The sequence below is a fragment of the Triturus cristatus genome, chromosome 1_2 (genome assembly GCF_964204655.1).
Source record: "Triturus cristatus chromosome 1_2, aTriCri1.1, whole genome shotgun sequence".
NCBI lineage: Eukaryota > Metazoa > Chordata > Amphibia > Caudata > Salamandridae > Triturus > Triturus cristatus.
This window is the reverse complement of record NC_140580.1, coordinates 723,987,569-724,059,657: the sequence shown is the minus strand read 5'-3', so window position 1 is coordinate 724,059,657 and position 72,089 is coordinate 723,987,569.

Below are 72,089 nucleotides of genomic sequence, written 5' to 3'. Positions count from 1 at the left end.
AAACATGGCCAGATAGGTTAAGTGTTAAAATAGAAGGACCTTAATTTTACAGATGGAATTCAAAAAGTTGGCTTCTATCTTATGTGACCTAACCTTTTGCATCATTCATTCGAAAGGGTAGTGGGCAACGCTTTCTTCACATTTAAACAGAATGTAGGGGCATTTGTATCTCAAATAGTGAAAAACATTCCTGGCTTGCCTAAGATGCTTTTTCTAAGCTTAGTTTCCCTGATTATTCCCAAATGTTGGGTTCTCTTCAGAGAATGGTTAGTTTGTTTACAATGAGTCCAAAATAGAGGGCATTCCCATAGTTTAATTTAGAATTTTTCATGGATCTCATAAGAAATGCTCTGTATCATGAGAAGAACCATTGAATTATAGTAGGCAAAAAGTGATCTTTCAAAGATAGAGAATCTTCTGCCCATACAGAGGTTCTTCAGCTTGTCCTTAAGAAGAATGAACAGACCAAATATGTAGAGAAGAAACGGGTGGAGTACAAAAGTCAGACATCTGTAGCTGACACTTTGTCCACAAACAACGCATTTCTGTTTTGCTTCCCTTGAGCGGAAACAAATTCTATACCAACCAGGACCTATTCTCATTCATGAATGAAGAGAGAATATCAGAGTTACAGTTATTCTGATTTACTTATATCAACATTTTAGTGTCATCAGTATATGTTTATAATGTTAAGTCATACTATTTTGTCATTCTCGACTGTTGTATAAGATATATAAGGTTTCTCTTTGGAGTGGAGCTACTCTAGAATGCAATGGGTATAGTTGGGGGGGCCAAGAAATGGATTAAGCTGTTATATGACCAACCCTTGACATACATCAATTAAAATGGCAAAATTGCAACCCCCTTTATATGATCTCAACATACAAGGCAGAACTCCCCTCCTTCTGCCGTCCTATTTGCCACAGCTATGGAGTCCTTTTTTTCCAAACTAAGAGAACATCATTCAGAAAGAGTAAGCAGCTTTACATCCAGAAAACTCATAGTATCGCTTTAGGCAGAAAATGGGACCCTATGAGTCCAGGACCTGCAAACGTATATCTGACTGATCATCTGTGAATTTATTAGGTTTGACTTGCTCTGAGGTATTTCAATACCCTGCAAAAATTGGATGGTCTGTCCACTTAATGCCTCTATGCCTCAGTGCATATTGGAATGCCAGTGACCATGGAGCTAGTCATCCATAAAATGCCTTGGTGTCTATGTGTACAGGGATGAGGAGGTAATGATGTGTGAAAATTACAGCACAGTCATGTCCTGCTTGAAGGACCAGATCAACAAATGGATGAGATTGCCGCTGATGCAGCTGGTAAAATTACACTGGCAAAAATAGTCGTTCATCTCAAATTCCTCCGTCTCTTTCTCAATAGTCCATTCGCTCTGCCACATTTCAGTAACCCACGCAACCCTAATATGACCAGACTAATGTGGGCTGACAAACAACCAAGACTAAAGTGGAAGATGCTAGCCTTATCCTTTGAGAATGGAGCACTCCTGGCCCCTGATATTGAGCAGTGCCATTTCTGCTCTCAGGCTCAGCAGGCTCAGTAGTGGTACTATCCCACTCTCTACCAGCCACATGTATCTATAGAGATAAATCCATTTGCCACCACTAAATACTATTCTAGGCGGTTCAGCTGAAAGCCCCTCATTGAAAGTTCACACTGTGAAATGCACAACGTTGGCATGGCCCAAAGTTTGCATTAGGACATATTTACACACACTGTATGCACCAGGCCTACTACTAGCTTTCAACCTGCACCTAACACCTGCAAGTTTTTTTAAGGCATGCCAGCAATGATCTAATTTGGAACTTACCAAATTAGGTGCCCTTTTCCCCCTCGTCCTAGTAAACCCCATAGAGCTGTTATGTGGCACAAATTACTTCTCCGCACTAGGCATTTCCCTATATATATATATGCATGAGGCATGTAGAGCGAAATACTCTATGAATCCATCTTCCCTGCTGTCATTCCTTACATTGTCAGCAATGCTCGGCTCCCCTCCACCAAGCAGGTTGGTGTCCGACTACAGCTTTGTAATCAGAGACCCCTGTCTGCACCCCAACAGCGAAATAATAGTGGTTGTCTGAGTAAAATCAATTCCCCATGATGGCAAACGGAAATGCAACTGTGCCCAAACAGGTGCCTATCCACAAATTATAGACTCAGGCAGATACAAGTAGAATTCCTGCACAGAATCTATTAAACTTAGGTGGCCATTTTTAGGCTTGTGGTGAGAGCTGATTCAAACTCTTCCAGAGGTTAGGAGATAAATGTTGGGTTTCTTCACCTGGCATGGCAATGCACAACAGCACAACAGTGTCTGAATTTTGGAGGGAAATCATAAAAGAGGTTTCATAGAATGACAGTAGACCCAGTGCCAGTGACTCTAGAGACAGTGTTTTTGGGCTTTTGTAGCAATGAGGGCTGTTATATGGTGAGATAAACCCTATAACAACATCACTCCATCCTCAACAGGTTCAGTAAGGTTTGTCTCAGTAACCCTACTCAGTCTTGGTTAGCTGTGGCACTGAAGCAGCCCTGCGTGTAAAGCATTTACCAACTCTACAATAACTCAACAAATTACAGGAGATAAAATAATAAAATAGTGACACTAGTTTTTAAAAGCAGAATATATTTTATAATTTTTCGATACCTTGAACTTTAAAAGTGACCAAATGGTTCCGGGGTTTGAGCATTTAAAAATACTTAAGGATGACAATAAAGATGGGAGTTATCTGGTAGTCTTGCAGTCCCGGGAGGAAAATGATACACTGCTCAATGTGACCACCACAACTCCAACAATGAGCAAGCCCCAGTCACGGGGATCCAACTAAAAGGCCTCAATAAGTAATTTGGAGTGAAATGTTGATTTAGGACCAAGTCCTCTATCCTTTTTGATGCAACGGTACTGGAGTGGCCCTGCTGCTGCGCTGGGAAGCAGGACCAGTGACTTTTGTGACAGTTGTTTCTGAGGATAGCAGGGGAGTCCTCCGGTGCCCACTCCTGTGGTTCTCAATGTGCATGGGGGTCCTGGGCACGGTGACTCACCATACCTCAGTGTCCTCGATGATGTCCAGTTAGTAACCAGTCTGGATTCGTTTTCTGGTGCTGCAGGTGCTTAAATGATAGATCTAAGGAAACATTCCTCTGTAGCTCATGCTGAGGTTTGGTGTAATTAGAAAAAAGTCTCTGACATGCTTCAGAGGTCGGACTACATCTCCGTCCATGCACTTTCGTCAACAAGGATGGTTGACTTTACTGGCCCAATGACCAGGGGCAGGAGAGTACTTTGACGCTGTTGTAGGCCCTTGCTTCAGACTAGGAGGTAGGACCAGTAGCCCATGGGCACTTCTCTGAGGTCCTTTGGCACTTAAAGGCATACCTGGTCTTAGGGAGACTCCCTTTCTTCAGTGCAGGTTGCAGTCTCTGTGTCTAGGTGTGTGCAGCAGGTGCGGTCCTCAGTGCCACCTCTCCCTTGTGCAGTCCTGGGTGATCAGACCCTTGCAGCCGGTAAACCAGATTCAATTCAGGGGGCCACAGGTGCCCTATTTAACCCTACCATCTTGCTCGGGGAGGAGAAGGCAACTACTAGCCAATGGGCTGTCCTCCCTGCCTGGTGACAATTTCCTATGAAGTGTGGCATCACGGTATCCCAGACGTCTCTGTTACTCGTCAAATAAAATGGCAGAACACTTCTCAGAGGGTGCAGACCTTACTAGCCCAACCCATGGGTGTGGCTATCCAAGGCTTACACACCCTTTGGAAAACCATTTCTTCACTCACTTGCCATGCTGTCTGGGGGTACAATGGCAGGGGCGTACGCAACATTGCTCACCAGAGGCTCCTTTAAAGCCTGCACTCTGCTGTCCCCCGCTTGTCACAGAGAATCCTGTCTGGGAGGAGGTGCAACCACTGCCCTGGGCAGATCTTTCTTCTCCCACCAGCAAGGTAGGAGTTGGCCTAACGGCTATGGAGGTCGACCTCGAATCTGGGGAACCGGGTTCGAGTCCCGGCAGTGACGCTGAACATCCTGTGATTCTGGGCAAATCACTTAATCTCCCCGTGCCTAACAAAAAAATTAATGTGTCCTCATGTAAAGCAACTGGTGTTATGTAAAGCGGTCTGATACCCGATACCGGGTCAAGTTTGCGCTATATAAAACTCTGTAAAAAAAAAAAAAGTAGTTTGCTCTTTAGCGGGCTGGAAAGCTGTGCAGAGACAGCAGATGTGTACTGACCAGCCTTCTGGCTAACAGGGGCAACTAAATAGCCCCTTTCTAAAAGTGCCATTGGTTATATTTGTACATTCAATCAGACTTCGGGATAAAGTTGGGTTTAATCAGACAATTTCTCTGATACCATGCATTTTTGGTGGTCCCATGGAGAGTTAGCCAAGTGGGGCAACTCCCATGTTAGCCAAATGGGCTGCCAGTCTTGCTACAGTAAAAACAGCTTTTGGGGTTTTTGCAGTTGGGATATGTCAAGCATATATCCCACCTTACAATACCTTGAACCCTGCCTGATCACAGCCCTTCCTTAGGGGTGGCTTACAAGTAATGCAAGGGAAGGTTTGGGTTTACCATTGGTTTAAATAGCAAAGTTGAGTTGGCAGTTTAAAATTGCCTTTCCGGACTGCATTGACAGTCTGTGAGTCGTGTTTGCCCCTGTCAGCATTGCGGTGGCATAATTGGTGCTGCAGTTCACAGGTGGATCTTAACTTACAGGCCCAAGGTACACAGAGTGCCATATACCAGGGACTTAGAAGCAAGTCAATTCATGCCAATTAGTGGGTAACCAATTCAACATGTACAGTTTCAGGGGTCAAGAGCACTGGCCCTGGTTCTAGTTAGTAGAACCCAGGACACTTTCAGAGTCGAAAAACATCAGCAAAATGTGTGTGTCTGGGGGAGGGAGGTTCATGAAAAAGGCAAGCATTGTCTCACAGCTATGTAAAGGACATTCAGGCCCAGGCCAAAGTATTTACTCCTATGGCATTTCTACTGGTGAAGAGAATGGTTGCTGTACGGACTACAAACTTGTACACAAAACCAGCTGACAGGAACAGCCCACTACATTATTAAAGTGTGCATCCTCAAGCACTGAAAAGAAAATGTAGGTTTGTTTCTACACATTAGGCTTAGCTTCTCAGACTTGAATGAATGTAAGATTGCAGCAGAAAAGCTAACAGAACATTTCTACCTAGGAATTATCCAAGACAACTTGTAGAAAGAGCTGAGAAAAGAGCAATATATAGCTATAGAGAAATTCTACTCAGAGACTGGTATTTTTTAAGCTGCTTTTCCGCCGCACGGCCATTTATTAAGATTATTTTGGCGCAGTGCTTGCCGATTTACCTGACTTTTGCTGGGTGTTTAACGAGCATTGAAGAGATGCATTTTTGAAGGCATTTAGGGAGCCACATTACTCCACCTCAGTGCGGTGAAATCCTACTCACCGTGACTTGTGCACTGTTCTGGTCCAAACCCATGCAATTGACCACCCATTCATTGGGAGCAGGGGACTGACATTGCCTTTTCAGGCATTAACTACGGTTGTCTTTTGATTGTCCTGATGAAGACCGGCATGTGGATGTTTATAATTAACCTCTACGCCTAAGTCGGGTCGAAACGTCGATACCCCTCATTTCACGACCTGGAATACACTATGCTGGTCCTTCCTGAAATTGAATGGTGCATTCTAAAACAAGCATTAGCATTCTGTAAAATGGACATGCAATAATATATCAAAACAGTGTTGTAAACAGGCTTAATGACATTGGTTTACTTATTTTAGGATTATTGCAACCAATGCTGTCTATGTATAATTATGATACTTTGATTTTCAATTGATTCTTTTATGACTTTCCTTTTCTGTATTCACCTTGCACATGAGCACTTTTTTCTGCACTTCCTATCTAGACAACCGTCTATTATCATATGCTTTATTGATTATGCTCATTTTATAATTACTATATAAAGAAACTTTTGTCTACAGAATTGAGTTGTTTTTTGTCTTTCTTCCTGGTGTATTGTTGAAGAGTATTTTACGCCTTTGTTCAGTGATTATGAGAAAACCTTTTCAGTGACTCATTGATTTGATCCCAAGGGTCTTTTGCCTCTTTGAGTTCTTAAAGAGGTACGTCAGGACCAACTGTAGTTCTTACCGTATTGTTCCCAGGTCCTTCAACACATTCTGGGATTACCCCATTGGCATATAATGGTCAGATTCAGGAGGAGCAGATGTATCCAGTCTTTCCTGCTCCAGGTTGGTACCCTTTGCACTTCTGTCTAGCATCTTCACTAGAGCGATTACTCCATCTGGTGCACCTGCGGGCCACATGAGACTGCTGTTGTATTCTTTGGGAGGCTTTTCAGCGGCTTATAAACAAGCTCCTTTTATGCCCTTCATGCTGATGGCCCAGGTTTTCTGACCGACTCTGGCACAGAGAGACATTCCAAGGAAAAAGGCTCCTTCTCCTCTGTCCATCCCACCTGTTGAAATGTCACTGACGCCAATCATGCCTTCTCTGGCACCTGTTGGCTGTGTTCCGACTTCACATGCTTTGACTCCGGTGCCTCTTCTCAGCTCTCCATTACAGTTATCGACATCACTGGCGCCGGTGCCGATGTCACAGGTGCCATTACCGATGTTGCATCATAGGTCAGTAAGAGAGGCTCAAAGACTTGTTCAACAACAACAGTATTTCTTTGAGGAAAAGGATCCTCCAGAAGTGGAAGAGGGTGAGATTGTATCTTCTCGAGACCCGGACTTTAAAGGGTTGGGGAAGGCAAGTGGCATGGACATGTTCCCAGAACGTGAGTTGTTGTCACCGAAAGGTATTCTACAGCCGGACGAAACTTCCTACCACTCAGTTATAAGGAAAGCAGCAGACATGTTGGAATTGCATCTTCCCACTGCAGAAATTAAGGTCAACCTGGTTTTTTCCCTCGACGACATCAAATCTCAGCTAGAGCCCTCAGAGAGCACCCTGTTTATAGAGGCAGTACTGGACACTATGGTGAAACGAGCCTTCTCTCATCAGAGGATTCTGGACATTCAGGCTATGATTATGCTGTTTCATAATGGAGTTATGGTTCCAGTCCCAAAGGTCTTGCGCCTGTTTGGTCTGTTAGCCTCCTGCATTCTGTTTTCAACCATGAGCGCTGGCACACGGGATCCCTGCAGTGGTGCCTCGGCAGGCAGTGGTTTCAACACAATGGAGCTCTTCAGGCATCTGTCAGGATCTCCAGAGATTTCAACAGATCTTCATTTCTGGGGTGTGTCCAGTAATCCATCTCAAGGAAAGCCATTCCACCCTCCTCCTCCTCCTTTGGTGGCCATAGTTATAATGGATGCCTCCACCCTGGGGTGGGGATACATTTTCCAGTTATAGGGACTCTTCAGATATACCTTTTTGCCACTCGAGAGAATAAGCACCTCCTGTCATTCTGCAGTCTTCAGCATCCAGTGCAGCGGCATGCGTTTCAATTGGACTGGGGCTCCCTGCTGTTTTACACTTTTCACCCCATACCCTTTATTCCTCGGGTGTTGAGGAAGGTTTGCTTTGACTGCCCCCAAGTTATATTATTAGTCCTGGATTGGCCACGAAGGGTGTGATACACAGACCTCCTATACCTCTCCTTTTGCCCCCACTCCATCTCCCTCTCAGGGCAGATCCCCTCTCACAGTCGCAGGGGCAGGTTCTACACCCCCACCCCCACATCCAGAGCCTGCATCTTTATGCCTGGAGATTGAACGGGAAACCTGAGTTCCTTTTCACTCCCCCCTGATGTGGTGGATATTATTTGATGGTCCAGAAGGCAACCCACCAAATCAATTTATTCTGGCAGATGGTCTAAGTTTGTTAAGTGGTGTACTAATATTTCCATAGATCCTTTTCAGGCATCTTTGTCAGATATTTTATGTTTTGCTTTTTCTTTGGTGCAGCAAGGCTGTGCAGTTGGCACGTCTAAGGGTTATTTGTCTGCCTTTTTAGCTTTTCTTTGTTTATCAGATCAACCTTCTCTATTTATGTCTTCTATAGTTTTAAGGTTTATGAGGGGGCGGCAAACAAAGGCCCTCACGCGCCTTTAGTTATGCCTCAGCGGGATCTTAATTTAGTTCTTACTTATCTACTGTGTTCTCCATTCGAGTCTTTGCATAGTTGTCCCTTGAGATTTCTGACTTTTAAGACAATTTTCCTTGTTACCAAAATGTCTGCTAGATGGGTTAGTGAGTTACAGGCCTTAAGTGTTAAACCTCCCTTCACAACTTTCTGCCCTGATAAGTTGGCTCTGAGAACCAGGGCTGCTTTACTGCCAAAAGTACCTACTCCCTTCAAGTTGGGTCATTCCATCACCTTTCACACTTTCTATCCTCCTCCTCATCTGTTTAAATAGGAGGAAAGGCTTCATCGATTGGACCCCAAAAGGGCTGTCAGTTTCTACATGGGCACGACATGTGATTTACAACTGGATGGCCAGCATTTTGTGAGGTACGTTGGCAAAATGAATGGAAAGGCATTTCATAAAAGGACTTTGTCAAAATGGATCATCCTTTGTATTAGGATCTGCTACTCAATGGCACACAGAGAACCTCCAGAAGGTATTCATGTTCACTCTACTAGAGCTAAATCTTCTTCTTCTGCTTTAGCAAGAGGTGTCCGTGTGGTAGACATTTGTAAGGCAGCACCCTGGGACTCCATCCACACTTTTGTGAAGCAGTATTGTTTAGACTCCAAAGTGATGAGGGGCAGTCAGTTTGCTGCTGTTTTTGTTTTGCGGGATTTTTTGGTATCGGCAGACATGCACCTACCTACCTGTGGGTGGGGGACTGCTTGGGTACTCTATTCAAAAGGTGAAGAATCTGCAGATAGATGTATCAATCAGAAGAACAAGTTACTTACCTTTGGTACCGCGTTTTCTGGTGGATATAGTGTCTACCTGCAGATTTGTCACCAACCCTCCCACATGCCTGTTGCTTGTCTGCATATAGCAAAAAGAATTTGTATATTTTGTATGTAAATGGGTTTTCATATGTAAATCTTTGATTTAGAGTTTAGAATCTGTAATTACATTGTGTTGCTAGTTTCACCTGCTTGTCTCGAAGGCATGTAAAAATGGGTGTAAACTGATATCAGCACTCCGACAGGGGCTTCTTATGGCTCTAGTGCCATCACATGGTGCTGTGTACAGAGCCATATGAATTCCAATACTCCTGTCGACATGGGAAAGCTTGTAAGAAAGTTTCTGCAGAATGCTGGAGCATGGGACATGTGGCACTGTATCCGCCCAAAAAAAGTTACCAAATGTAAGTAACTTGTTCATTTGGGACACCACATGCTGGGTCAATGGGGAACACAGAACCCTGTATTCCAGTGGCAACTCCTCCAGTACTGTCTGTAGGAGGTCTGCGTATTTCCTCAGCAGATGTGTTAATTGTTGGTAGTGGAGATACTGATTCCCTGCTAGTTCATATTGCTCTTGAATCTCAGGCAATAGTATCATTCTGTCACCCTGCAAAACTTCCCCCACCTTGAAGATACCCAGTAGGTCCCATTTTGTATGACCCTCTAGCTCTCATAAATCCCTCAGGGTGGACTCACACAAGGGGGTCTCCAGCATCACCTTCCCCGTCCAGCCTGTTTTGCGAGTCACCTGATACCATATATTAATCATTGTTGCCTTTGGTGTGGGTAGTGGCAGCAGCCCCTTCCACCCATAAAGGTGTCTGCCATAGCTCTCTGGGTCCATCACTCACCTGTCCTCCAGCAAGGAGGGCTCTTGCTGTAGTGGAAAGGCCCAGTCATTTATCACCTGCAATTGTGTTGCCCGGTAGTAGAGCCGTTGGTTTGGGAGGGACATCCCACCCTCCAGAGGTTTCTGAGTCAGATTGGCCCCATGCCCATGGCTATCCTTGGTGTCCCACCCAGCCACAATGGTCCCTCGACAACTCAACTGCTGAGTGGAAGAACCCCTCTGTGACCTGAAAGGGGGTGTTTTGCAAAACGTCAAGAAATTTTGGGAGATAGATCATCTTATAGAGGGCTGCTCTACCCATTAGGGGGAGCTTGAGCCCTTTCCAGTGCCCTACATCTACTCAGAAGACATCTGGTGTTTTGGCCAGGTTTTCCCTCAAGAAGACATTGTGATCTTCTGTTACAAAGATCCCCAAGTATCTAAAGCCCCCTGACTCCTATTTCAGTGGGTAGTCCCAGGCCCATCGCAACACATGGCCAGACAATGGAAATGCCACCGGCTTATGCCAGTTACTGAGGAGCCCAGAGTAGGACCTGAGTACCTCCAAGATCCCCAGAGATCCAAAGGGTATTGATTGGTCCGGTCTGGCAGGGTAAAGAAGGATATTGCCCACGTGAAGGGACACCACATGTTGCGAATCCGGGTCCCACCTCAGGCCTTCGACAGTGCATCTGTTCATATCTATGCTGCAAAGGGCTCAAATTCCATCAAAAAAGTATGGGAGACAGCTGGCAGCCTTTCTGGGTGGCTCAGCCCAGGCCAAACTCTCCTTAAAATGTTTTGTTCACCCTGACCCTGGCTACTGGGTCTGTGTATAGCAGTTTCACCCACTACAAGAATGTCAGGCTGAACCCAATCTTGCTCAGTATTGCCATCAGGTAGGGTCACTCTAGTGAGTCAAATGCCTTTTCAGTATCAAGTGGCTAAAGAATGGCTGATTCCTCTATCCAGTTGCTACAAGAAGGCATATGGCCAGTCTGATTAATATGGGGTCACAAGCGTATCCACTACTTGCAGTAGGCAATTGGCCAGCACTTTCCCTAAGATTATATTCTCCATGTTTAATAATGAGACTGACCTGTAAGTGGCGCAATACTTTGCTGGCTTCCCTTTCTTGTCGATCAGTACTATGGTCGCATGCAGCAAGTTTTGAGGGAGTCGACTGTTCCTCTGTGTCCCTTAAAATAGCTTATGGAGCAGGCCCACTATGTGCAACTTGACACACTTAAGAAATTCATGCGAGCAGGCCATTCGGGCCAGGAGATCTACCCATTTTCATCTGCATCAGTGCTTCTAATATTTCAGTCTCTGTAATCACTTCCTCCTGCGCCGAATCGCCCCTGAAATGAGTTGAGGGGCAGGAATGCTGGAGACAAATCTGTCCAGCTCTGTCTCCTCCTTTTAGCCTATATAGATCTTTTAAGTGCAGAGCAAACACTGAGAAGATAGTGTTGGGGGTTTCTACTAACTACCCTGTCTCAGTCCTGTTGGCTTGAATCCATCTTTGCCCCACTTCTTTTTTGGTTAGCCATGCTAAGAGCTTTTCCGCCTTGTTGACCATCTCATAGAGTTTGCCTTGTTTTGCCTTAAACTGTGCTCTCATTTCTTGGTGGAGAAGGTTTCTCAAGTCCTTCCTAGTCTCCTCCAGTCTGTTGACCAGGCTTAGGGGAGGGGGATTCCACGTATTCCCTTCTAGGATGGTCAGTTTTGTTTCTAACTCCTTACCCTACCTGTCCCTCTCTCTTCTTTTCCCAATTCCATCTATGACCCATTGACCATGTAGGACCGTTTCATATGGCTCCCAGAGGTTCACCTTTGGTTCCACAGTACCAAAGTTCTCCTTGAAATAAAGCTTTGTGTTTTCCAGTAGCATTTTCCTAGATTTCCAGTCAGTCAGTTTCCAGGGGTCGAGCTTCCATTAGCCCCTTGTCCCTAGTATAGATGTCAACATGTGGTGACTGGTCAGATATGCCTTGTGACAGAAGGACGGTGTCCTCAAACTTCCCTAGTTGAAGGCCCAGCCCAAGAAATAGTCTAACCTGGACTGAGAGCGCATACTATTGGATGCATAGGAATACTGTTGTGTCCCAGGGTGTTTGTTTCCGGGACAAATCTGCCAACCCCATGGAGTCAAGGAAAGAGGCCGGGCGTGGGTCCATCCTTGACCAGTTCCCTGACACCATCACCCCGTCTACATCTCCCTGTAGCATTAGATTGACTTCTCCACAGCGAGCAGTTAGACCTCTGGTGTTTCCGCTACCCAGCTTCCCAATTTTCCCACTGCCGTGGTCTGGAGACTGGGGGGTAGGAGAGAAGTACCATGATGCTAGTAATAGGGTCCCTCCATTCCATCTCCTGTTCAGTGCTGCCTTGTCCACCCATTAGCAGGTGACCTGCTGCGGGAGGGACCTGTGTACTAGAATGCCCACCCCCCTGGATCCAGTATTGTGAGCATTATTGGTGTTGGTGTTATGGTGACCATCCTTTTTCATAATGGTGGTCATCTCAGGCAGAAGGAATCCATCTTGGCATATTGTGATTGCTCTTGGTGTTATGATGGCCACCACAGGTCATCACATTGGTGATCATCCAATTCTTTCCACTCAGAGAGATTACTATTGTGTACAAGTGTAAATGGGTTTCAACGCTGATATCTGGGGTTATACCAATGCATGCCTTAGGAGTATGCTGCCCGTAGCAAATAGTTGTTTGATTCTTGTATGTTATCTTTAATTGGGCTTGCCTTATTTGTAAAACTTAATCAGATTATGCCTTGATTGATTGCTTGTACTTGGAGCACCCCAATAATGTTCCCAGGTTGAGGCACATTAGAGATCTTTGCACTAACCTGGGCATCCAAGATTACTTTGAGAACCCAAAGGCTGCATTTTCCATGACCAAAAGTAATTTTTATGCTCTGTTTGCAAATTATTGTCAAACAGCTAGACCTCGACAAGAGGAGCACAGATCTACAGTTATGGCAAATTTTGCCCCTGAAATTACCAATGAAATTCAACCTTATTTGTACTCGGTAGCAAATGAACAGCATTTGCACTGACAAGTTTTCAGCCTACGATAACTCATTATCTGGTAGCGTTCCCAGAGAAGCATGCTGGCTACTTGAACCTTTCCATATGTCCATTTGAGCATATACGGCACAATGCAGTCTGCATTAACTTTTCTTTTATAGTTTTCATTCTGGGCCAAGATGCTGATATAAATTACACTGGTTTTACCAAGCTTAAATTTTAATCAGTGTAGATCTGCCTCAATGTTTCTCTAAAAACTGGAATCTCCTGCTATTTGCCTGGCAATTGATAATTAAATTGGGCAGGCTAGGAAGGTTAGACGTTAGTTGGTACATCAATAATGCTATTGCTGTAGACACCAAAATGTTTTGACTTGGGATAATTATGTAATTATGAACTACACATCTGCTGCCCACATGTACTTTTTTTATTGTTGTGTTTTTATGGTGAAATATTTTATAGTCTTAAATGTGTAACAAAAATATTAATTGAATTTAACTGAAATCAAATGGTGACCATCCAATGCACAGTGATGGTTATCCCTGCCATAATTGAAGTCTTGACATAAAGAGGCATCCTTGAAATATTATATGCATCCTTGTAATATTGTGGCCATCCCTGGTATGAGGCACAGTTGTGTTGACCATTGACATAATGGTGGCCATCCTTGGCATAACTGTTGCCATGGCAGGCAGCCATTCATTGCATATTGATTGTAGCCTTGCTAGATTGTTGTCATCCATTGCATTGTGAGGGTCATCAAGGTATAGTTGAGGCTTCCGCTGGCATGATGATGGCAGTCTCTGTAATAATGGAGGCTCTGGCATAATGGTAGGCACCCTGATTTCATTGCGGACATCAGTTACATTATGTGGCCATCTCTGGAATTACAGAGGCCATGGCATATTGCTTGCCTTCTTGTCATTTTGCAAGCAACTTTAGTATTAGTGGGGCTTTCCCTTGCACAGTTTTGGAAGCCCCTGCATCATGGTAGTGATGCAGCGAGGAAACTTGGGTAACGGGAAAACAGAACAAGACCCGTACCTAATATCCTCCCTTCATCACAGGCCAAATATCACACTAACACATTAATTGCTACAATCAGTGGTGGGGCCCATAACACCAACATTCACACTTCACTTCTCACTGGCCTCCACTTACAGGAGAGATGAATGTTCCAAGAGCTGACATGAGAGGAGTACCTTATAACCTATAGAAAGAAATCTTTTTGCACATTCATACACTAATATCCTTACCCCTACAGATCACAGTCTTAAACATCAAGATACTCCTCCCACGTGATCAATGGATCATTTAGTTGGATTAGTAAGGTGATTTAGACCAGCTAAAAAATTTTAATATCTTGATCTTTACCTCCCTCAATAAATGACAAAACACATTTTCTTGTTAATCAATATTTGTTTATCTAATTATCGCAAGGATTTTAGTTCCATCTATTCAATTTTATTAGATCGCAGAACATCATATTTACCTAATCTGGCTATTAGTCGTCCTCTAAGTCAGCAGATTTAGTCGTCAATCAGTCAGAATTCGAAAGTTCTTCATGCGGCACGCTACAGTCCCAAAGATGGTCAAGGACCAGAGACGTGCAAGCGTCTATCAGTGCCCATAGATTTTAGGAAGTCCTCAATTCATCAAAGAAATGGGCAGCATTCAGTCCGTCAAAGGTTCAGGAACACAGCAGTCACATAGCGTCACCGGCGTCTCCGTCAGCAAAAGGAAATGATATATAGCAAGATTGAATTTTTCTCTCTATTCTAGCATCATTTTTATAATAAAGTAACGTCAAAATGTAACACTTTTGCAGGATTTGGGCTTCTCTCATTGGATGATTGGGATCGTCCAGTGAGGTTCACACAGTTCAGGAGGTTATGTCATCCAACATGATCTTTCCGGTTCCTTGTGTCTGTCCACTGTTAGTGTACTTGGCGGGCTTCCCACTGTGACCTTGCTTGGGTGCATCAAGAGTAGGGTCATGTCGAGGCCACAGGAACAAGTCGTGGCACAGGCGCACTTCGCCCAAAACCTCGTGGAATGGTGGCCATCGCGTCGAGTTAGTCGGCGGCCCTCTTTACTTTTAGGCCCAAAGGACAACTTAAGCGAAACAAACACAAAAGAGTAATTAATACATAGAAATAATGAATAAAATGTTAAACCCTCACTAATTCCCCTATGTGCTTGTAATTATCTAGCGTATAGCGACATTTAAAGCATTCATATTCACCCATTGATGTCATCTGGTGCGACATTACGAAAACATCACAAAAGCAACATATACCATGCAATATTCTATTTTCTACTGTTAGTATGCGTACATATGTTAATAATAACAATTATTCAGCCATGCAAACTCCTAATCCCACGTATATTTTGTATATTAATAAGGTTGATTAAACTTCATGCAAACACATTAATAGTATTATAATTAATAGATTATTCTAATTAGTATAGGCATGCAGATTAGGGGGGGTATACAAAATGTTGTACTACCCGCTCCATCGATCCCCCCTTTTGTGATTTTATCACCACAGCATTAAAATTTTGTATTACTTTTCATGGAGTTGAAATTAGTTCTTGCTTTCATTTTTACATCTCAGTCTCCCCAATTTCTTCTCTTCTGGCTGTCTTATACATATTTTCTTTTACTTCTTCTAATTCTATTTCTTCAAATTCCCTCTCCTGTCTCTTATCCTGTCTTCTTACATTTTCTCTTTTTAACTTTTTCTGAATTTTCTTCCTTTTATGTCAGAGGCATCCTAATCTTATTATTAATACTAAGAAAATCACACACGTTAATGGAAATACGATTTTACCTAAGAAGGTACTACCTAAGTTTACTAAGAAACTTTTAATAGAAGAAATTTTCTTTCCAATCTTTTCCCAAACACTTTCAACCTCAAGTGGTGCAATTTCATCATGCAGCTCAGTTATATTTTTAATATAAATTTTCAAATCTTTACTTTCGTCTGGAATGTAAGTACAACAATGTTGAACTTTCAGCATTCCACAGACTCCACCCTCTTTTGCCAATAATATATCTAGGGCAAGTCGATTTTGCATTACCATGGCACGCATGGCAACCATTTCGGTATTAACCAATAAAATCCTCCAGCGGTGCTTGTTGACAAGCGATCCACTACTGTTGATAGCTTTCTAATTTTGTTCGCATTCAGAGATATTCCCACTGCTGGTATCAATACTCCAAAGATGTCACCTACAATTTCTGACCAAAATTCTCTCTTTCCACCTGCTAAATAACTACCTAACTTATGTACCCCATCTTCTCCTCTTCCCATATGAAAAATCTTTGGGAAAACCAGGCCTACATAGCATGTGCCATATCAATGGTCTGCCAAACGATAATACTCCTTGCTCCCGCAGATAAATTATAACTCCTTTAAATCCCCATCCACCCATGATTCAGTATGTATCATGGCACTCACTGTTACCCACAAAGTAATTATCATATGCAGTCTGATTCCTTCTAATACACAATTTTCCTTTCTGAGGCCAATCTAAAGCCATAGTTGGACTAGCTTCTCCCTTCAAGTGTTTTTCCATTTCTACATCCCAAACTGTCTTTTCCACCTTTCCCTCAGATGCCTTCCTTTGCATTTTCAATCTCCTTTCTTCAACCATATCCAAAAACGTCTTTTCTTCTTTCTTTAAAATGCAAGTCAAATTATTTCTAAATATATACTCTAATTAGTTAGTTCTTTAGTTTCTAAGAAAAATTCACCTAATACCTTTGCAGGTTTTACCTTATTTAACTTGTTAATTGATGGTACTTGTGAAAATATGTTATCTACATCTGAGAAATAATATTCTAACTTCCCTGTTTGGTAAAATAAACTAGCTATCACACTACATGTTATTCCATAAGTTACTGGAAGGTGGTGATAGGTCACTCCCTCTGAAACAGATACAGGTAACTGCATACAGACGTAGCATTCCCTTACGTCCATTGTCTTTACATATTCATACAGTAATTTTGAAAATACATTGTTAGAAAAGTCAGTTATAGACCTGTCTTTTTGCAAATAATTTCTATCTATTTTAGTCGGAACTAACTTTTGAATCTTCTCTACATTAGTTTTGTTTTCACTATGTCCTTCTATTGTGTCTATGGTAACCTTAAATGAGATCATCAGAGCTAGTATACTCCACAGAAGCATTAGTAATCCTGTACAACAACAACACATTTTACACCATCGCTTCAAAAATATACATCTACCTTTTTTACTATCTGTGTTTGCCATTTTTGTAAAAATGAACAGTGTCTTTTGACTTAGCCTCTTCTACTTCACAACTAGTTTGTCTAACCCAAGGCTCTAAGCACCTACTTGGTTCTACCAGTTTTTGTCTTTTCCCGTATTTTATTGTCTTTCCATTAGCAGCATTCTTGTTTTATTCCGTTTGGTAATTCATCGTCCTTCACTTTTCCTTTGTGAACTGAATACAGAATTTCCTGAACATCCGTCTCTTCTCCAACATCGGACAAGATAGCTCTCAGAATTTCAGATTCTTCGTCTTCCTCAACCACTTCTGGTACAGTCACCTCTGGGTTTCCTTGGCTATCCGCCTCTTCTGTTATTTCAGGCAGGACCACATACGTCCATTCCGGCGACTTATACTTCTGGTTAGGTTTTCTCGTTCTTTTGCTTTCCTTTATTACAATTATTTCTTCGTCTTTTGATTTCTCTTGACTAATCACTTCATTCACCTGTTCAGCTCTTGGTGAATTTACTCGTGTCAGTCGATATCTCAGCCTTTTTATTTTGTTTGGCCAAATTTCATCTTTTGCTGATCTTTTCAGTTTACTTCCTTTATCATTCTTTTCAGTTCTCCAAGCTCTCTTTCTTAAGACTCTACCTTCTGGTACTTTGTCTTCGCTTTCCTCCGACTCTGTTTCAACTTGCTTTTTACTTTCAACAGCTTTTCTTTCCACCACTTCTTTCGTTTTCCCTACTTCCGTTCCTCATCGAGTCTCCTGCACACAACATTCCTGCTGACTACTTGTCTCTTCCTCTAACTGGATGTTGGAGTTCCCTACACCTCCTCGGGGGTCTTCCTGAAGAATCTTTCCCTTTCTCTCTGTATCTGGCACCTGTCCATCTAATTTTGTTGTTTCAGGTGGAATTTCTCTAAATTTTTCATCTGGAACTTCTTTCTCAGCAATTTCTTTAATTGTCTTTTCGCAGTCTTTTTCTTTTCTCTAATGTAAAGTTCCTTGTTCAGTCTCTGAGTCTGAGCTGGTATTAGAAATCTGTAACCTTCTCCTCAGGGAAATACTTCTTGGGACAAAAGTTAAATCTGACTCTGAATCCCCCCTTTCAGGGTTTTCTTTCATTCCTGTCTCTTCCTCATCTGATTCAGTACTAGATTCTGTTTCATCAAAATATTCTCTTTCTGTGCTATCCACTGGATTTGGAATTCTTAACGTGTGGCTTGCATGAATCCAGTTCTTGATTCCAGCACACTTCACAGCTGTCGTTGTAGTTAAAATCACTTATCGTGGTTTTCCCCACCTTGGAACCAAACAGTTTCCTCTTCTGTGTACTTTGATTCTTACCCAGTCCCCTGGGCTCAGATCATGGGTTTGCTTCTTTTCAAGGGTGGTGGCATCCGCTCCAACCTGATGAAACACAGAATGAACTGCGTCAGCCAGGCTTTTACAGTAATCCAACCCCATGTCATCAGTTATAGGCAACAGCTTGTTGACTGGTATGAGCACATGACGCATTGCTCTACCCATGATAATTTCATAGGGGCTCAACCCTGTAGTTCTGTCTGGAATTGATCTAATAGTCATGAGTACTAGAGGCAAGACATCAGGCCATTTCATACCCGTGGCTAAACACATTTTCCCTATCCTGTTTTTGATAGTACCATTCATTTGTTCCACCACACCAGAAGCCTCTGGGCGACAGGCACAATGTAGTTTTTGTCGTACATTCAATTGTTACTGGGAACCCGAATCTGGGAATAAATTCCCTCAATAGCAATTTTGCCACTGTGTTTCCATCATTTCTTCTCGTGGGGAATGCTTCTACCCATCTAGAAAGCAAACAGACCATAACTAGAACATACCTCAAACTGTTACAAGGAGGCATTTCAATGAAATCTACTTGCATTCTGGTAAAAGGTCCTCCTTCTCGACCTATTGTTCCTAGACTCACCACTGTCTTTCTTCCAGGGTTGTATTGCTGACATATAAGGCATCTCTGACAAAGACTTTCTGCTACAAGTCTAAATTTTGCATTGTACCAGGTCTGCTTAAATGACCTGATCATAGCATCTCTCCCTATGTGTCCCTGACCATGATACATCCGTGCCATGGCAGACATCATGCTATCAGGCATAACTGGTCTTCCATCCCGATAGACCCACACATGGTCCTTCTCCCTTGGTGCACATCCTGCTTTTACCCACTGCTTCATTTCCTCATCTCCTGCTTCTTCCTGCAATTGTCTCACTTCCTCCCAGGTACCCACAATGTTAGTAAACATTAAGGTGCAAGAAGTCACTTCCTTCTCCTTTGCCCGATTAATGGAATTCTGATTTTGTGCACAGTATTGGGCCATATCATTGGCGTACTTGTTACCGATAGCGATGTAATCGCCAGACTGTCTATGTGCAGCACACTTCACAACAGCCAATTGCTTAGGCAGCTGTATCACCTCAAGCAATTTTCCAACCACTTCAGCATTCTTAATGGGAGTTCCACTTGATGTCAAAAATCCTCTCTGTAGCCATATTTGGCCAAAGTCATGCACCACACCAAAACCATACTGACTGTCAGTTATCACAGTCACCCTCACACTCTTCCCAATCTTGCATGCTCTAGTCAAAGCAACAAGTTCAGCTACTTGGGCTGATCTTACGCCTTTCAGGTAGGATGCTTCCATTACTGCTGCAACCGTGCATTCTGCATATGATGCACTCAACATTCCATCATCTGTTCTCAGGCAAGAACCATCTACAAACATCACAAAATCACTTTCTGGCAATGGTACATCTTTTATGTCCGGACGTGGTTTCGTACAAAAGTCGAGTACATCCAGACAATCATGATCTGCTTCATCTCTGACTTCCACATTCTCAGCATCAGGCAGCAACGTTGAAGGATTCACATTCAAACATCTCTCAAGGCTCACATATGTTGCACCTAATATGACTTTCTCGTACTTAGTCAGCCGACTATGTGTCATGTACTGAGTGCGACTCCTAGTTAAAAGGATTGCCACATCATGAGGTACAAACACTTTCACAGGATATCCCATCACAATTCCTTCACTCTGTTCCAAACTGCGACAGGTAGCAGCCACTGCTTTCAAGCACCCAGGTAAGGCTACAGCTGATGGGTCTAGCATTGATGAAAAGTATTCAATTGGTCTCCTCAGTTTTCCATGCTTCTGTATTAATACAGAAAGTGCACATCCATTCCTCTCACTGCAATACAACTCGAACTCCTTCTCATAATCAGGCATTCCTAATGCTGGCTCTTCAAACAAACCATCTCTCAATCGTTTAAATGCTGCCAATTATTCTTTGTTCACATCAATGGGATCTCTCACATCACTTCTTGTCAGGCGTACCAAGGGCTTTGCAATCAGGGAGAAATTGCTTATCCACTGGCGACAATATCCAACCATTCCATGAAACACTCTCTCCTCTCTTTGCGTCATAGGGGTCTCATTCCTTTCATGATCCTGATTCTGTCTATTGTTATTTTTCTCAGTCCCTTTTCGATATTATGGCCTAAATAATGTACTTCTTTTTTGCAAAATTGTAACTTTGATGGTGACACTTTAAGTCCTCCATCCGCCAGATGATTCAGCAAGGCTATAGTGTCCATTACACAGGCTTCACGAGTTTTCAACGCCACAAGAAGGTCGTCGATATATTGTACTAACATTGAATTCTCAGGCATCTCTAGACTTTCTAAGGATTTCTTCAATATCTGATTAAAGATTGTGGGACTTTCTGTATACCCCTGTGGAATTCGGCACCAAGCCAAAGTACGCTCGCCAAAACGAAACGCAAAAATTTGCTGGCTGTCATGGTGTAATGGAATGGAAAAGAAAGCATGGCATAAGTCAATTACAGTATACCATTCTGCATCATGGGGAATCTGATACAAAATCACAGATGGATTTGGTACAATGGGACAACACGATACAACAATTTTGTTTATCTTTCTCAAATCTTGCACTATCCTGAACTTTCCATTAGGCTTTTTCAGTCCCATGATCGGGGAATTACATGGACTACTCATTATTTCTGTCAAAATGCCTTGTTTTATCATTTTCTCAATTATTGGAGTAACTCCTTCAACTATTTCAGGTGTCAGTTAATACTGAGGGACATTTGGATTGCTTACTCCTTCCTTCACTGTTATTTTTACTGGGTCCACATTTCTCATTAGTCCCACATCTTCTCCCGTGAAATCCCAGACTTCTGCCTTTACAGTCTGTTTCAATTCTTTGGGTAATTCATCAGGGTTAAATACAGCATAGGCTTCAGTAACCTCAGTTTCACTGTTTGCCATAGTCTTCTTATACAGCACATCTTCATCAGGGGTCTCAAATGCTATACCATCAGGAGTACAGAAAATAGTGCAATTCATTTTGCACAGCAGATCACTACCTAACAAATTTACAGGACTTGTGACGCACACGACAAAGCGGTGCATTTCAGAGAATTTACCTATGCTAACTTTCACTGGTTCTGTAAGATAAGTTTTAATCTGTCTGTTGGATACACCAACTACTTGGATTGTTTTATCCGAGAGAGGAAGATTCTTAACATCAGCTGACCTAACAGTTGATCGAGTAGCACCAGTATCGACTAGGAAAGTAATATTTTCATTATTTATCTTCCCATCCACAAATGGGCCTGTCTGGTCTACTTCTAGAGTTGCGCCAAGTATGCACTCTTCTTCCTCCCTTCGGCACCGTCAATAACCTTCTTCTGAATCGCTCTCATCGCGTTGTAGCCAATACTGCGAAACAGCGCTAGCGCGCGGCAGCTTAGTTACCTGTTCTTCGTTGTGGAATCCTGTATCATTACTGTATTTCTGTGAATTTTTGCTTTGTGGAAAAGGGGATTTTGGCACCTGATTCTGTTGGGTAACAACCTGCTGCTGTCGCTGAGGGTGACCACTCACCTCATTCTGCACCTGTGGATTCAATGAAGCATTTTCTTTATTAGTACTTGGGGGAAATTTACACTCGGATTTCCAATGCCCTACTCTACCGCAATTATGACATGGGAATTTCTTTTTGGCTTCTTTTATGTTAAAATTTCCCTTACTTCCCAGGAGTAAATTTTCTGGGGCCTGTATTATTCGCTTGTTCCGCTAACTGGGCTTCCTGTCTTTCTGCCACTTTTACTTGTGCCCACATAGCCTTCTCTTTTAATTTACGCTTTTTGGCTTCAATCTCATCACTGAAATATTTTGCATGTCTCAATACTTCATCTATTTTCTTATTTTGCCAATCTACAGTATGTTGCTTAATCATTTCACTAATTTCTGGGCGTAAACCATATACAAATCTGCATACAAAATGACTCAAATCCTTTTACTCAAATTTTCATCACTGCTGAACTGTTCAAAGGCCAAAATTAATCTTTCATAATAGGCATGTTCTGACTCCTTACTTTCCTGATGAGTTCTGTCAATTTTTACCCAATCAGTTTCTTTGGGAGGTACTTTATTTTTCAAAAAGGCAATAACCTGTTCGTATTTCTTCATTACCTCGGAGTCTGGGGCTCCTGTCTTTGGATCCCTAGGGTATTCTTGTGTGGGCCAATTTATCATCAGTTTGCACTCTGTCCATAAATCTGCTGGCACTATTATGTCAAACAGGCTGTTTAGGTCAATCCATAATACTTTAGATAATTTCACAAATCTGTCCACTTGCCTATACCACTCGACGGGCTTTTCGCGTAGTCGAGGGAAATCATTTGTAAATGATAAAATATCTTGTCTAGTCCATGGAACATGTACATATCCTCCTCCTGGAATTTCTCTCATGGGGCATTCTGTTACTAGCTTCTCCTTTTCTCTAACAGGGAAAGCAGCAAAAGTTTTATCTGAGGCATCATCTCGTTTTCGATACCATCTGCTTCTCCATTTATCCACATCTCCCCATTTTCTCAGCAAGATAATTATTTCCTTAATCTGACTTATTCGTCCTGTGGTATTCAAATTTTCAATATCTTTTTCAGTAAAATCTATTCGATATGGTTTCTGTAGGGCCTTTACCTTTTCAATATCTATACCCATTTCATTTGCTACTTCTTCTAATCTTTCATGCAGATTTTTTGCTCTCCAAGTTATGCTTTTACACAAAAACAGTAACTCTTCATCCTGGTAGGTTTTTAACTTTTCTGTGGGAATAGTTCCTACTATTAATTCTTCCAGTACCATTCGTAGTTTGGCCACATCTTTGATTGGGATTCTTTGTCTTTTCTCTGCAAGCTTCTCAACCATTCGCTCAATTCTTCTGAAGATGGGCCTACTGGTTTCTCTACATTATTTCGTTCTAAGTCCCTTTGAGTCTCTAATACTGATTCCATTGTCATTGAATGTCTTTCTGCCATATTTGAACATAAAAATGGGTTATTCGAAGCATTTGGCTCGATTGTACTCATTGTCTGTCTCCATGGATTTTCATTTCGGCTCTGCTTTGGCTTCTCAGTTTGTTTATTACTGTTATAAGGAACTGTTAAACAATGTTCACTATCTTTCTGTTTATCAAAAATAGGCATCACAGGGCCTATAGTCACTGGAACAGTTACAGCTTCTACATTTTTGGTCAGTTCTCTTATCTTTTCAGTTAATTCTAAAGTTGTGTTTGCTAATTCCGCCGAATTTTCACCACTCATTTTATCATCTGATTTTCTCTCTATCTCTCTCATGGAATTATTTTTCCCTAATTCTTGAGGTACTGGTTCTGTCTTAATGATTCGCAAAGTTTCTCTCATTGGGGCACTTGGTGTTAACATTTTAGATTCTGGTTGATACGGAGGTGGAGTTTTATAAAACATGTCGTCAAGAACATCGTCCTCCATACCCTCTTGGTTCTATATTATGTCTCTTTTCCGTAAATGTTTTACCTCAAATTTCTTCAACGTTTCTTACAGGAAAGAACCCATCAGTCATAGTTGCATTCCGCCACCTTCTCATTCTTTCATCATGAGTTTCATGCCCGTATCTACCAAACATGTATCTATACCTTCTGCCACTTCTCTGTCTTTTTCTGTCATGCATCTCGTCTTCCCATTCTGTCAATGCTTCAAATTGTGTTGGTCTAGGTCTTGGTTCTAGATTCGTCATTTTCTCTCTCAAATTTCTCAAACCCGCTAAATTAAACTAACCATGCTCTGGAAATGCCAAACCTCCATCATTCTTTGTATACATCACCCAGTAATCCAACCAAATACAAGTATGATATCCGTATTTCGCAACCATAAAGGATGCGGGGGTTTTCGGTGGGGAAGCAACTGTCCCTCCCTAGTCACAATCAGTTTGTCCTTTTTAATCAATTTCTTGATTTTCCCAAACCAGGACTTTTTCTCCTTTTCAGGTGGATCGTAATACATCATTTTGTCTTTCGTGTATCGCTAGTCTTCTCCTTACGACTGTTCTGTTATTTTAACCAATCGTAGCGCGACTCACACTAACGCCCCAATCCGTAGTGTCAACGTCACTGCTACAATTCTCCAATCCCAGCGCGTCTCACACCAACGCACCAATCAGCGGCGATTAGGTCACCCTTCAATTCTCCAATCCTAGCGCGGCATGCAATAATACATCAATCAGGGGCATCTACGCTTCTTACTGACTAGCCAATCCCAGCGCGGCTTTTCTGACGTCAGCTTTCTCACTGTCGCAGCTCCTGCTGACCCCTCCTTTACAAAATTTATCAGTAACTTTTCTTACGTTCTTTTTATTTACAAATCTGTTAGTAGCAACATAAAACACCACCATTATCTGTTTCGCTAACCAAAGTATAGTTATTTACCTTTTTCACAAGAATTCCGTCTTTCCCGAGAGCAGCGTTTACCTCTGCCCTACTACGGAATCATTACTTCCGTTGATAAAGTAGCACATCCCTCTACCTCACCCTTCTAACAAGCATCTGCTAACCGTTTCTCCAGAATTAAGACACCTAGTTGGAGACCCAATGCTCCTGAGAAATAAAACCATAGTTTCACAATTAATCTAAATGCTATTTCATTCACGCACTTTCACACGGAAAATGTAGTACATTCACGCAGAATTCTGTCTTTCCCGAGAACAGCGAACAGTCTGTCCGACTACAGAATTATGACACCCGTTAACAAAGTAGCACTCCCCTCTACTTTATCCTTCTAACAAGCTTAGGGAACACCTATTACCTTTCCAGTGATGAGCGTTATCAGAGCTCCTTCTGGACCTCTGGTACCTAAGACCAAAATTTCACAGGTGACCTTCGCTACCATACACTTCTTTCATACAGGAAATATTTGGCAACACACGACGATGTCACCGAATCGAATCCAGACAATGCGCCGTGCAACTTCAATCGTTACACGTTTTCCCCGTGTACCTACAGGGCAACAACAATTCCGTCTTTCCCGAGAACAGAGCTTACCTCTGCTCTGCTACGGAACCGTTACAAACTTCCGACTTCCTACATCCCAGAAGCCGTGCAAACAACATAGAACTCAACGCGACTCAACATAGAGTGTTAATACATAAACCAATACTTTCCGATAATCAATACGCTATTTACAGGCAATAATGACCAAACCAAAACAATAAAAACCATAACTCTGCTACCAGAAAAACTGATGCAGCGCGGAAACTTGGGTAACAGGAAAACAGAACAAGACCCGTACCTAATATCCTCTCTTCGTCACAGGCCAAATATCACATTAACACATTCATTCCTACAATCTGTGGTGGGGCCCATAACACCAACATTCACACTTCACTTCTCACTGGCCTGCACTTACAGGAGAGATGAATGTTCCAAGCACTGTAATGAGAGGAATACCTTCTAACCTATAGAAAGAAATCTTTTTACACATTTATACACTAATATCCTTACCCCTACAGATCTCAGTCTTAAACATCAAGATACTCCTCCCACGTGATCAATGGATCATTTAGTTGGATTAGTAAGGTGATTTAGACCAGCTAAACACTTTTAATATCTTGATCTTTACCTCCCTCAATAAATGACAAAACACATTTTCTTGTTAATCAATATTTGTTTATCTAATTATCGCAAGGATTTTAGTTCCATCTATTCAATTTTATTAGATCGCAGAACATCATATTTACCTAATCTGGCTATTAGTCGTCCTCTAAATCAGCAGATTTAGTCGTCAATCAGTCAGAATTCGAAAGTTCTTCATGCGGCACGCTACATTCCCAAAGATGGTCAAGGACCAGAGACGTGCAAGTGTCTATCAGTGCCCATAAATTTTAGGAAGTCCTCAATTCATCAAAGAAATGGGCAGCATTCAGTCCGTCAAAGGTTCAGGAACACAGCAGTTACGTAGCGTCACTGTTGTCTCCGTCAGCAAAAAGAAATGATATATAGCAAGATTAAATTTTTTCTCTATTCTAGCGTCATTTTTATAATAAAGTAACATCAAAATGTAACACTTTTGCAGGATTTGGGCTTCTCTCATTGGTTGATTGGGATCGTCCAGTGAGGTTTCACACAGTTCAGGAGGTTATGTCATCCAACATGATCTTTCCGGTTCCTTGTGTCTGTCCATTGTTAGTGTACTTGGCGGGCTTCCCACCGTGACCTTGCTTGGGTGCATCAAGAGTAGGGTCATGTCGAGGCCACAGGAACAAGTCGTGGCGCAGGCGCACTTTGCCCAAAACCTCGTGGAATGGTGGCCATCGCGTCGAGTTAGGCGGCGGCCATCTTTACTTTTAGGCCCAAAGGACAACTTAAGCGAAACAAACACAAAAGAGTAATTAATACATAGAAATAATGAATAAAATGTTAAACCCTCACTAATTCCCCTATGTGCTTGTAATTATCTAGCGTATAGCGACATTGAAAGCGTTCATAACTTCATATTCACCCATTGATGTCATCTGGTGCGACATTACGAAAACATCACAAAAAACAACATATACCATGCAATATTCTATTTTCTACTGTTAATATGCGTACATATGTTAATAATACCAATTATTCAGCCATGCAAAATGCTAATCCCATGTATATTTCGTATATTAAAAAGGTTGATTAAACTTCATGCAAACACATTAATAGTATTATATTTAATAGATTATTCTAATTAGTATAGGCATGCAGATTAGGGGGTATACAAAATTGTGTACTCCCCCGCTCCATCAGTAGCTCTGTCTTAATGGTTTTCACCCTGTCATATGTTGGTCATCTGTGGCTTCTGATGGGCATCCTGCACATAAGGTAGGCATCCCTTGGAATGTGATGCTGATACATGAGCATGTGCTTACAAGGAAGAACCCCACATAAGTACTTGATGAAAGCGACTAATATTTGGGGGACTAAACTCATGTATTTCTGAAAAATGAAATGCTTATACTTGTGGTCAAGAAGAAAGCAGTTGCGTTGTTTGACCATAAACAACGTCCCAACAGTGCACTCCATACAGTAAAGACCCTTGTTTTATTTTGTCGAAGTAAAAAAATTCAAATGGATTGTAGACAATTATATCCTTGATTTTATTTAATTGAGAACATCGTGTTATGTCACACTCATGTTTTTTGTCCATAGACAATAGAAATCTTCTCAGTAAATCATTCTGTATGATTACATTTGTGAATCGCTTTATGTAAATTCCCAATGCATTTTGGGACGGTGCCCTTCACCTTCCAGTCGACGGAACGGGTCCACTCGGCCCATCCGGTAAGGTATACTTTATGCTTGAGCATAGCGCAGTCACCTAAAGGTTGTATCATTGAGTATATATACGGGCACTTGATTGTGTTTCTTATGAACGATTCCCCTGATGATTCTCCATTAGAGGATGAAGACGGAGTAGTAGTAACTGTTAGGATGGGAAAGACACATAGTTAATACAGGATTAAGGTGAGATAATCCTTGACTCTGTGTCTTTAATAAAGTTAAGACTTTTCTCCATAAATAAGAAGGAGACCCTACATTGTATGGCAAGACGGTAGGCTCCTATTATGATAGTATAATGCATGTGAATTCCAACAGAAGGTGACACATGAACTGCTTTACAATAGAAAGTGCAAATAACTTTGTGAATAGACCAACCAGCCAATCTCAGAATGCCCTCCAAAAATGGTGGTATCCACCCTTGCAAGGAAAGAGTGGGCGAGAGTAAGGGATGAGAGTGGCTTGTGCAGTTTTCTAAAAGAGATAAGTAGCTGGGTGTCGGAGGACATTCTGAGAGGTATAGTTTTTTGTTCATACATTTTAACACAATTTCCTACACACAGTTTGAGTTGGTTGGGAAAGTAAGGGTAAGAACAGAAGTCAAATTTGTTTTTGTGAGTTTTCTTATGTTGAAAAGAATACCTGTGGGATTGAAATGGTGAGAGGAAATATCCAAGCTTTTATATCAGACAAACGTTTGATTGAAATTAAGCACAACAGCATTGTTAACTTGGCGGAAAGCATTTGAGGAGAAAGATCAACATTTTCAAGCCAAGAAATAAATATCTGTAAGACGACATTGACATCCCAAAATTGACTGTATTTTGGAATTGGAGGATTGCAAAATTGTACTTCCTTTAATAGGCTACAGGTGAGAGGATGTTCTCCAACAGGTTTTCCATTGCTGTGGCAATGATTTATTGATATTGCTGATGGGTAAAGATTAACAATGTGGTGAGTTTCCCTCAACTAGCTTGGGAGGCTAGAAAATGTACTATAAAGGTGATATCTGCTGAAGAAGGATTGATAGATGATCCCACATGCCAGCTTGATCATATAGACCAGGTTGATTTGCAAACCTATGTAGTGCCAGGACATACACCGAAACATGGACCAACACCACCTCGGGACTGGACATCACCATCGCTATTCCCCAAGGATACAAGATCTCCATGAAGGACCGCCCCACCCACTCGGGAGGAGGAATCGCCATCGTCCACCAATCCAACCTCCGCCTGAGCCCACTCCCTGAGGAGCCCACAGACCTGATGGAACACCTTCACTTCAAGATACTTGCCAGCCCTACCACCACCCTCCGAGGAACCCCATCTACTGACCCCGTGGACTTTTCGCCAACTCCATCATGGACATCATCTCCCCACATGCCATCGCGTCCACCAACTACACCCTACTGGGAGACCTCAATTTCTACCTCGACAAGCAACTGGACCTCGGCACCACATCCCTCCTGGACAACCTCCACAACATTGGACTCCGCCAGATCGTGACCGAACCCATGCACTCAGCAGGACACACCCTCGACCCCCTCTTCACAACAGGTAACTCCATCACCTTCAGCCACACCACCAAACTCCCATGGACTGACCATCGATGCGTCCACTTCACCCTCAGAACACCCACCATCCACAGACACCTGCTCCCACGAAGAAACTGGACCAGAATCACCAACGGCCAGCTAACCTCATCACTCAGCAACTCCACCCCAACCATCGCGGAAAACAACAACCCCAACACCGCAGCCCGAACCCTGCACAGATGGATCTCCGACAGCACCAACACCATAGCCCCCCTCTAGAAAAACAACAACACCACGCCAAGAAAGCCAGATGGTTTACCACCGAACTTCAAGAGTCCAGACGCACTTGCTGCCGCCTCGAAAAGGCCTGGAGGAACACCAGATCCAAAGAAGCCTACAACAACTCCAGAGTCGCCACCAATGCCCACCACCAACTCATCAGAAAAATGAGGAAAAAAGCGATTGAAAACAGAATCTCCACTCAAGCACACAACAGCAAAGAACTCTTCAATATCATCAAGGAGCTCGCCCAACCCACCAGGGAGTCCACCGACATCCCTCCCTCACAAGACCTCTGCGACAAACTCAGCACCTTTTTCCACCACAAAATCAAGAGCATCTACGACAACTTCAACGAAGACAACCAACACACTGAACCCTCACCAACCACCCCGACAACCTGAAGCCAGCGATCGACAACTGGACAGCCCTCACCACCGAAGACACACTGAAGACGATGAATTCAATCCACTCCGGGGCCCCCACGGACCCCTGGCCCCACCACATTTTCAACCGAGCTGCCGACACCATCTCACCCATGCTCTGTCACACCATCAACCGCTCCCTGGCAACCGCCACGTTCCCCGACGACTGGAAACATGCCAAAGTCAACCCCTTCCTGAAGAAACCCTCGGCGGATCCCACTGACCTCAGAAACTATAGACCCATCTCTCTGCTCCCTTTCCCAGCGAAAGTCATCGAGAAAGCCATCAACAGCCAACTCGCCACATTCATCGAAGAGCACAACATCCTCGACTCCTCCCAATCCGGCTTCAGAAAAAACCACAGTACGGAAACCGCCCTCTTCGCTGCAACAGAAGACATCCGCACCCTACTGGACAAAGGAGAAACAGCAGCCCCCATCCTCCTCGACCTCTCAGCGGCGTTCAACACAGTCTCCCACCGCACCCTAATACACAGACTCCACAACGCAGGGATCCAAGACAAGGCCCTCAACTGGATCTGCTCCTTCCTCTCTGGCAGAGTGCAGCGGGTCAGACTCCACCCTTTCCTCTCCGACCCTAAACCTACCACCTGCGGAGTCCCCCAGGGGTCCTCCCTCAGCCCTACAGTCTTCAACGTCTACATGGCTCCGCTCGCACCCATTGTCAGAACCTACAGACTCAACATTGTGTCATACGCAGACGACACCCAAATCATCCTCTCCCTATCCAACGAACCCAATACCGCCAGACACAATTTTTGAGAAGGCATGGAAGCCGTCGCCAAATGGATGAAAAACCGCTGCCTACAACTAAATACCAACAAAACAGAAGTACTCATCATGGGCACAAACCCCGACGCATGGAACAACACCTGGTGACCCCCCTCCCTCTGGAGCACGCCCACCCCCACAGACCACGCACGCAACCTGGGAATCATCCTGGACTCCGAGCTCAAAATGGACCGCCAGATCAACTCCGTCTCGTCCTCTTGCTTCCACACCCTCTACCTCCTACGTAAGACCTTCAAATGGATCCCCCTCGAACACAGAAAGACTGCACTCACGCCCTGGTCACCAGCATACTCGACTACGACAACGAACTCTATGCCTGAATAAACAAAAATCTCACCCGCAAGCTACGGAACATCCAGAACGCCACCGCAAGACTGGTCCTCGACCTGCTAAGACACTGCCAAATCTCCCAGCACCTGCACACACTCCACTGGCTCCCCATCGAAGCTAGAGTCACCTTCAAGATGCTCACCCATGCCCACAAGGCCCTCCACGATACCGGACCAGCATACCCTAACAGCCGACTCAAATTCCACGCTCCCCAGAGGACCCTACAATCTGCCCAGCTCTCCTACGCTGTGGTCCCCCGCACCAGAAAGACCAGTTCGGGAGGCCGTTCATTCTCCTTCCTTGAAGCCCGAGCCTGGAACGCCCTGCCGCTCCATCATTGGAGTTCAAATTGAGACCCTTGATCTAGTAGGATGATGTCGGAGTGAGCGAACCCCTTGCGTACATGGCACATTTTTAGTCTTTGGAGAGCTCAATAGTGAAGAGGTCCGAGGAAGATGGCCTGAATCAATAAAGAAAGCAGGCCGACAAACCTCGCAAGAGACCTAAGGGAGATGGGGGGACACTGTGGCATCTGGGCAATCTTTGATTTGATGGCTTTCCCTTTGACTAAGGGCAAATGAAGGGTTGCATTTGTGGAATTTATAAGAAACTCCAAGGAAACTGCGATTAACTTCTTCTTGTTGATGAGAACTCAAAGATCTGAAAGAAGTGAGCATGTGAAGAGAACATGAGACTGAAAGGTGTGAATGTTTTTGCACTTCAAGAGGATATCGTCCAGATATATTATTAGTCTGATACCTTGGGACCTGAGATGGGCCACAACTGGCTTCATGAGTTTTGTGAAGCACCATGAAGTGGAGGAAAGGCCGAAATGAAGAGAAGAAAAAGGATATGTTTTTCCCTGCCTTTGAAATTGAAGATATGTTCTGTAATTTTGATGAAAGGCAATAGTGAGGTAAGTGTCTTTGAGATCTAAATGCAGCATCCAATAGTTTTGAAGTAAATCACAATAGTGTCCATTTTAAAGTGTCAATCAATGACAAATTGGTTGAAGCTTTTGAGGTTTATGACAGGTCTCATCTTTTTGTTTTTCCTTTGAAATAAGAAAAGCGAACTGTAAAAAAACTGAAGGATTGAAAAAAGATAGTTGGATTGCTTGTTTGTGTAAAAGGGAATAGATTACTTGTGATATTAAAGCTGATATTCGGTTGTGAATTTATGAGGAGGAGGAAATACATTTTGTGAAGGAACTGCGTAAAGTCTATAGAATAACCCTGAACTGTGTTTAGTATCCAAGGATCGGAAGTGATTGATTGCCATTTGTTCAGAAAGAATCTTCAGACAGGCCTCTTACAAAGTGCAGGCCAGAAAGAAGACCTACTTGTTTGGTTTATGTTCCTGTAGCTTCTTTGTCTTCGTCTGAGGAAACCTCTTCCTCTTTGTGAATAGAATTGTGGTTTGAACTCTTGGTAGTTGGCATTGGAGGAGACTCTGAATCATTGGTTTTTGAAGTTCTGGCTGGTGAAGCGGCTCCTGCATCCACCGACCCTGGCAAAACACGTTGGGAGAAGCCTTTTTTAAGGGATTGATGGGCCATGTCCAGTGAGGCACATGTAATGACATATTTACTTAATTCTTTGATAAAGGAACCTCTGTATAAGAGACCTTCTGCCTTGATGCCAGGATCCATGTTTGCGAGGTTAGCCAGTTTGGGATCTAATGTCAAAAGTAGACCTTTTCTATGTTCATGGGTAATTGCAGGGGACTACTTTTCTCTTCTTTTCTTGGGGGCTTAAGAAGGTGTCTGAATCTCCCATCATATCTTTATCATCATCTGAATCAGGGTCACCCATGTCATCATTAGTGTCATGTATTTATGAAATTAAATAATTTTGGAATTTTTATTTGCAAGATTTTTTAATTTGTTTTTTGTATTTAGAGAAAGAAGTTGAATTCCCCTCCTTAGAAGGAGGTTTTGGAGGAACAAAATCATCGGTCTTATGTGAGGAAACCTCACTAGTCATTAGAGAAAAATGTGTTTTAATAGTTGTTGTTTGGACAGATTTAGCTGATGAAGGGTTCGCCATGGCTTTGCGCTTTCTGCTTTTCCTCCCAGATTGGGCCAATAGGGTTTTTGATGCTAAATTAATGACGGAGTTCTCAATATTTTTTCTAACCTTGTCCATAGAAGAAGAAACAGTTTGTTTAACTGAGGATTGAATAAACCCATTAAGGTTATTCCGAAATATTCCCCATCATCATCATTATCATCAAAATGTGAAGAATTACCCAACTCCATGACAGGAGAAAATCCAGTCAAGAATTAAAGTAGAATGTCATGTGAGAATTTTGTTTTGGTAAATAATAATTTCCAGCAAATAATTGGTTAAATATTATTTCTTGTAAGGAAGGAGCAAGTCTCCACTCATGGTAGAGGAGACGCGCTGCCAATGAATGCTTTGAGGGAAAGGAGGGGCGGGGAGCAAAGCCTCGCCCCTGAGGCATATCTAAGAGCTTCGACGTCAGGAGAACCGACCGGAGCTTAAACATGCATAAGGTCAGCAAAAGGATGCCTCAGGAAAGCAGCAAAGCTCATAAGGCAAGGGGTGCTGACCAGAGACAGAGAATTCAAAGTCCTCTGTGCTGCCCCACACAGAAATGGCTGGTGTATCTGAGGACAGAAAAAATGGAAGAAAGACACCTGAACTCAAGCATTGGCCATGAGGAGCGAATGGGCTACAAGCTCGTTGCCAGGCAATACACAGTAAGGTCACAAAGCAAACTATATAATATTTTAAGACAGTTAATAATGACAAAGCAATGACAAATATGATATGAGAATACTTATCTTGACTGCAAACAGCAAGAAAAGAGGACTGTTCGTAGTCAAGATAGGTATTATAGGGGATACTGGACCTGATTGGTTATCATACCATACTACTATTTGCTTCCCACTGACTTATTGTTGTACAGCTTCATGGGAACTGTAGTTTTTCATTGTTTCTTGACTGCTGCTATATTCAGCATAATAGGAGGCTCCGGTCTTGCCATAAAATTATCAGTCACATGGCAAAATATATATTCACAGGAGATAACAAAACCTCCTGTCTCTTGAACATTAATGAGCCGAGTCACATTTTACTATCCTCTATGAAATGGTGTGAGGGACAGGAGGCCTCCATCCATGCTCCTGAGACAACACATGATGATTCTAAAAGGAGAAGCCTTTCCATGGGGATGTCTTACCCTTTGCCAATCAGTTACCCCTAGGTGTTTGTAACTGATCACTGGTTTGTGACCGCAATTCTGGTTCCAAACTATTGATACATACTATTATGATGATCAAATAGGAAAGCATTAGCCCTTTCCTGCCTTCTCCTTTTTAGGATGAGCCTAGAGTTGCAGCGCATGCACTGCTCGCTTTGCGAGGAATGCAATATTTAGTATAGCGTGGAAGCTTCACGGAAGCTCCGCCCACTCTCCTCCCATCTTTTTGATTGACTTGTGTCGTAAATGCTGCCTTCTGATTGGTTGTAGGCTTGTTAGTTCCGCCGTATGACGGCCATGTCGTCATTCGTGGCCTTCCATGGCTACTGGCCCCTTTACTGCACAGACTACTTTCAACCCCCTCCCGCAGTCTGATGCCTTCTCCCCCCTTCCGTGTCGCCCGCATGCATTCCCATTTGCAATGCAATAGGTCTCGCGTAAATGCGAGTTCTATTGAATTGCCAATGCTTGTTTACAAATTAAGCACTGTCTGCCCCGCCCCTCTACTTTATTCCTCGCCAACAGGTTCCTCTGTTCCCCGGGAGTCCTGGCCGCATAGCTGCCCATGTGGAGGGCCTGGCCTCGGGTTACACTGTGGGTAAACAGAGACCTACTTTCTGGAAGCCGGTCTGGGTCAATGGCGCACCAGCCCGCTGCCAAGAGCCCCGGGGTTATTTTCATTATTATTAAGCACTAATTAGCTCCCTTATAGCTTAGAGGGGATCTCGCAGTGCTTGGGAGGCGGCAGCTGCATTACAGCGCTGACACCGGCAGGGATCAGGTTGCCAGCCGCTCCCAGGTGAGGCCTTTGCAGCGGGACAGTTGTCTGGCCGGCGCAGGCAGGGCTCTCTTTGTTTGGCCCACAGAGCCATGTTTGTCAGCATGGATCACCTTTCCTGTCAGGGGCGGCTGCTCCCTGCTCAGCCTCCCTGTCACCGGCAGGACAGGAGGAGGCCTGCAGGTGGAGTTAGGAGGCCAACCTGACGTCACAGACCGGGGCAGAGAGGCCAGCAGGCAGAGGTAGGAGGCCATCCTGATGTCATCAGACAGGGGCAGGGAGGCCTGCAGGCTTGAGGCAGGAGGAGGGTAATAAATCCAGTTAAATTGTGGTAATCCAGAAGAAGGCTTTACTGTATTCAACCACTGACAGGTCTCACTAACAGGTCTGCTCTTCAGTGCCTCCTTGGTCAGAATGTCAGTCTCATCATAGAACCATGAGACCCACATTCTGTTACCAGGACAACCACTGACATTCAATACATCACAGAATAATAAAAGTAAATTACAACAGAGGCCATACTGACGTCATCAGACCGGAACAGGAGGAGGCCTGCAGGCGGAAATAGGAGGCCATCCAGACTTCATCAGACAGGGGCAGGAAGGCCAGCAGGCTTGACGTCATCAGACTCACCAGCAGGACAGGAGGAGGCCAGCAGGCGGAGGTAGGAGGCAATCCTGACTGTAGTGTTCATACTGTGAATGCTCACGCGGTAGTTGGGAATGTTATTGCTCATGCTGGGTTCTATGTTCTATGGTGGGGCGGTTGGGAGATGTGCTGCTGGGAACGGACTGTTGTGGATGTGTAAGCTGTCTTCTCTGCTTTGAATAAACACTGGAACCTAAAGTGTGTCATATCGAGTTACTTCACATTTTGGCGACGACCGGGATTTTAAAGAAGACAGCGCTCACGTGTGGAAGAGATTTCAAGGTACTTATTGTGCGCGATTGCACCTGCGGCTGTAACGCGACTGTGAAATTGCTCAAAAGCACGTTGGCTCATTGGGCGTGTGAAGGAGCATAAAAGTAATTTGAGCTTGTTCATTTTGATTGGCATAATGAGGAATGGTGTTGCGCTGTGATTGCGCCAGCGGCAGCTGTCTGGGGGAATACCTCTGAGATGGAATGCGCTTTGATTGCGGCTGCGGGAGATCTCTGAGGCATTGATTTAAGTTGCGGTGAAGTCGAGTGAAATTTCAAAAATACACTTACCAACGTTCTCGGAGTGCCATTTCCGCACAGATTCAACGTTCCGCTGCCGAAGCCTCATCGCACCATTTCCTGCTGATCGCAAGGCATGCTGGGAGTGTGACAATCGCAAGGCATGCTGGGAGTGTGATGATGTCACGCGTGGTGCGGACATCTTAGATTGGGACAGTTTTGGAGATCGTTTTTTTTGATCCTACAGGTGTAAAGACCTCTGATTGTGCATTCCATATTTCTAAAACAAAACGGAATATGTACAATTTGTTACAGCGAGGAAGCTTACTAAAATATTATTAGTTTTAATAATTATTTTTGTTTATGTAATTTTTTGTTATTTTTTTTAAAATCTGTTTAACTATATATTTTTTTTTTCTCTTCTCTTTTCTTTGTCAATTGGTTCATCAAGGAAAGGAAAATAAGTGGAAAATATGTCAAATATTTCAGCACCCCCACATTTTTTACCTTCTGCAGGAGAACCTAAGATGGAGTGGGATTTATGGTATGCCATGTTTTTAGCCTACGTCGAAGTTTTAGAAGAAGATGGATGTTCTCCTAAAAGGAAATTAGATCTTCTAAGGCATTGTTTAGGTGGCCAAGGAATTAAAGAATTTGACAATCTGCCTCCTCTTGAAAGCACAGAGGGAGTGAATGTGTTTGAAGTGGCTGTCAAAAAAATGAGTGTCAGATTTGGAAAAAAAATAAATATAGTAATGGAGAGATTCAAGTTCTATTCTCGTGCTCAAAGAGAGGATGAATCCATTGAGAACTATGTATCGGCTTTACGCTCACTAGCGGGGTCATGCGCATTTGATACTATTAATTACGAACAAGTGCTCAGAGACCAAATAATGATGAAAACTAAAAGTAAAAAGATACAAGAGAGGTTATGGTTAGGCACTGAATCATCATTGAGCGCAGTAGTGAACATCGCGAAAGGAATTGAACAATCTGAAAAGTTTGTGAGCGAGATTAGGGGTCAATCCCAAACTATTAACGTGAAAGTTCAAGATCCCGTAGCAGAGGTGTCGCTTGTAAAACCTCAGTTCACACCTCAGTTTACACCCAGGAAAACACCTTTCTTTAGCAAGAAAGATTCAGTTCTCAAAGAGAATAAATTTGGTAACTGCAGAAATCCCATAATTTGCTATAGATGTGGAAGTTTTGAACATGTTGGAAATTATAAGGGTTGTCCAGCATGGAACAAAATTTGTGTGAAATGTAAAAAGACGGGCCACTTTGGAAAGATGTGCAGATCCTCACAAAAAGTTAATTGTGTCACTGGTGAAGAGGAGGACATTTCTACAGAATTCAATGAATTTAATTGTATTTCTTGTGTATGTGAGAATAATTGCAAAGGTTTCCCATCCGGGTCCATAGTGATAGATGGCAAGGAAGTCACTATGATGATAGATTCTTGCGCATGGTATTCTATCATCGGCAAAGATGTATTCACTAAATTGTGGGAGAATAGGAAATTGTTACCCCCTGACATTAGGCCTGGTAGTTATTCTGGGCATAAAATTGATTTGGAAGGATTTATATGGGCTGATTTGACCTTCAAAGGGAAGAAAATCAAAGGGAAATTGTACGTAGCCACTAAGGGTATATCCATACTTGGTTGGCCACACCAACAAGAGTTGGGTATTAAATTGGATCCTAACGCTTCTCCACCCGTTTACAGTGTTTTTACAAATGGTGAAGAGTTGGTAACAAATATAAAAAACATGTTTCCTAGCGTATTTAATGATGAGCTAGGGAAATATGTGGACTTCACACATAAAATCATCCTTAAAGATTCGGCTATCCCTGTGAGACATAGGGTGCGTAATGTTCCTTTGGCGTATCGCAACAAATTAAAAGATATGCTAAATGACTTGGTCTCTCGGAACATCATTGAACCAATTGAATCCTCTCCGTGGGTTTCTCCAGTGGTTCTTTCCCTTAAGAGCAATGGGGAACTTCGTTTGTGTGTTGATCTTCGCAGTTTGAACAAAGAAATTTGGATTGACAGGCATCCGCTACCTAATATACATGAATTAATTTCGACCTTGTCTGGTGCATGTGTATTTTCCACGGTAGATCTGGCTAGTGCATATCACCAAATCATGCTACACGAACAATCCAAGTGTTTAACAGCCTTTGTTACACCTGAGGGTATGTACCAATTTTTGCGAATGCCATTCGGGTTAGCCAGTGCTGCCTCTGTTTTTCAAAGACTTATGAAAGAAGTATTGGAAGATTGCCCTGGGGCAATAGCTTTCCAAGATGACATTCTGATTTTTGGGAAAGATGTTGAGGAACATGATAACAATTTAAAGATGGTATTGAGCAAAATACAAAAGAAAGGTTTAACGCTCAAATTTTCAAAGTGCAAATTTAGAAAAGATAGTGTTGAGTATTTAGGCCATGAGATATCTCGTGAGGGTATTAAACCTAAGTTAGACCATGTTGCTAGTATTTCAAAATCTCCAGCTCCTACAACCAAAGAACAATTGTTGTCATTCTTAGGTCTTACAGAATTTTATAGCAAATTTGTTAAGAATTATTCTGAAAAAGTTTTTCCCCTACGCATTTTATTGAAAAAGAATGCTAAGTTTGCTTGGGGTGTAGAGCAAGGTCAAGCTTTTGAAGTTCTTAAAAAAGAAATTTGTACGGCCCCGTGTTTGAGACCTTTCGTGATTGATGGGGAATGTATTGTTGCAGTGGATGCCAGTAGTACTGGATTAGGTGCTGTGCTCATGCAAAAGAAGTTTGGAGAAGAGTATGTTGTGTCTTATGCTTCTAGAGCTTTGCGTGGAGCAGAATTCAACTACTCCACAATAGAGAGGGAATTACTAGCGTGCACCTGGGCTGCACAGCATTTTAGACAATTTCTGTGGGGGACAACATTTCAATTGAGAACAGATCATAAACCGCTCATAAATATGTTGGCAGCTGGTGGTGGAAGAACACTTACAGCTCGTTTGGCCAGGTTAGCGGCTAAATTACAAGAGTATCAGTGTTCAGTAGTGTACATTCCTGGCCGTATGAATGTCCACGCTGACTGTATGTCTCGTTTATCGTACTGTGAGAGTTTAGATCCCATTGATATTGCAGACGAGTGCGATATAGCGTACACCATTAATGATGTACAGCATAGTATAAGTTCGGATGCCATTTCAGAAGAGGTTTGGGCAAAGGCAATGTCTGAGGATGACGTTTTGTTAGATGTGGTAAAATATCTAAATGGTAGCTGGCCTGAAGAGAGGAAGTTGAGTGGGGAAATGGGATCATTCTGCAAAATCAAAGATGAGCTCATGTTTTCACATGGATTTGTAATTAGGGGTGATAAAATTGTTCCGCCTCGTAAAATTAGAGAACAATTGGTGAATTTATCCCATGAAGGACACTTAGGCATGTCTTCTACTAAGCGACGTTTGAGGGAATTTTATTGGTGGCCTAGTATTGACAGCATGGTAGACAGGTGGGTTAGAGACTGCGTCCAATGTGCAAAGAGCGATAAGTCTGTCAAACCGTTGTCTGGGGAAATTTCTCCCATTGAGTATTCACAGGGACCTTGGAGGAAACTTGGCATTGATATTATTGGTCCTTTAAATTTGCCTGCAGCTAAACATGTTTTTGCCCTGGTACTAGTGGATTATTTTTCGAAATGGCCGGAGGTCATGGTGGTTGACAAAGTTACGTCTCATCGGGTTATTGAATTTTTGGATAATGTTTTTAGTCGTGAAGGTATTCCTTCTGAGCTAGTTTCAGACAATGGGCCACAATTTATTAGTAGTGAGTTTGAAATGTTTTTACATAAATGTGGCATTATTCATAAAAGAGTTTCCAATTATAACCCAATGGCCAATGGTCAGGTTGAACGTTTTAACAAAGTTGTAAAAGAATCGATACAACTTGCTGTGAAGAGCAATTTGAATTGGAGGAAAGCTTTACGAGCCACTTTACACACATATCGCATGTCTCCTAATTCAGTCACAGGTTGTTCTCCATTTGAAATGTTGAGAGGGAGAAGACCGTGTTCTAAACTTATGCCATGGTGGTTGAAAAAGAACAATATTTGTGATCCTAGGTTGGATCTTAAGGTGGTCAGACAGCGTGTTCAAAATTACCAAGATAAGATGCGAAGGGTCAACTGCAAAAATCGTCCTCTGAATTGTAAAATCAATGTGGGTGATTTTGTGCGGGTTAAATATGGAGGTTTAGACAAAAGATGGTCTAAATGGTCTGATCCAGTCAAAGTAATTGAAGTTTTCAGCAAAGCTGTCAGAGTACAAGGGGGGAAAATTTGGAATTTTAGACGAGTATCTATGTTTAGATCCAAAAATGTGGGTGGTGAATCATATGTTTCCCACGAAATGAGCCACCAGTCAGAGATGAGAGTGAAGATTGTCAAAATTTTCTAGATTTTGAAATTGACTGTGAATTGGGGAAGTTACTTCCGGGTTCTAATGTTCCAGTTTTTGGTACTGGTGATAACATTGTGGTACCTACTTTAACTCCGGGTGCTGTTATGACATCCAGTGACATTCCTGAAATGAATCAAAATATAGAAGATGTATCTGTTGAATGTTCAGAAATACCTGCTCTAAGGAAAAGTTCTCGTATTAGGAAACCTCCTGTAAAGATGAATGATTTTGTTGAAAGGTATGCATATAGAATCCTGTTTTGTTTAAGATTGTTTTTTGTTTTTTTTGTGTTTTTTTAAGAGGGGGAAGGTGTGTAGTGTTCATACTGTGAATGCTCACGCGGTACTTGGGAATGTTATTGCTCATGCTGAGTTCTATGTTCTATGGTGGGGCGGTTGGGAGATGTGCTGCTGGGAACGGACTGTTGTGGATGTGTAAGCTGTCTTCTCTGCTTTGAATAAACACTGGAACCTAAAGTGTGTCATATCGAGTTACTTCACTGACATCAGCAGACAGGGGCAAGGAGGCCAGCAGGCAGACGTAGGAGGCCATCCTGATGTCATCAGACGGGGCTGGGAGGCCAGTAGGCTGTGGTAGGAGGCCACCCTGGTGGCAACAGTCAGGGGCAGGGAGGCCATCAGGCGGAGGTAGGAGGAGGCCATCCTGACATCATCAGACAGGGGCAGGGACGAAAGACTTTGCAGGGCGTCTATCTGCATCACATTTGTTTTGAGACGGCCCTGTACCTGCGCTCTTGAAACGTGCAGCTCCCGGCGCCGTTGTTACCTCGTAATTATCTTCTAATGTGCACGGTACTACGCTTTCAAAGCCAGGTACATCTGCGTTCAGCTATTGGCTGTGGGCTTCCTGCAGCTGCTCACATCTGGAACGTGCAAGGCAGCAGCCATGGATTTCAGGGGCTGAGCACACTTATATATTCAGCTCATTTCTCTGCCGCATTTTCCTGTCCTTTCCAGCAAACATCCTGCTTTTTAAGCCCCTCTCCTTTTCACTAACTTTCTCGCTTCCTCTTTGTTGGCTGTTTTTGCCTCTGATCCATTTTCTTCCCTTTTCTTAAGTGTCGTTCTGTCTACTTTTGTTCCATTTTCTTGGCGTTGTTTCTTATTGTTTAGTTTACAGCTTTCTCTCTTCGTTTTCTTTATTATAAGTTGATTCCATTCTCTTTAGGTTTTTTCACCCTCAGTTTCTGTAGGTCCTTTCCCTGTCGCATTTCCTTTTTTGTGCAAATCTGGCTTATTTCTCTCTGCCTCCTTCCCCCTTTCTTAATTGTGTTTATTTCTTCATACCTCGTCAACACTCTCTCTCTTTAGCTTCTTTCTCTCATACCACTCCGCTCCTTTTTATTTGTGATTTTCTCCCTGCCCATTTTCTCTTTCCCCTTTTCATAACTTGATTCCCTTTTCTTCGTGTTTCAAGCACAATTTCTTTCTTTTATTTCTGTCATCTTCCTTTTCCCTTTGTTTTCATTAGCTTCGTTCTCTTTGCATCATATTCCATTCTCTTTCTTTAATTTCTTTTACCCCATTCTCCCTCTTTACTTTCTTTTCAAATGCCAATTCCACCTTTTCTTTTTGCCAAATTTCCTCTTCTCTTTCTTTACTTTCTTTCACTCTTCCTCCTTTTTTCTTACCGTTTTGTTTCCTTTCTCTCTTATTTCCACTTCCCTAAATTGTTACACATCTCTCTTCCCTCCTTTCTCTTTCTGTTTTCTTCCCTTATGTAGATTCCCTTTCACTTTTCGACTCCTCGATCAGTTCCCTTTCTTTCATGCCACCTTATTTTCGTTACTTCCTTTTGCACCATATAACAGCCCTTTTCTATTCTTCTGTTCTCTTTGTTTGCTATTCCTTCTTCCCTTATCTCTGTTACAATCTTTCTTAGTCCCCTTTCCCTCCAGAGCTCAAAGTTCAGTAGAACTGTTATCTCCAAGCTGGCGCTGGCTGTGTATGGTGGGGGTTGGGGGGTATGGGGATGGGGGATATAACCGCCTCTCAAATCGTCTGGAGCACAAGTGAAATAATTTACCTGAAAAAGAATAAAGTACCAGCTAAAAATATAAATGCATGATTCAATTGCTGAAATAAAATTACACATAGGTGCAGAGTTACTTAAATGCCAAGTTTAGAGGAAATGTCATCACCAACCCTTTGACCACTTGTGTCATCAATGAGCAACGGCTCCAATGCAGGTCCCTCAGCAGCCCCTTAATTGCTACGGAAGGGCTAAGGTAAGGGCAGAGAGTGTACATAAGGGCAGCCCAGTAAGCATTGCCACCCAGGCCTGCATGCCAACTACAAGTTTGCTGTCCTTTTGGGACCGATACATATGGCACTCCTCCGCCACTGCCCATTCAGCCATGTCTCATAACCAGTCAGACTCCTTGGGGACAATAGGAGATAACCAACTGAGAGCTAATCTCCGTTTTACGAGAACTAAACCCAGGAGGAGAAACCTCATACTAAGCTTTTTAGGTCGAGCATTCGAGACCTCTTATATATACTTTAGTGTATACTTATATGTGTATGTACTTTGTGGGCTCTGGAGATCAGACCTAGGACTTGTCTGCTTCTGCTTAGGGACTTTTTTTCCTGTTCAACTGCCTCTATTTAACTGTCTTGATAGAAAACGACCAGTAGAGGTCAGTAAAATACCAGAACTGCTTTATGCTGAGGGACTTTCTTTTTTTAATTTTTCCGGCAACTGCCTCTATTTAACTTTCTTGATAGAAAACGACCAGCAGAGGTCAGTAAAATACCAGAATCACTTTAGCGTTCTCTAGATTCCAGACCATAGAAATTGTCTTCCACGAGCACCTGTAGACAACAATATTTTGTTCAAATTTTGTATTTTCAGTGATATGACCACAGAAGGCCCTGCTTTTATATTAAAAACAGAGCTTTGGACTATACCATTTCCCGCTGAAAGGCAATATTTCTCGCCATGTGTTCCCATACCTGGCGTGTCACGCAGTTTGGTGCTTACTTTCCATCCATGTTAAAGAACAGTAGATGTTTCAGCACCCAGGCTAATGTGCTGCATAGCTAAATACATTTAAGGTTCCAAAGGCGAGACCTATGCTTGTTGTGATTTGAAATGGGTTACAAAAGCCTTTTTATGAGTTGATACGAGTTTTTCCGATTTGCAGATCTAGTATTTTTTAAATCATGGCTTTCAGACTGCAAAAGTACCTTTGTACATACATTTTAACAGTTCAACATTTGTTGGCAGGAATCCACTTTGAAGAATATGCAAAGTTTCGCTTACCTTGAGTATGGGCAGCGCAGGTTGCCAAGGGATAAAAAGAAATAGCACAGGTGCCAGGCTTGAGCCACGTGTGGGAATACTTTTCCAAAGATACGTGACAGGGAGCACCTAGCAGGCTCATTTGACATTAGCCATTTGCAGCCCTCATGCAAATTCGGAGTCATTGTGTTTTTTAACTCAATAATAAAATGCCATTAAGGTTTACAAACCTGTGGCCTTGACTTCCGCCATTCGGAAAACATGAATTGTTCTTTTCAGTATTCTGCACCCAAACCTCGTGCCAGCGAAATGCATTTTCGCTGATTTGCATATGTTATTTGTCTCCAGTTAAGGCATTACCACCCAGGTTGAACTGCAAGTTCATCTTTGAACTAGGATTAAAGCAGTGAGTGTTGAATTGCTTGTAATAACACCATCCAATGGTTTCATTATTTTATATTCTTCCAGCTTTAATCATTACCAAATAAAAAAATTGAGCATTGACTCCAAGGGCCTTTTGTCTTCTGGTTCAACAAACCACACAAACTCGCAGGGTAGTCTGTGGCTGGACTTTGTCCAGGTTTAGACTTGGGTAACGGCTCGTTCTCGCTGTGGATTGTAGCAAACACCACGTGAAATTTCATGCTGCATACATTAATACACATGGGCGCTTACACATATCCTGTGCCAGCTTAGGTCATCGCAGTATTACCTGCTGGTTACAGTGGGGCACAGGGGTGCTACGTGGTATCCATAAGTGGATCCGCTGCCAGTTGAGAAAATGGCGTGCTAGCAGTAACAAGAGAGATATTACCCCTTCGTCCTCCTTGCTGTGGCGACTCACACAGTGAGGCCCCTGTGCCTCGAATAACACAACTTCCCAACTCATACAATTCCCTCCCCTCCATACCTCCATACCTCCTGTTGCTTTTTTGTGTCCATACACATCTATTGGCATGTGTGGTGCACGCGCTCCAGCGTTTAGTTGCGGCTCCTTCTTGGCCGCATGGTGCAGGCAGGGTTGGGGAGCTCCCAAGGACCGGTTGGCGACATGCTGCATTGGCGGCATCTGGTCTCCAGGGCGGCGTGCAGCGAGGAGGTGTGTTGGCATGCTTCAGGTGAGTGCGGGGGCCAGCCTGCCTGTTGTGCGGTTGGCCAGTGCTTTTGCCGGCTTCTCTTCCTGCGGCTGGACCGGAAGTCTGCAGTGCTTTCCTCCGACCGGCCAGGGGGTGGGTGCTTGTTTCAAGGGAGATGGTGTCTCCTGGGATTGGTGTTTTACGGCTGGGCCCGTCCCTGCAGCTTCTGGCAAGGCGGGCCTCCGACTTTTCTGGCTTGGATTACGAGATTACATTGTGGAGTCCTTGGCCTGTTATTCTAGGGGCTTGCTGTGCTCGGGATTGGCTCAAGGTTTTCATGGCCATGTGAATGACCAGTGCAGGCATGTTGTGTTTTTACTGGATCTCGCCCCTGGGAGGGACTTCTGGAGTTCTATTTATTCTGAGATTTCTGGGGGATAGGTTTAGTTGATGTATACCATGGAGAAACGTGGGGCTAAGAGGAGAAGGGTGCAGTCCCCAGATTCAGGGGACTGTGTTTCCCATTTGGATGAACTCTGCTGACTCTGTGCTGTCTGGTTCTGGTGGGAAGTTCATCTCCTGGGATGAGCTGTCAGATATTCTGGAACATATTAGAGACAATCTGGGCCTGGTGTCGCCTCCGGTGGAGGGGACAGCTGACACTCCTTTCCCGCAATTCGCCAAGCCTGCGGCACTTGCTTTTCCTTTGCATCCAAAAATCAAGAAGGCGATTTATAGGTCCTAGGAGAAGCCTGAACATTGCCAGGTCCCGTGGTTCTTCCAGAAGTCCTATGTACCGGAGGACGGGGATAAACTGTTGCTGCAATCTGTCAAGGTGGATTCCATCCTGGCTCCTCTTTTTGGGCATTAAATCCAGATGACTGCCTGCCATTCATTCACGTTGACCACAAGGTGGATGGTGGCCTTAAGAAATCTTTCTCTGCTTCCAACCTGGTGCTCCATCCAGGCTGCATCGTATGGGGTGTTGGCTGTTCAGTCATTGGTGAAGGACTTCGATGCAGGAGGGGGCCAATGTCTCTGATGTTCTGGTTCACATAGAGCAACAGACTAAGTTCCTGGCAGATGTTTTGGCTGATGTCAGCAAAGCAGCTCTGTGGCTTCCTTTGCGCTTATCATGGCCAGACGCAACCTGTGATTGAGAGACTGGAAGACGCATCTGCCAGAGAAGGCTTCCTTTTTGAAGCTTCCCTTTGAGGTGGTAAGCTGTTTGGTGATCTATGGGATGGTCTGTTCCGGAAATCGTTTAAGGACAAGAAGCACACTTGGTCCGACAGTTCCTCCTCAGGCAAGATGTCTAAGTCTTGGAATCGCTCAGAGGCTCATGAGAGGTGAGATTTCCCTTGCAAGAATAACCATTCTTATACCTATCACAGGAAGAGGTTCCAGCCCTGGAGGGCAAAGCAGCAAGCTGTCACACCCAAGGCCGGGCCATCCAGTCAGCGCTCCTGACTATGGGTCTCCCATGGCCTCTCTTCCATTGGGTGCTCGGATGGCGGTGTTCCTTCCTGCGTAGTAGCAGTTTGTCACCGACCTGTGGGGGAGAAGTAAAGTTCAGAGAGGCTATCCTATAGACTTCTTCTCATTTCCTTCAAGTACAGGGTGTATTCCTACACCTGTCAACAGGTCTCCTGCTAAGAAGGCGGCACTTTTGGAAGGGATCAAATCCTTGGTGGAGAAACATGCAATCTGACTGGTGCCAGTGGATTGGGGTTGGCCTGCGGGTGTACTCGATCCTGTTCCTTGAGCGGAAGGTGTTAGGGGACTTTTGGGCAGTCTTAGACTTGAAGCTTTTCAATCGGTGGGTAGCGAACAATTCATTCAAATGCTGTCTCTACAGCAGCTCCTTCCCTTGGTGGCTCCGGGGGATTACTTGGCTACCATCGATCTGCAGGATGTGTACCTCCATGTTCCCATCCATCTGAGTCATCAACAGTTTCTAAGGTTTGCAGAAGGGGCAGCGCATTACCAATTCCAGGTGTTGCCAGCGTTCACAAGATTCACTTTCATCTGCTGACCCTGCTGTCTGCTCCCACTCAGCTGGTTTCCCTATGGATGAGGGTGCAGGGCAATCTGGCTCCCTCTGTGTTTTGGTGCCCTGGGCTAAGTGTGACCTCAATATTTTGATGAGGTTCCTTCTCGGCTGCTGTGTGCCCAATGTGCAGCATTTGACTCATCTTCCTATGATGCAGCTGATACAGGAGGAACTGAGGTAGTGACTCAACCCCTCAACACAATGGATGCCAGTGAGAGTTGCTGGGGGGGCCTAGTCCAGGGTTTTTGGCTTGCATCCCAGAGTTCCAGTTCTTTCAACTAGAGGGAGCTTGAGGCAATTCGGCTGCCTCTCCTTCATTTTTCTTCTCTTCTTAAGGACAGTTCTGTTGTCATCCAGATGGACAACACAACGGCCAAATCATATGTCAGGGGGGACGAGGGCCCTGTCGTTGTCTGCAATTTTGGATCATCTGTTCCTCTGGGCTCAGTCAAATATGGGTTCATTGAGGGCTGTGTTTATTTGGGCGTTCTGAATTTTCACGCCCATCGCCTGAGCAGGGAGATTCCACCCTTTCAGGACTTTTGTCTTTTTCCTCTGATATTTACCAGAGTGTGTTGTCTGTGGGTTCTGCCCCGGATGGACCTTTTTGCGAGCCCTGGCAATGTGATTCTTCCCCAGTTTCTTTCTCCGGGAGGGAGGAGTCGGCTTATGGGGTGGATGTCCTCAAGTATATGTGGCCTGTGGGCCTGCTATTTTCTTTCCCTCTGTTTCCTTTGGTCTAAAGGTTTCTGGTTCGGGTTGGGAGGGAGAAGGCTCAGGTTGTTCTGGTGGCTCCAGCATGGCCCTGCTCTGTCTGGTTTCCTCTGTTGATGATGATGAAGGTGGATCTGGAATAGAGGTTTCACTTGGTTCTGTCTACCCTGAGTTTTCCATGTCCTCCCTGGCGAGGCTCAAGTTGACGGCTTGCCGGTTGAGCGGGGAGGTTTAGTGTTGCAGGGTCTCTCAGCTTCTGTTTCCTTTTCTGTGCAGGCGTCCAGATGGTTGTCTTCCCCGTCTTCTTATGCTAGGCACTGGAAGATGTTTCAGGCTTGGTGTGCTCCACAGCAGTTGCTGCCTCTGTCTGTTTCTCTGCCTCAGGTGCTGGAATTTCTCCAGGATGGTTTCCAGCTGAGTTTGAGCCAAGCCAATATTAAGGTGCAGTGAACACAGTGATTAAGGCTTTTTATGCTCCATTGGGGGGGGGGGCTGGTGAATGATCAGGGTCTCCAGGATCTTTAATGGGGTTTCCAATCTACTTCCAGTTCCCCAGGTGGTGTGTCCGTCTTGAGATTTACTGCTGGTGTTACAGGCTCCTCAGTATCCCCCTTTTGAGCCGCTGGAGTCTGTGGAGTTTCACTTTCTGACTTTAAAGGTGTTTTTTTCTGGTCGTGGTCACTTCTGCTCACAGGCTGGGGGAATTGGGCTTGTTGTCTTGTCTGTCTCCTTTCTTTCGTGTGTTGAAGACAGGCTTGTTTGGGGCCAGGTTTTCTGTCCAAGGTGAATTCTTTATTCCATCTTCAACAGGAAGTTCTTCTTCTGGTGTTTTGTCCTGACCATCAGTCCCCTGTGGCAGTGGCTCTTAATTCACTGGATGTGCATGGGCCATTCTGATTTACCTGGACCGGGTTAAGGGGTTCCAGGTCTCTTCCTCTTTGTTTGTCAACTTTGGTCGTACCCGGAAGGGGACTAAGCTGTCCACTTCGACCTTGAGCAGATGGATCATCGCTGTGATTTTGTTGGCCTTGAAGCAGTTTGGTCTGTCTTCTCTTATGGGAATCCAGGAGAGGAGTACTTGAGGTATGCCTGGATCCATGGCTGAGGTGTAGGACGCTTCTTCGCAAGAGATCTGTCAGGCTTCCACTTGGGTGGTTCCTTCGACTTTTATGTCATATTATAGGGTGGTCCAGGGATTTGTTGGGTGCCTGGGTACTTGCTTCCGTATTGTAAACAGTTTTTGCATTTGGATTAAACTGATGTTTTCATTATTTGCTGATGTCCTGGTCCATTTATTGGCTTGGGTACATATCACTTTGTGAGTTAGCATGGTGAGGAGGATGAAGGAGTAATGCTGTGATTACTTACCAGTAATAGCAATACTCTGAGTCTGTCTCTGGTCTTGCTGACTCAGGCCCTCCTTCCTGCAGTTTTTCAGCCAAGCCCAACTGTGTGGTGTTTGGACTTGGTACGGAACAGGAGTTATGTAGGGGATAGGGAATTTTATGAGATGGGAAGGTGTGTGATTTGGGGCACAGGGGCCTCACTGTGTGAGTCAGCACGGCGAGAGATGGGCTCAAAGTAATGCCACTTTGAGCCCATCTCTCGCCGTGCTGAGATAATAATTGCTGCATTGCGCACTCCTTCATGTTCTGATGACATCAAAAGTTCACAACTTTTTTTCCCCTATTAGCCTTCACAGCATCCTCCTATTTGCTGCTAATGGACTAGGAAAAACGCATGAAGTGTCAATTAGAGAAAACAAGGGCTACATGTATGATCAACTGCGACCAGTGTGGTAATTTGCAAAGCGACTTATGCACTACAAGGCCGTTTTGCAAATTACCGATTTGTACTGGGACACAATTCAACCTCCTAAATGAATGTTAAGAAGGTAGTGAGCAATTTGTGACCCACTAGGATTCGCCTCCATCACAGGGATCGTGGCCCTCTGGGGCCAGCAAGCACCATGTCTGTGACTGCTTTTAAATAAAGAAAGAGTTTTTTTTAAAGCAAACGGTTTTCCTTAAAGGTAAATGGGTTGTATTTAAAAATTGCAAATTACATTTCTATTTTTTATTTTTGAAGAGTAGGCAGTGGATCGTGGGACCACTGCCTGCTCATAAAAAATATTTGATTAAAAACATTTTCAAAGGGGAAGGGGTCCCAAAATGATCCCTTCCCATTGGTGAATGGTTGAGTTGGTAGTAAAGTGCGAATGTTTTGTGAACGTATTTCAGTTGCAAAACATTAGTACATACCGCTATGATTTGGTGTTTGGAAGGGATGTGCTAAACACGGCAATTGCAGTTACCAAATAACTATTAGGTTGCAAACCCAAATTACAATTCCGTAATGTGTAACCAAATTGCAAGTTGGGTTTGATACATTAGAAAAAGCTTTTTTGCGAATCGGGCCATGTGTGACTGAAAAAAAGCTTCACACATCTTGGCCCAAATTTCTTAGGTTCCTCGTAACCCCCCCTTTCTCTACTTAATGGTGGCCACAGCGGGGGAGCGCAAGCAAGACCTCTGACCTTGGTCCGAGGCCTGCTCTCTCCCCAGCAGCTCCGCTGTGCTCTGCTCTGCCGTTGATCCTCTGACCCCCTCCTCCTGGTAGGGTACAAGGCCGCTCCACGCCTGCCTGCTTGCCCGGTTACTGTGCCTTGTGCCCTTCAGTTTGCATTTCATTTTTGCCCTTCAGTTTGTAATTAGTTTTTCTCTTCAGTAGTATTCGTTTTTCTCTGGTGCCCATCTTGCTTGTATTTCATTTCCTTGTGCCCTGTGTTTCACTTGTCTTTTCCCGCTGCTGCCGCCGCCTCTGCCCCCACAACCCCTCCCCCATGACCGTCCCCACCTCCCAGCTGCACATCCCCCCCTTCTTTACTTAATGGCGGGTGCTGCGCGGGCGCACCGCTAGGGCGCCGAATGTGTGCCAAGGGCAAGACCGTCTGTGCCCGTCCGTGACCCGTCTGTGACAAGTGCCAGGTACCCTGGATCTTCCACCACCCGCTGATACAACACAGCCACCCTCCACGCACTCAACCCCGGAAGACTCTGGGACTGCCAGCAGGCCACACCAAACACAACCCATGGACAGTTCTCCTGCCTCCACTGCCGTCAGACTTTCATCATCACCCCGGCAACCAACACTGCCGACACCAACACCGACATCGCCTTCTTCACAGAGACATAGACCAACGCCTCCTCTGCCCCCGACATGAAAACCGCCATCCCAGACGGATATAAGATCCAGAGGAAGGACCAGCCCAACCACCCGGGAGGGGGCTTTTCCATCGCCCACAAGAACACCTGCACTTCCAGATCCAGACCAGCCCCAACTCCACGCTCCGTGGAACCCTCGTCTACAGACCACCCCCAGCCCCCGGGTCCCCTTTGCCACCACCATCACAGACCTCATCGCACCCCACGTCATCACCTCAATAAACTACATACTCATCGGAGACCTGAATTTTCACCTCGACAACCCCAGCGACCCCTACTCCACCACTCTTCGTGACTACCTCGTCAACATCGGACTTAAACAACTCGTAACCGCACCGACCCACTGGGCAGGACACACCCTCGACCTCATCTTTGTAGCAGGAAACAGCATCCACTTCCGCCACACAATGCAACCCCCATGGACCGACCAACACTGCGTACAGTTCACCGTCGGCAAACCCAAGGCACCCAAACCAGCCCCATGCCCACTGGTGAAGGAACTGGAGCAAGGTTACCGATGAGCAACTCAACTCTACCCTCCCCTGAGACAACCACACCTCAACATCTGACGCCAACGCGCAGTCAGGGAACTCCACACCTGGATCTCCGACTGCGCAGACGCTCTCCCCCCTATGCAACCCCGACAAACAGCACCCCAAAAAAGCCACAAGACACAAGAAAACTTCACCACCTACAAGGACACCATGACGGGCTACCACAAGCCAATCAGAACCACCAAATTGACCTTCATCCACAACAAAATCCTTGCTAACTCTACCAACTCTAAGGAACTCTTCAGTGTCATCCAGGAATTCACTAACCCTCGCAGCGAAGCCACAGACATCACCCCGTCCCAAGAGCTCTGCGACAAGCTTGGAACCTACTTCCACCTCAAGATCAAAAAACCTCTACGACAACTTCGTCGAACATCCACCAGATGCCACAGCCGGCCTGCCCCCCAGACATACCAGCCAGCCCACCATCTCTACCTGGACGCCGATCATGGACGAAGACGCCGCCTCGACCATGAAAGGCATCTACTCCGGGGCACCTACCGACCCCTGCTCTCCACACATCTACCACCGTGCCGCCACCACCATCGCACCCAAACTACAATGCACCATCAACACCACCTTCGAAACAGGCACCTTCCTAGATGACTGCAGAAGTCAGGCACCTGCCCAAAAAACCCACAGCTGACCTCACGGACCTCAAGAACTACCAGCCCATCTCACTCCTCCCCTTCGCAGCCAAAGTTGCAGAGAAAACAGTCAACAGGGAACTGACAAGATTCATCGAAGACAACGCCGTCCTCAACCCATCCCAATGCAGATTCTGAAGTAACCACAGCACCGAGAACACCCTACTCGCCGCCACAGACGACATCCGCACCCTCCTGGACCATGGGCACTCTACAGCCCTGATCCTACTCGACCTATCAGCAGCCTTCGACACCGTCTCCCACCGCACTTTCATCGCCAGACTACATGACGCAGGAACAGCCCTAGACTGTATCCGATTATTCCTCACCGGAAGAAGCCAAAGAATTAGACTGCCTCCATTCCTCTCCGATCCCACAGAAATCCCCCACAGGGGTCATCACTAAGATCGACCCTCTTCAACATCTACATGGCCCCCCTCGCCGCCATCGTCCGACAACACGGCCTCAACATGGTGTCCTACGCCGATGACACCCAGCTCATCCTCTTCCTCACCAAAGACCCCCGCCACTGCCAGAATCAACTTCCAGAAAGGAATGCAGGACATCACAGTCTGGATGACCAACAGCTGCCTAAAGCTCAATGCCGAGAAGACAGAAGTCCTTGTCCTCAGAACCACTCCCTCAACATGGGACAACACCTGGTGGCCGACTGCCCTCGGAAGCCCACCGAACCCCTTGGACCATGCCAGAAACCTCGGCATCGTACTCGACTCATCCCTCACCATGAGCCGGCAGGTCAACGCCATCGCCTCCAGCTGCTTCAACACCCTCCGCATCCTCCGCAAGATCTCCAAATGAATCCCGCCTGAGTCAAGAAAGACAGTCACCCACGCTCTCATCACCAGCAGACCGGATTATGGAAACGCACTCTATGCCGGCATGAACAAGTCCCTAATCCGCAAACTCCAGACGTTATAGAACACCACCGCCAGACTCATCCTCGACATCTCTCGGCACGAGCACATCAGCCAACACCTACGAAGGCTCCACTGGCTACCCGTGGAGAAAAGAGTCACCTTCAAAATCCTCACCCACGCCTACAAATGCCTACAAAACACCGGACCCAAATACCTCAATGACAGAATCAACTTCCACGTACCCAAAAGAAACCTCCGATCATCCAACCTCGCACTGGCCGAAACCCCACGCATCTACAGAGCAAGAGCAGGCGGAAGTTCCTTCTAGCAAATAACGGCCAAAATCTGGAACAAGCTCCCGGCAGACATCCGACCTTCAGGAAGACCCTTAAGACCTGGCTCTTCGGCTGAACAGAGCTGCAGACCCACCCTCCCCAGCGTCTTGGGACCCTCACGGGTAAGTAGAGCACTTACAATCCCCTGATTGATTGATTGATTAATGTCTGAGATGTTTAAAGGCATGGGCAAAGCAGTCAATTACCCAGGGCCCTCACCTTTGACAGAGCAGGGCGTTAAGTCTTCTTGGCTTAACGCCGCACTCTGCCAATTCTAAATGCAGGGCTGCACCATATTTACAACAATATGGTGCAGCCCTGCGATTCCCCCTGCGCTGGTGTTACATTCAGCTGCCTATCACCAATGCAGCCACCCTTGCACCATAGTGCAAGGGTGTTTGTGTTGCGGGGGAAGATTGTTTATGTGCAGGAAGGTGTCCCTTACTGCACAAAGACAATCTTTAATTGGGGTTTTGTAACTTTTATGTGTGCTGCTTAATGCAGCACACATAGAAGTTGCAAAACAACATTTTTTAAAAATGATTTTTTTGTGTGCAGGAAGAGACACCTTCCCGCACATAAACAATCAATGGCATTTTGCTATTTCCATGTGTGCTGCACAACGCAGCACTCATGGAAACAGCAAAAACGATTAGAAATTAAACATTTCTCCTCGTTGTGCTAAGGTAAAACCAGGTTTTCCCTGGTCTTAATTTTGGCACTGCTCCATATTTACACCACCCTTGTAAATATGGGGCAGTGCCAAATTCAATGGGTGTTGTGGTCGAACGCCCAATGCAACACTCATTGCCCTCCCTTTTCACGCTAAGTATAGCATGAAAGGGTGCCTTATTTACAAGGCAGCGTTAAGCCATGTTAAGTGGCTTATCGCTGCCTTGTAAATAAGGCGAAGCAACTATCACCGCCACAACGTCGTGAAAAGTGACGTTGTGGTGGTGATAGTGGCTTGTAAATATGCCCCTGTATCTCTTTGTCCAGTGTCATCTTAAGGAATTTTGGGTCCCCTTAAAGACATATTTCAACTGTTTTTTGTGTGACCCAGTTTTGGAAGTTCGTTTAGCAGGTATCCAGCCACAGTAGCAATCCTGACACAAGCAAACATAGGAAGAACTCCAAAAACATTAGACCCCTGGGAAAGGGAACTTTCTATTGCACCTCTATTTTTATATTTTATTCTCTCTCCTTCTCTCTGGATAACACTAATGCTAACTCTGACTCTGTATCTATTTGTCCAGTGTCATTTTAAGGATTCATGGGACCGCGTAAAGAAATACTTTGACTGTTTTTGTGTGACACGGTTTCTGAAAGCTTGTTTAGCTCCCAGTCATCCTACACAACACACAATGCCCATCTATGTGTGCCAGGTGTGGGGCCATACTTGTTATCCATGTGCTCAATGAATGATTCTGAGAAGAAGGAGTTGCTTAAAGCTAAGGCTGATAGAGACATGAATGGCACATTTGGGAATGGTGTTGAGTAATAGGATGCCCTATATGCCCAGCAAGCTGCTGCCAAGAAGTTGCTCCTGCCTCACACCTTAGCTCTGCCAGCAGAAGCACCTTGCTCACTACTAGACTACAAGCATGGGATTTCATCCAAAAAGTCGTACTGACCAACACCTGTAAGCATGTCCATACACTACTGTCTGATGCTCTGGAGCTTTGTGAAATGGATAAAGTTCTGAAAGAGGAGAGAATAGCACAAGTAGATGAAGAGGATTAGGACAGTCCGTAGATGAAGGAAGTGACATACAAACTATCAGTTCTTGAGTTGTGCTGCAAATCATCTTGCTGCTTCGAATCTGACCATCAAGCATGAGTTAGAGGAGAGAAATATCTCAATTAGTTATATTTTGCAAAAGCTTGGTATTGATTCTACTGTGTCAGGAACAGTTATATCCACAAATGATTCTGTCCTGCTGTGCAGGGTTCTGAAATTCTACCTCAACCATGTCTTCAAAATCTTCAACACCTGAGGCACAGTAATTCACACTTAAGATGCAACATGGACTTTGTACATGGTGGGCATAATGAGAATCCCATTGAAATATTCCAGCACAAAGAAAATGAGATGGCTTCAGATGCACTGTTAACTGTGATGTTTATGTGAATGTTTTGCTGGGATAAAGATGGTAGCAGATTAAAGAAATTGTTCAGCTGTACTGTTGTTATGGTATGGGTATATTAAATAAGATTGTTCGTGCAATGTGTTGAGATAAGCACAGGGTTCTGCTCTTACTCTTACTGTTTTCCGGTTGTTCTTGCTGTATGTTGCAAAGGTCACCAGTCCAAGTCTTCAAATTCATACATTTTTTGTCCTATTCTTTCTTTCTTAGTGATGTCTATTTTTACATTTGTTGAATGCATTTGTGCATATGTTACTAATACTTTTAATTGGTCTCTCATGATGCTCACTGTGAGATGTTGGCCTGGGATATTCTGTCCACTAATTAAAGTGGGCACCTTGTACCAGTCCAAACAACCCTTATTGATGATTAGGTTAAAGACAACCTTAATAGAAAGCTATCCTAGTGGTAGCTGTGGAGAGCAGCCTTCAGGCTAAGTCTCGAAGGACTGTAAAGCAGCTTGTTTTACCAGATCAAAACCTCCTGAATGACCAAATGAAAGGAGAACCACACCAGTGTTATATAAAATATATATATTCATTACTAAACACTCTCTACTAACCTCTTTATGAGATTAGAGCACAAGTCACACAATACTTAATCAATAGAACAAAAGTAAATAGCACAATACACAGCGGGCTCCAGGGGGCGACCGAACCATATACTAAAAAAATGGTATAACAACATGTCTTCACTAGACACAGTGCACGTAGAATCGCTGGGACCCCAGGGAACCACCCAAAGGAGTAACACAGGGAGCCCACGGAAGATGGGTGCAGTGTGAGAACACAGACGCGAGCTCTGTACAACTCTATGGGAAAGTTGCGGTTGGAAAATTACAGTTTAAGGACACTTCGGAGAGGACTTCAAGCAAACCCTTTGGAACATAGAAGGTTCTAAGGCCAGCACCCTTTTGAGTACTGAGGTATTTTGTTACCTATCCTAGAGGAGCCGGATGCATAGGGGTCAAGTGGTGTCGGAAACCCTCATCGTTTTCAATGGCGTGATGCGAAGAAGTGCTGCTGCCGGGAAGATGAAAAGTGTCCGGTGGAATCCAAGCCTGGATCTGAGGTGAGAAGAACCTGAAAGCAGAGGTGTCTGAGTCTGGGTCACTTCAGGGTGACCAGGGGCTCGGTAGACGAATGCCCACAGATGGGTGCTTAAGGTGAGAAGATAGGATGCTTGACTTTGCAGCCACGGGGACCAGGAGATGTCGACAATGACCAAAGTCCAGAAGTGAGCTGTCCCACGAAGGATGTCGAGTGCTGTGGGGTCAGTGTCAGCCTTGGCAACGGCAACCCACATGGGCAGAGGAAATAAGTTACAGTGAGGACCAGCAAAGTCCTGGAGACTCTCCAAGCTCTGGGGAGTCAGGCATGTCTGGAACAACCAGGGAAGGCCATGGGAAATCAAAGTTACCTTCACAGGGACCCACAGGCCAACGGTCCAGGGATCACGAAGGGACCTCGGGCTGAAACACGAAGTACCAGCCCACGGAACACTCATGGAGTGGAGGCCAGAAATCTTCAGTGGAAATACTGCTCGGGGTAAGGACTACACGTAGCCCAAAGCACAGCCTCAGGGATAGCCAAAAAGCATATGCTCATGTAACAGGGGTTCGGGTTGCACGGTCCCCACGAGGGATACTGGTCTCAGGATTGCTGAGAGAGCAGATCGACCTCAGAGACTCTCGGGAACCCACCTCCTGTGTTGCGGAAATCTTTGGAGTCCTCAGGAGCTTGGGAGATGCAAACTGGTCAGATGGGTTAAGGTGCCTGCTGCTGCAGGGGAGTAACTCCTTTACTCCAAGGGAGATTCTTCTGTCGTCAAGCGAAGTGTAGACTGGGATCCTGAATAGCAGGATCCCAGTCAGTCTAAGTCGAAAACAGTGATACATCAGCAAAAAGTGGGGGCAACCATAAGAAGCAGATTCTACTCTCCTACACTCACATTGCCTTTCTGTCTCATTTGTTTTACTTCCTAATCTTACTCAGTGTTAGATATTTTTGTTGTAGACGTGATGCATTTGTCTCAGATTTCTGCACATCTTTTCTGCTCTGACTAGAAGGAATAACTCTTGCTTTGACTTGTGACTTGTAAATATGTTGGATAATACTTATATCTTTAAAATTACTTTAGACAATACGCTCAAGTTGCATTCCAAAGTCTAATGCCTCATTAGGTATGAGACACAATTCATTAGAGTGTTGTGAAACCGAAAGAGATGGAAGTCAGTACCTCAAAAGAAAGTCCAATTGTGAGGAATCACTAATAAAATATAAGGTCGGTTCTCATCAGTGGAATTTCTTTTGATGCAAAGACCAGGTGCTCATAAGAGTCTGTTTTAATGAGATGCTAATGTATAATAGAAATTGTATGTCGAGGCTGTTTGAAATACCCTTAAAACTGATGAAGAGGAAAGCTGGGCAAAATCTTTCTCCTTATATTCAGATCACATATATTTCCTCTGCCATCTAACTCCCCTCTGGGCCCATGACATAACACTAAATTACCATTGATCCTCCAATGGATCTTTTAGGTGAGCTAACAGGGACTTGGATATTTAGAGAACGTAAGGCAAATCCATATGAGGCAGAAAAACAAAGGGGGGAGTAGAGAGGTACTACTTATCACAAGTAGTGGAGGTGGATACTTCCTCCTTCTGTAGTCTACAAACCATAAAGATCCACCCACAAACAGTTTCAAAGGCCGCGTCCTCCCAAATTAGGTATGTTTCCTACAATGGTGGGAAATACACAGAGTGTTTTTAAATACCCCTCACACACCAAAAGGGCCCTTGGTGTCATGCTTCATCACAGGGGTCTTCCTGCCCCTCTACGGGACGGGGCGTGCTACGACCTACGTTTACGCGGGAGCACCTTTGTTATGAGACGACTATGTGTCGTGTAGGAGAGCGAGTGGGAGGACGCGGCCTTTGAAACTGTTTGAGGGTGGATCTTTATGGTTTGTAAATCCATATAAGGACCTGGAATAAGAACATGCCAAATTCATGCTAACAACATATTACCATTACTTAAGTTTTTACTAATGATTGAAATTACACCCAAAATTACTCAAATACAATAGGTTTACTCATATAAACAATTTATCTAAGCCTTAATTTGAATGGTCAAGAACATAAACCACTTTTATGTTTCAATTGAATAGAATTCATTTAGTACAATTAGTCACACAATGTCATACAGATTCAATAAGATAAACATTTACTAGGGAAAGAAGAGAGAGAGAGAGAACATGGGAAGGTCAAGTTTCAGCATTTGGGATATACAAACCAAAATATGCAGAGTTGAAGCGCAATGAGTTAGAGATAAGAGTCCATAACTCTTCAGCCAAAGAGTTATACCTGCACACTTTACCAACCGGCAAAGTACAGATTTGAGTCAGTTCGGAAAGTTCAGTTCAAATGGGTTTGGTATAGTAAAGAAAATTAGAGTTCAGTCCGATAGCATTCCAGGCAGGGAAATTGAAAATGACAACCAGCCATGACTCCTCCTCCAAAGGGGCAATTATACTTCCAAAAGTTCTCAGTTAATGCCCACAAAGTATCTTTTTCATCATACAATATGGTTTCCATTGATATTCCACAGTGTGCTGCTCATGGTGTGATGAATATCACTAAGAAATCCGGAAGCATTAAGCAATCCTTTTGAAAATTCATCAATTTCAATAACTTTATAATTCCATACTTTTCTTGGAAGTAAGAATATTTACTTTGTTCACTGTCTGTCTGTTCCCAGACGCTCTCTCTGGGTTCGAAGTTGTATTGATAGATTTCTGTCAAAAGTGTTGCTGAATCAAGAGAGAGTCTACTGTTTGCAAGCATAATAAAGAAACTTCATGAAAAGTTCTGACAGCGTCCAAAATGACTATTTCAGCTGGATTCTGCTTTTCGAAGGAGGAAAAGATGCGTTTGAGGCCTACATGAAAACTTGCTAAATCATTATCACGTTATTATTAATAGAAAACACACATTAATATGAATAAGTCCATTTTCTCAGTTAATTCACTCATTATTCTTTTCTTCAGAAGTTACATGTCAATTTTGGGTACAACAAAAAAAATATTTCACACGTTTTTTATTTTCAAAACAGATTAATATACATATCACTTCTGATATACACATTTGCACTACATAATACTAAATGAAACTGCTCAAATCTTCATATTGTCAAGCATCTTTAAACTCAGCATTTTAAACGTTTTCACCTGTTTCATTACATAAGCATTATTTTCATGTCACATTTAGTTTTTATAAGCAGCACATTTTCTAAGTTAACTATGTTTAGATTTTTAAACACATGATTGCATTGCATAAGCAAATAACTTTTCCTCTCTCTTTATGTACATCTTTCACATGTTTCAAAACTCTTCTGCATGCTAATGCGATGCAGTAGAAAATCTTATGTTTTTCGTCTTCAACCATTTTACACACTTTTATCAAAAATTATTTTCGTAAATCTCATTTTATGGTGAGAATTGATAGAGACAACCGTCATTACATTTTCATGCTCCATCAAAACCTATGGCAATCTAGCCAATTTTATTGAAAAATGTGCCATAATATGCACCATTTGACTAATTGTTTTCTAAACTTTTCTGATGGAAGCTGTGTTGGCTAGCAACGTTCACTCAGAGCAGTTTATGGATTGTCTTTTATGCATACCACTTTGCAAATTCACACACCAACACTGAAAGACAGATACCTATAACATCTGTGAGCCATGAGAATCAAGTGAACCAAGAAGTCCAAAGCACAAACTATTGAGGTTAGTGTAGTGCATTGTGTATTATAGATCTCGGGACCCTAACGAACTCCGTAGTCTAGTGACGTAAGTGATTGGGTGAGGTTAATAAAATTTATGACGCAGTACATTTCAGCTAACGGTTACACTCTAGAGAATAAAGACGTGTAATTTCGTGCTCTATGTGTGGTCTGATTCTTTTACATGCTAACGGGCTGGGGAGAATCCCACAACTTGCAACGAGATGGGGATACGTGAAGCACACAACCCAAAGAGTTTGAGAGTGCTCTCCCAGAGAGTTTACTGAGCTCCAGCAAACTGCTCGTGCATGTCACATGCTCTTCAGTCGAAGTGAAGAATCATTGGTTGGCATATGTTAAGTCAAAGCACAATTTCAGCCAGCACGAGATCTTCAAAGAGAGTGAAGGCCCCACAGAAAGTTTCATTTATGGTCAGTCAGAAAATTGCTAATACCACTAAGATAGGAAATGTGATGCCACAACTTAACACAGAGCGTTACAACAAACAAATGATGGAATGTATGCATTGTCAGCATTCCGTCCATCATTTGTTTGTTGTAACAACTTAACACAGAGCCATCACTCATTCAGTACTGTAACGCTGACGGCCAGATGCATGAGAACGCTATGAGGGGTAGCAGTAAAACACAAGGGAAGGCTAAGGTGGAGAAGAACAGGTAAAGTGCGGAAGTTTGAGAGTGGTGAAGAACAAGAGCAAGTGACAAAACCACTACTCGCCATCAAAGAAGAAGACAGTGCCTCATCGCCTCCGGTTGGGCACGATGGTCCAAGCACTAGTCAGCGAGCTCATGTTTGCAGCAGTGACAATGGGCCAGAAGACTCTGTAGGTCAGGTGTGGCCTGAACAGCATATAATCCGGGCATCAGCTGTAGAAAACAGCAGAAAGTATGATGCTTCAGTTTTCTTAAAATTTCCATCTTCATTTGATACTGCCAGAAAGCAGAGTCTTGGTACCCGTTGGACTGCTAAGATCGAAACCTTTGATGATTTCACTGAGGTGCTAGAAATAACTGACAAAAAGATCATCAAATATCATATAGCAGGAGTAAAAGAAGTGATATAGAAAATACCACAGTTGGACAGAGTATCTTACCAGGATGTCAAGGTGGCATTGAACCTGAAGTTCAATCTGATGGCGAATGCTGACTACGAAATGTACATCTTCAATTAGGAGAGAAAGAGAGATGGTGAAACAATAGATTAATCTGTTGAAAGACTTGGAATGCTCATCAAACACTGAAAGTTCAACAAATTCAATGACAAAGAAGCTATTCACCTCAGAGTCATAGATGGTTGTGTGCCCGAGACGCTCAGTCTGAAGCATGTGCTCATGGCAGCATAGAGCTGAAGAACATTTCGACAAACAAGCTGCTGGCATGAAGGCTGGATATCCCAGAGTGATTCAGTGTTGAGCATGAACAGCAAGGAAGAACACAATGTAAAAGGCAGTAAAGTGGTGTCTCTGAGGAAGAAGCTGTGATTTCGATGTAGAATTTCTTTTTCACATGAAGGTAAATGTCCCTGGACAGATATGTAAAGGCTGAGGTGAAGAGAACCATTTTGTAACAGTTTTCAAAGAGAGATAAATAGTGATTGCCTCACTTCGTGGAGACAAAATGGCTGCCACTGCATCATGTTGTGAAGAGAAAATGGCTGCCAGAAAGGTCCAGAAGCATTCAAGTCACGCCCACCAAAGTGAACAGCAACATCAGTCGAGGCAAGTAGAAACTGAAAGAGGCCGATTATCATCTAATTTCTCATTGAAAGGTTCTTCGACGCCACTTCTGAGCGACACTGAAGACGATGGCTGTGCAATGTCGACGCTGACTACTGAAAGATGTGCGCATGTAGGTCTGATTTCTTACAAGAAAGATTAGTAGTCAGAAAAGAATCGACAAGCAAAATCACGACATTCAATTGGGTCAGTGTCCCAAACTAAGATTGAAGGCTATCGGCTGCTATATACCATTTATCATAGACAGTGGTACCCTACCTCAATAAATATCATGCGAGCCGAAAAGTAACAGGGAGCTGTCTACGGTGCCCCATCTCACACCATCGAAAATAAAAGTATATACTAGGACAGCTTCGACACCACTGCAAAGTCAAAGTTCATTTAAGGCGACTATGAAACATAAAAAGACAAAGGTACAAACCCCAATCCATGTCCTTCAGAGAATTTTGTGAAAGTGCAGCTCTACATTAATGAGGACATTCGTCCTGTTGCTCAACAACATCGTTGGATTGCATTTTATCTACAAGCGGCTATTGAAAAAAAAATTTAGACTTTGATAAATCATGAGGTCATTGAGCGCTCTACTGGTCCATTGGTGTGGCCGATAGTGGTGGTACCTAAAAAGGACAGTGGAGGATCTGTGCAAATCTGTATTGACATGTGTTGAACAAACAAGGCAATCAAAGTGAATGACACCCAGGTCGGCACATTGCCAATATGATTACTCAGTTAAATGGTGCCAAAGTCTTTTTGCGCCTTGATCTGAACAAAGGATATCATCAGTTCAATCTGGTAGAAAATTGTAGGAACATTACTACCTTTTCAACTCATGTTGGTTTGTTCAGATCAAAGGATTGCGTTTCAGCTGCAGAAATTTTTTAAGATGTCATTTGTCGCATTATACAGCCTGTCACGCATGCTTTCAATTACAGTGATGATATACTAGTATTTGGGGCAACCCGAATGGAACATGATAGAGCTCTTACACAAGTGTGCTGTCTACTTGTTGATGCAGGTATGATGTTGAATGCAGAGCAGTGAGAATTTTACAAAACAAAACTAAAGTTGTTTGGGCCCATTTTCTCGGAAGGTGTAAGGACTCCAGATCCAGCCAAGGTTCAGGCTTTGTCATCTACCTTCCTTCCACAAAATTTAACCATGCTGCGTTCTTTTCTTGGTACGGCCAGCTACATCCATGACTTTGCCACTGTCAGTGACCCATTGAGGGAGTTAACAAAACAGAATGTTTCATTTCAGTGGTGAAGGGAGTGTGATCAATGTTTCAAGATGATTAAGCATGCAATTAATTGAAAATGCTACTGAAATTGCTTACTTTGATCCAGAATTGCATACAGAGATTGTTGTTGACGTGATTCATGCCCAACGTAGTGGGCATGCAAATGTACAAAGGCTTATTGTAGCTCATGCTAGCTGCAGTTTGTCACAGGCCGAACAGGCTTACTTGCAACCTTAGTAAGAAACCCTAGCTGTTGTGTGGGCTTGTAAACACTTTCATGTGTTTTTGTATTGGAAACATTTTACGCTTGTTACTGATCACTAAGCATTGCTCACTATCTTCGGCAATCCAGCGGTTAAGATGCCCCAACGCATTGAGAGGTGGGGGCTGAGACAGCATGAGTATGACTACAACCGCTGTACACCGGCCAGGAAAAGATCGAAATCCTGCCGACTACTTTTCTCGAGTGCCCATGCAGTGCTAGGGTGCCCCTTCCAAAATGGCTGAGGCCCACGTTAACTTCATTGTGAGATCCAGCACTCCTGCAACTGTGTCAGTGGAGCAAATAGGTGCTGCTACCAATCCAGACAGGAATATGCTCATCCTCTAAGACATTATTATGCATCATTCCTGGAGAACACACGCTCGACCTCTTGATAACAACAGTGAATATCAGAAATTCAAGAATATGTGTGATGAACAGTCCATTACACAAGAAGGGATTATCTTGCGAGGGGCAAGAATTGTCATTCCATAAAGTCTACAACAGAAAGCCATTGAAGTGGCATATGAGAGACATGGAATTGTCACCACAAAGCAAGACCGTATTTGGTTCCCTCATTTTGTTTGGTTTAATGTTTTTTATTGAGATACATCATAGCAAAAAAAGCATAGAATCATAATACACATAAACCAGCACTTAAAATACATGTACAGATCACATTTCATAGCAATTTATATCAATCAAAAAATCAATCTTGAACTTGCACATTGCATTGATAGACAAAACAAATTAAAATGAAGAGATTCCGAAAAGACAATCAAGCTCTTTGTCCTAACATTTCCTAATGTCCCCACATCGAAGAGCATAATCCACTCTTTATTTCTTACTTGCTTCATCTTTGCCACCCACTCCCCTACTGTGGGGATCAACGGCATTCTCCACCTTTGAAGCAATAAGGATCTAGCAGCTGCCATTGCAAACATTTATTAACTTTTTTAATCTAGGAGCTAGTCGAGATGCAGGATCGTAATGCAAAACCATCCACCATGTACTGAGAGCTAAATTTATCTGTGAAACCTTTTTCCAGAATCCAAATATATCCTTCCAGAATTCTTGGATAGCAGCACACTGCCCAACTACATGGGACCAATTTGCGACAGCCCCGAATTACATCTGAAACAACGACTTCACCATGTAGGGTTAACTTGGCAAGAAATTGTGGTGAGCGATAATGCAGCCATTTCATGGAAAATTGCATTCTCCACTAGTTGCCTCCTCTCAAGACCTTAAAATTAAATATAGTAATTTCATCCCACATCTTTATAGTTAATTCAAGCACTTCATACTTCTCCCATTTATTAATTTTTAACACAGATCAGGACCCTTCCTAGAAGCCAGCAAGCATTTTCGTTCTCTAGACCATGTACACACAGAGCTTCAACCAACCTGATTAAATTTTTTGGGCTATCATAGACCTGCCCAATATCCAGATAACGAAATATATTGCCCAGAATAAATGTTACCTTGAACTAAATCTTGGATTTCTGACAGACTCTTCGATCATAGAATCGGCTACCTTACTGAACCCTGCTCTCTCCTAGTTTTACACAATGCTGGGATCCATCTTAGCCCCTGAATCCCCAGCCAATTCTTTTAAGGGTGTAGTTGCATTAATGTGGGGGAATTGCATATCTCCTGTAGAAATCCTTGTAGTTCCTAAAAAAAACCTCAGGCTTTTATAGCGAACTTTCTTGAGTGACTTTGTTAATTTTAACTCATCTTGAACATCATATTCACTAAAGATCAGACGAATAAAATTGTTCTTTAAAATTCCTCCTGATCTAACTTTGACATTAAATCTGGACATGTAGTGGTTAAAATAAGCAAAATAATAATCCCTCAAATTGGAGATTTCTAAACCACCAACCTCCAATCCTTCATATAAAGTGGCAAGCACTAATCTAGCAGTTTTGCTTTGCCAGAGAAATGATGTAAAAGAGATTCCACTTTAAATAAAAGATTATGTTGTTAAAGCACACAATATAGCAGGGAGGAGAAAATGAAACAACAGGAGAACCGCTATTTTAATCAGGGAAACAAATTCCATCGTACAAACATAGCTTTGAAGTTTAAAAGCAGCAGGCCAAAATTAAGATCGTATAAATACTAATTCTTTGAAGAATGTCTGATGCCCAAAATTTCTCTTTGGCTGATCATTTACACAGGGGGCTAAACCTGGAAGTAATCCATCCAAATTACAGATATAACGAAAACATCTCAAAGGCTTTTTTTTGTGAACACCTATTAGGATCCAAAAGCACCATTATGTCATCAGCATATAGTTGTATCTTCCCCATCTGTGATATAAGATGGTGAATATCTCTGTTCTCCCTAATCCCAATTGCCAATGGCTCAATAAAAAAGGTAAATAAAACCTTGCCGTCTGTCGACCTCGGTGGCCTTAACTATAACCTGTCCTCAGCATTCTTATACATCTTATATAACATCTACCTTGTGATTTGGGTAGGTATCCCAAATTTAGCTAAAATACAGGAAAGTGTTTTCTAGACCACAAGATTAAATGCCTTCTCCGCATCCAATAGGAGAACTATGGCAGAAGTATTATTGACTGACAGATAATCCAATGCCTCAGCTAAATAGTGTGTATTTTTGCCTAACTGGCATCCAACTATGAAACCAGTCTGGTCCTTGTGAATTAATTTTGCCACTATGGAATTGAATCTGTTAGCTAATAGTTTCATTATGATCTTATAGTTTGAATTTAATAATGTGATCGGACAATAAGTATTTTGGTCTTTACCATCCTTTCCTTTTTTTTAAGAAAACTAACCAAGTTCTCCATATTAAATGAGGTCGGCATGGGGCCGTCCTCCAACATGGCATTAGCAACCAATAATAGATAATCCACTAGCACCTCCATAAATGATTTATAAAATTAGCAGGAAGCCATTCGGACAACACACTTTGCAGTTTAGGAGTGTTGGAAACAGCCCACTCCCACTCCGCAGGGTGGTGGTGGACCTTCCCGACACAACGTGGTAGCTTGGCTCGAGTGGTCAGGAAACAGGCGCAGTGCTAAGCATACAAAATACCCATACAATAACCATGCGTGCATCCGTTCCAAAAACGACTCTACACCGTAAAAATTATGAAAATATGTTTCTTTATCTTTTTTCTCTTAGTTGCTGATTGGAAAAATAAATAACAATCACAGTATATACATTTTTAAATATAGCAGGTCAAATAAATATTTGCTGTTTGCTGAAATAAATAGGGGTGATTATAAATAACAGGGCATAAATACAAGTGCAATATATACAGTCAATTAAATACTTTGAGGTAATAAATACTGTATCAATAAATACTGTCCCAATAAATACTGTACACCAACAAGTCCTGTGGACCTAGAAATTCAGTGCAGCAATAAATAGATGAGAACTTAATAAATACAGTAACCCCAATAAATAATTAGAAGTATACAGTACACTTTGTGAATCAGATGACACTTCACTTCTGAAGGGCTGAATTGGCCCAGGCACAGCTTGTAGGGTGTGAAAGGCTTGAGGGGTACTACCCCCTGGCTGAGGCAAAGGCTGAGGCCTAAACTGAGGTAGATCAAAAAGGGGGGGAAATTCCAATGCCCTGGCTTCCCTCTCCACAGAACCTCTCTAGGTTAGTCCCAGTTCACCCCAGGCACAGTCAGGTGGGTTTCAGCTCCTCCCTAGCCCCTCAGAGTAGTCTCTCAGGTCTCCACAGGGCCTAAGGCGCCCTCTACTCCACTTACTGCCCTTTTCTGATGCTCCGACGCCGCTGGAGTCGTGTCGACGCCGTGAGGCGGTTCCGGTTCGGTCTCGGCGGCCTCGGCACAATGTCAGTTCTATGACGACGCCGGTAGGCGGTTCCGGTCCGATGTCGGTGGCCTCGGTTCGACCTCTACCTTCGATTCGACGGCGTCGGGCAGTCTCCACACGATGTCGACTTCGGGCGGCTCCGGTCCGATGGCGCACTCGGCTCCGATGACGTCGGCCGGTCTGACCTCGCTGTCGACTTCCGGCGACTCCGGGGTGCGATCCTCACCCCCGACCTCCGGTGTTCCTCCTCACAGGTTCCGGGCGACTCCGGAGTGCGATCCTCACTCCCGACCTCCGGTGCTCCTCTACCTCGGTCTCCGACAACTCCGGAGGGCAGACTTCACCCTTCCGATGACGCCGCTCGCTCGACCTCGGTTCACCTCCTTCTCGACCCTTGGTATTCCACTCGACCTCCGCCGGCGCCCTCTTATGACCTCAGGCGGCTCCGGGTACGACGTCTGCTACCTCAGTCAGCGCCGCTTCTCCACCTCGGGCTCCAGGTCTTCGGCTACTCGACGCCAGGCTCCAGGGAAACCAACTCTCAGGTCAGAATCTTGTTATCTTCTTGGTTCTAAGGCCTGTTCCTGCTGTCCAGGTCCTTAGGATGGTTTTCTTCTTTCTTCTTCCCACACAGGGCTATAGGCTGGGATCCATCAGCTGGGACAAGTATCAAGGGTGGGTTTATGGACCCCACTCCAGGCACAAGTTTCCACCCCTGCTGCTTCACTCCTTCCTCCTTCACTCTTGTGCTCCTCTCTCTTCACCAGTCAGGTGCCAACTGCCAGCTCCAACTGCCAACTGCCTCTCTTATCCTCCCAACATTCTAAACGGTTTCCAACTGTCACACAGTTCTGGAATCTCCTGGAAGGTTCTGGAAGGTTCCAGTGGATGCTGGTGATGTCATGGGAGGCCACCATTTTGTGCTTCAGGCCCTCAGACAGAAGTTTCAGGGGTAGCTAAAATGGCTCCCTGAATCTGTAGCAACACTAAAAAGTCTGGTGGTTCCCAAAAAGGAAAAATTCAAACAGGGTTTGAGGCAAAAGTGGGACAAAATAAATAATGATGAGGAGGGACCACCCAAAGGGCTGACAGGTCTAACACGCGTCCCCCCCAGCTGAAAGTGGGGAGAGCTACCCAACCCCTTGGGAGTTCTCATCACTAAGGCGGAAATACCTTGAGAGACCGTCTGCATTGGCGTGGTCCACTCCAGGCCGATGTTCCACCTGAAAGTCCATCCCCTGTAGGGAAATAGACCACCTCAACAACTTGGGATTCTCCCCCTTCATTTGCATCAGCCAACGAAGGGGTCTGTGGTCGGTCTGAACTAGGAAGTGCGAGCCAAACAGGTATGGCCGCAACTTCTTCAGAGCCCATACCACTGCAAAGGCTTCACGCTCTATTGCACTCCACTTCTGTTCCCTGGGAAGTAGTCTCCTGGATAGGAAGACCACGGGTTGATCCAGACCCTCTTCGTTGAGTTGCGATAACACTGCCCCAATGCCATGTTCTGATGCATCTGTCTGGACAATGAACTTCTTGGAAAAGTCTGGGGCCCTTAAGACCGGGGCCTCGCACATGGCTTTCTTCAATTTCTCAAAGGCTTGCTGACAAGCCTCCGTCCAGACTACCCGTCGAGGTTGTTTCTTGGACGTGAGCTCCGTGAGAGGGGCTACGATGGTACCGTACCCCTTCACGAAGCGGCGATAGTAACCCGTGAGGCCCAAAAATGCTCGGACCTCAGTCTGTGTCTTGGGGGGTTCCCAGGCCATGATGGCCTCGATCTTCGCCTGGAGGGGTTGCACCGTCCCCCTACCCACCAAGTGTCCAAGGTACACTACCGACCCCTGCCCGATCTGGCACTTGCTGGCCTTGATCGTCAATCCAGCTTGTCTCAGGGCCTGGAGAACAGCTTGCAGGTGACGCAAGTGATCCTCCCAGCTGTTACTGAAGACGGCTATGTCATCCAGATAAGCAGCAGAGAAACTCTCCATCCCGGTGAGGATCTGGTTTACCAGGCGCTGAAACGTGGCAGGTGCGTTCTTGAGCCCAAAGGGCATCACACAGAACTGGTAGTGGCCATTGGGCGTGGAGAAGGCTGACCTTTCCCTTGCTCCATCAGTCAACGAGATCTGCCAGTACCCCGAAGTAAGGTCAAAGGTACTTAGATATTGGGCAGCTCCCAGCCGGTCAATCAATTCATCCGCCCTAGGGATCGGATGAGCATCAGTCCTTGTCACTGAATTCAGTCCCCGGTAGTCCACACAGAACCTCAGTTCTGGTTGGGCACCCGGTGGTGTAGCTTTTGGTACTAGCACCACCGGACTGGACCAGGGGCTGCTAGAAGGTTCAACCACTCCTAGCTCCAGCATCTTAGTGACTTCACTATGAATGCTGGCCTTCACCTTGTCAGACATCCGGTAGATCTTGGACTTCACAGGTGGGCTGTCTCCTGTGTCCACGTCATGGACGCACAGGTGAGTCCTACCTGGGACAAGGGAGAACAACGAAGAGTACTGCCCCAAGACCTGGCGACAGTCCTCCTGCTGTTCCGGAGTTAGGGATGGGGAGAGAATCACTCCCTCCACCGACCCATCCTTTTCCTGAGACGCAAACAGATCAGGGAGAGGCTCGCTTTCCACGTCCTCTCCTCCGTCAGTCACCATCATCAAGATGACTTCGGGCCTCTCGTGGTGGGGTTTGAGGCGGTTGGCATGCAGCACCCGCAGGGGCTGACGAGGGGTCTTCAGGTCCACCAAGTAGGTAGCCTTACCCTTCTTCTCCAACACCTCAAAGGGTCCTGACCAGCGATCCTGGAGGGCACAAAGCTCTCCAGGTTCGATCACCCACACCTTCTGGCCAGGCTCCAACTCCACCGGGTGAGCGTTGTGGTCATACCACGCCTTCATCACTGCTTGGCTGGCTTCCAAGTTGTCAGAAGCTTGCTTCCACAACTTAGCCATTTGGCTCCGGAAGGCCAGCATGTAGCTCACCACATCCTGGGGGAGCTTCCTGGGAGTTCTTTCCCATCCGTCTCTCACCAGGTTAAGAGGTCCGCGTACAGGCTGCTCATACAGAAGCTCGAAGGGGCTGAAGCCCACTCCCTTCTGTGGCACTTCCCTGTAAGAAAAGAGCAAACAGGGTAGGAGGACGTCCCATTTCCTCCGCAGGCTTTCAGGCAGACTTCTGATCATGCCTTTTAAGGTTTTGTTAAACCTTTCCACCAGACCATTGGTCTGGGGGTGGTAAGGAGTTGTGAACCGGTAGGTCACTCCACACTCCTTCCACATCGCCCGCATATACGCTGACATGAAGTTGGTCCCCCTGTCGGACACAACTTCCTTGGGAAAACCCACTCGGGTAAAGATTCCCATCAGGGCCCTAGCCACAACAGGTGCTGTTATGGTCCTCAGAGGTATCGCCTCTGGGTACCGTGTGGCATGATCCACCAGAACCAGGATAAACCTGTGACCAGCTGTAGTCGGTGGATCTAATGGACCCACAATGTCGATGCCCACCCTTTCAAAGGGGGTGCTAACGACAGGAAGTGGTTCCAGGGGAGCTTTCAGCTTCACCCCTGTTTTCCCACTGGCTTGGCAAGACACACATGTCCGGCAGTAGGTATCGGACGACACTTTCATCTGAGGCCAATAAAAGTGTGGGACAAGACGGGCGAAGGTCTTGTCTTGCCCCAGGTGTCCTGCCAAGGGGATTTCGTGAGCCAACTCTAAAAGGAAGGCTCGATAACGTTGAGGTACTACCAAGGCTCGTGACGATCCATGTAGGGGTGCCTTGGGTTCACTGTAGAGGAGGCCATCCTCCCAGTAAACACTGTAGTTCCCTTCAACGTTCCCTGCTGCCTGGGCTTCGGCCTGTCGCCTCAGCCCCTCAAGGGTAGGGCACTCCCTCTGGCCCTGGCAGAATTCCTCCCTGGACGGGCCTCCCTCCACGTGCCACTCGGCCGGGATGGGTAGGTCCTCCAGGTTGGTAACGTCCCCCTCCGCAGACTCCTGGTCCACCACCTCCGGTGGCCTATCCGTCCTACGGGGTGGAGACGCCGAGGCAGGCTCCTCCTGTCCTCGGTTCTTCCCTTGACTGGCAGCTGGCTGGGCCTTTGTTCCAGGCTCCAGCCGGAATGAACTCCCTCTTCGGGTAGTCACGGACCTTGTGCTAACACAGGCCCAGTCAGGTGTACCCAGCATCTCGGTATGAGTCCGGTATTCCACCTCCTTCCAAGCGTTGTGCTCCATGTCATTGCCCAGCAGACAATCGACTGGCACGGCAGGGCTTACGGCAACTCGAAGTGAACCTGCAACCCCCCCCCATTCAAAGGGAACCTCAGCCACGGGATAGTGACCGGTTCTGCCGTCAGCCATCGCGGCTGGGTGGAGTACATCGGGAATGACTTGCTCTGGAGACACCAGTTGGCTACGTACCATAGTCATACTGGCTCCTGTGTCTCTCAGAGCCTCCCCTCTTTGGCCGTTGATGGTGATCCACTGCCCATACTTTGCAGTATTTGCGGGCACCTGGATCTTAGGAACCATCTCCCGTTCTCCCAGGGACACTAAAGTGACACCCGCCCACT